Source organism: Sinohyriopsis cumingii, chromosome 1, assembly GCF_028554795.1.
Source record: "Sinohyriopsis cumingii isolate HCF-2022 chromosome 1, ASM2855479v2, whole genome shotgun sequence".
Lineage (NCBI taxonomy): Eukaryota > Metazoa > Mollusca > Bivalvia > Unionida > Unionidae > Sinohyriopsis > Sinohyriopsis cumingii.
The window spans coordinates 124020518-124092606 of NC_142961.1; the positions used below are offsets into that span (position 1 = coordinate 124020518).

General features: G+C 37.2%; 1 protein-coding gene and 1 long non-coding RNA gene across 2 annotated transcripts; both read right to left on the reverse strand.

Annotated features, from left to right (window-relative positions):
* Nucleotides 1–27091: 27091 nt before the first annotated feature.
* On the reverse strand, nt 27092–29250 carry LOC149807802 (zinc transporter ZIP3-like). The gene has a single exon (XM_089946261.1). It carries the CDS (start codon nt 28851–28853, stop codon nt 27618–27620), a length of 1236 nt encoding a protein of 411 aa, XP_089802387.1. The 5' UTR covers nt 28854–29250; the 3' UTR covers nt 27092–27617.
* A 17758-nt stretch (nt 29251–47008) lies between these two features.
* LOC149807803 (uncharacterized) lies at nt 47009–52443 on the reverse strand. Its single transcript, XR_016417364.1, has 2 exons — nt 52198–52443; nt 47009–48297 (listed from the first exon to the last, which is right to left on the reverse strand). It is a non-coding gene; the product is annotated as an uncharacterized LOC149807803 (long non-coding RNA).
* Between the last annotated feature and the right edge of the window lie 19646 nt (nt 52444–72089).

Consider the following 72089-nt stretch of genomic DNA (forward strand, 5'->3'; position numbering starts at 1 on the left):
CTGGTACCGATTCGCATTTAGTTATAATTTTATACATAAGTCATTTAGTGTTAATCCCATGTTAATATAAATATATATTAAGGAAGAGTAGCAATAAAATAATGGTGGTTTTAAAAGATGTCCACAGGCATGTGCCACGGGCACCATTTTTTATCTTAAAAGACTTGGATGTCATATGAAGTCTTTTAATGAATACCTGATGTAAATAAAACACCCACGCATACCTAAAAGAAGAAAAAACGCACGAGACAGAGGGGAATTATGTGATCGTTACCAATTCATATACTTACCATCCCACACGCACTCTTATAAATAAACCGATAATGTTGGGGTGTTGTTAAGGGTCACACATACCTATTTATGGACAAACGTGCAAAATCGCATACTACCTTCATCGGTTTTCTTTGCAATGGTGAGTGTTGGATGAGAACAATATATATTTATTTGTGATGACAAATATTATTGATCATACGCAACGCATAGTTCATTAACCCCCAACTCATTTTTCAGCGCCACCCACCTTTCTTGAAATAGAAATAATCTTAGTATTAAGAAACACAATATTTTTCTAGTTTATTGTTTTTAATAAATTAAAATATTTTAAATGTTCTTGCTTAACATTGTGAAACTTCTTCGTTTTAGATAATAATGTATTACAATAAGATGTTTCAGCGCATATCCAACGTAACATTTGATATGGTTAAACCAGTCAGAAAGGATGAATCCTTGCGCGATTATCAATTTTATTCTTATGATGCAAAAACACCTAACGCGCAGGGGAGAATTGAGTTTCAAATTCATGATACAAGTAGATATTTTCTGCCTTGTAAGGCTTTTATTGAAGTCACAGGTAGAATCTTAAAAGCGGATGGTACTGGATTCGGAATAGGCGATCGTGTTGGTTTTGTTAATAATGGTGTGATGGCGTTATTTAGCAAAGCCACATACTCGATTGATGGAAAAGATATTGAGTCGTGTTTGGATAATGTTGATGTTGCCACGACAATACTTGGTCTTGCAAGATATTCTGATGATTACACAAGATCAGCTGGTCCAACAATGATGTTTGCAAAGGACACATCTGATCATCCCGAAAATAGAAATGTAAATATGAACGCGGGGGGTGGGGATGCAGTTGCATCCATGAACGAAAATTTCAACTTGGGTTTTGCCGCGCGTCGAGCAATGCTGAACGACGACGAAGAGTTTTCCTGTGCTATTCCACTATCTCATATTTTTGGATTTTGCAGAAGTGTCCAAAAGGTTATATTTGGTGCCAAACACACAGTAACGCTTGTCAGAAAAAACTCTATAATGATGCAATATGGCGAGCTGCTGGAGTTGATCCTGGTCAAGTAGTGTTAAGAAAACTATCTCTGTGGATGCCAACAATGACTCCATCAATCGCTGAAGAACAAAAATTACTTTCTTTTATGGATCAAGGTGGAAAATCGTTGTTATCATGGTTAGCAATGACAACAGATAGCACTTCTATCAACGCTTCTGGACCGTTTACGTGGCAATTGGGATCACAACAGGGAGTATCAGCAGCGCGACATATATTTATCGCGTTTCAGGTAAATTCTAGAATAAATAACCAGGAAGCAAGTCCAATGATATTTGACACACTTGGAATTACTGAAGTTTCGTTAAGAATAAACGGACATCAAGAACCCGCTGAGGATATCGAAATAAATTTTGAACAAAATGATGTTGCACGGGCATATTATCAATTGATGTCTTATGATGGGCGTGATCAAAACGATGACACTGGGCTGCAGATATCCCAGCGTGATTTTACAACGTTGTATCCGATCTATTACTTTTCGTTGGAACATTTGGATTTATTCAGAAAATCTGTCGTTGATATAGTTATTCGGGCTCGCCTGGATCGAGTACCAGCTGCGGTAGTTGGTCCACCAGCAGTTCCTGGAGGTGTTAGAGCAATCGCGGTCATACTTTCTGATAAAGCAATGTTGCTTGAAGGTGCTGGCGGTCGAATGAGAGTCATTGATGCACCAGTGGAAAACTAGTAACATTGTTTTAACAATGCAATTAGATCAACGTCGTATTAAATAAAATGTCATACAGTCATGTTAATGTCACACTGACTCCTGGTCAGGTGAAGAAATTACAATCGAAGAACGCGAGCACATGTGGGACATCAATAACACTAAAACACGATCAGCTAGCGGGCGGTCCAAACAAACTGTCATTGACTAAAACCCAACTAAAACATTTCAATAAAGCGAAACAAGCAACAACTGGAGTTCGACTTGATCTCTCTCCGGCCGCGGTCAAAGATATGGTTAAAAAAGGAGGTATATTTCCTCTTCTCGCCGCGATACCAGCACTGATAGCTGCTGCTGCTCCCGCAGTCGCAAAAGCAGCCGCGTTAGGAGCAGTTGGAACCGCTGCTGGAATAGCATTAAAGAAAGCCACTGGGCGAGGATACAAAAAAAAGGGATCCGGTCTAAGACTTCCAGGAACTCCGGCGTCATGGTACCCAAAAAGGTTTTAAGTGTTTTGAAAAACGCTAGCGTTTTCACACCGATGTTGAAGCTTTCAGCTTCCAATTTTGATTTACTTGATGCTGTTAAACAATTACGTATAAAGAATTTCAGAGGTGTATTTATGCGAGATCAATTACCAGCACGACCGAATAATCTAGAAACAGGAATTATTAATCTCGACAACAAGGAAGGTCCTGGAACTCACTGGGTTGCTTACGCGATCGATCCACGTGGAATTATCTATTTTGACTCGTACGGGCTAGCACCGCCAGTTGAGTTTTTCAGGTACGTCCAAAGATTTTCCAACATTCCAGTTTGGCAGTCAACGTTACCAACACAAACACTGATTGATCCTCCGATATGCGGTCGTGAAGTATTAAATGTTCTTGATGCGATCTCGAAATCAGCGAGTCCTCCTCACAAAGTCGTGCATGAATACACCACAGATGTGATTTCCAAATTTAAACAACCCCATAACTAATAATGGTTGATATTTACGGAAGATCAAGCAGAACAAAGGAAGAAAAAAAAGATATTGATTTATCAGCGTATGCGACCAAAGATGAAATTGATGATCTTTTAAATCTGACCGGGATAGATCCAGATGAGGTTGTTATTTTTCAGGACAGGCACGGCAAACTAAAAACCAGTAACATTAAGTGGAATGACATAATTCGCAGGGTTATTGGAGCTGTCACGGACAACATCGTTGTATTCACTGGCAGCGGCAGAATCAGAGATTCGTCGATATCAATTGCAGCTCTCCGAGATGATATGCAAAAACTTGCACTAGCCCGTTTAGCGAAGACCGGTGATACAATGACAGGTGAACTCAGCATGAACGGTAACAAAATAACCGTTTTAAGAGATCCGGAATGTCCCGAAGATGCCACCAACAAAAAATATGTAGACACCATTGACGGTAAACTAGCCACATTGCGGGCAGAGTATGATGTTCACGTGAACGCGTTTACAAGACTTCGAAGAAACTTCGCAAAGGCTGATGAGTCCATTGATAAGTTCTTTGGGGTTCCTCCAGTCATCGACGTAAAACTTTCTGAAATCAAGACCGACATTGACACGATCAAACAAACACAGCAGGATATCGTATCGGGAATTCCTGAGATCGTTAACAAAACCAGTTTGATTAAAGTCCCCACTGGAGTTACCCCCGGGCATATCACCAACATCGTATTCACGGTATCATCGGGATTCGCAACATGGTCCCGACAAAATAATACTATCAAATATACAGCAACAGCCACTGGCGTGTACAGGTTGTCTGTGTTTTCCGCCGCTAAATTTGAAATCTTCACAACATATCCCTGGAGACATTCCACCGACAGGTTTTCCGGGGTTGTAACTGTAATACTAAACAGCGGAACCGAAGAAATATTTATACTTGAAGCCGCAGACAAGAAATTAACCGCAACATCTTACTGGTGGTGTTTGGAATTCGTCGCAGAAACACCTCAATTGGTTACCGCGTAATTGAAAATCACTGGTGATTTTGAATAATAAAAATGAAATCAGCATCAACGACAACATTAGACGCTCAGCAATACCGGTATGATCAGGTACGCGAATGGCAGTCAACGCTGAAAAACACTATTGACAAATGCGTAACAAAAATAAAAAAATACAAACGGCGTGTGACCGCGCTAGACACAGTAGCGTATTCGGTATCCGCGGTAGTTGCATCCACAGGTGTTATTATCAGCGCTGACGCCAGTGACAACTGCAATCGCGATCACAATCACAATTTCAGCATCAACGACGATCGCAGGAGTAGCTAATATAATTGCAAAAAAAATATCCTCGTGCGCGATAACAAAATTACACGAGTATGAGCGGCTAAACAGCGCGGCCAACAGCGCCTACTCGAAATTGTCCTCGTTGATATCATCCAGCCTTGACGATACAACAATATCAGATTCCGAATTCACGTTGATGTCTGGCATATACAACGATTACGAGCGTGCAAAGAATTTTAATTTGAAAACGATGAAGATAAATAATGACGGAGATACTTCAAGAGATAGCCGCAAATACAACTCCGGTAAGGACCACAATGATATCAATATCCTCGACGCAACCAGAATTTAATGTTAATTTTCCAACTGCAATTCCAGTTATCGAAATAGCGCTGGCACAATTACGAGTATATCACAGCTGGCCCAATATCAGGTCGACATCATTTCACGGACAGTTGCCAGATAATTCATTTGTATTTTCATATCAGAATAAACCTGAGGGCACACCAGATTGGAATACTATTACACTTCCCACTGGGAGTTATCAGATAGAAGAAATCAACAAAGAAATACAGCGTCAAATAAAACGTATCACCGGAAAAGAAGCAAAAATATCAATCACCGCACACGAGCCAACGCTGTCCACGATCATCGAAATCTCAACACCGGGTTACGCCGTTGATATCTATAACAGTTCAATCAGAACCGTGTTGGGATGGCCTGAAAATCCACCATCAATATCACCGATACTACCAGAACCTAAAAAGTCTGATTATATCACCGATAAACAATCATATCACGGAATTACACCGCAATACAAAATACGTCTTGATGATCTAAAAGAAGCAACGTCGTCTGGCTTGATCCCCAACCCCCCTGGAGATGACAGAGATCTTATGTGGTATGTTTTCCCCCCAGACCTTAACGGTGAGACGCGGTTGGGATTTAGTGTTCGTATAAGCGAAATTACTGAATATTTTAAAATTGTTAATGTGTTTCACCGAGCGCAACTGGCGCATCTACGACAACGCTTCCAAGAACATCTTTCCGATGTAACAGGTTCACGTGAATAAATTATTAAACGAATTGAGATATTAAATCAGATTGCCCACGATATGGAATATTATAACCAGCTAATGATTCAGGCAGTAATTGACAGTAAACCCAGCGATAAACGAATATTTCTAAATAGGTTCTCGCTGACCGAAGCTGAACTACCGAATTTTAAATTACCAGGATACGTTTCCCCGGCCACGCTACGAAAACACGTCACTGATATCGTCGATGATTACTTCGATGACATACTTGCACAATGGAAAAAAACACTACCAGAACCCGTTATCTTAGCACACAATAATTCCACAGCGAGCGATGGCCGACATATTTCTCCAGGCATAGTAAATATCACTGATGTCGTCGCGGTCAATCTTGTATGTGACGTAATCGATGGCAGCTACAACATAGACACAACAATATCAAATCAAGCCCAGCAAGGGTTTATATTATACTCATTTACTCCTAAAGAACCACCTGGATTTTTGATTGTGCAAGAACCAATCAATCTTGTATTTCTGCGGTGTCATAACCCTACGCTGACAAGGATAAATTTTAAAGTCACTGACCAGCAGGGTAGACTTTTGGACCTACGTGGCGAGACTGTTAGTATTAATTTGCTGGTAAAATCCTAAAGGATTTTCAATGGAAATTCAGGGAATTTCAGAAACGATTTTAAGACTTTCAATTAATAATATAATATCATAATAATGTACAAAAAATCTTCGAATTACCAGAAGTATGATGATGATGATGATGATGAAAATCTCTCTGACAGTTCTGACGCTAGCGTAGAAACACAAGGTGTTTCCGACGACAGTGATTTTGTTGTCAGTGATGACGAAGATGAAAATGTCTCCGACATTTCCACTGACAGTGATTTTATTGACAGTGACAACGACGACGATGATAGTACTGTGGGAAGCGCTAGAGACATCACCATCAGCGACAGCACTGTCGTAATAAATTATATTAAATGAACGCGAAAATAATAGTATGTATCAGCACGTGAAATGTTCCATCGTTGACAAAAGCGCGCTTGAAGAATTCATCCGAAAAATATTTACCGGAAATCATTTCCCGGGCGTTGTTAAAATAATCATCGATAAGTACGGCAATGATGATTTTTTACTGACAGAATTTCAGCTGAAGCAATTCCGCGAAAACAATATCACGATGATTACTTGTGACGCAGACCAAATCCTCAACGTTGTTCACTCTTGCATTTCACGGGATCATCTCGATAAGATACTGCAGTGAAAATCCTTAAAAATATTTTACTTTATATATATTTTTTTACCACTGACAATTTCGCTGATTTTCATGGGGTATTTGCTAGTAAAAACCAGAGAAACAGTCCAAAGTCACAGATTCATAACGGTATTTGCTAGTAAAAATCAAAGAAATTGTCCATTTTCCTCGATTTGATAGAGGTTTTGCTACGAAAACCAACGAAATCGGACAGTTGCATAATTTACACAGTAAAAAAAAATATTACTTTTTTTTTACTTTCGATTTCACTTCCAAGTACTTGACTTCGTCAAGGAAATCAAGGTGAGGTAGTTACTATCCCCGATTGAGCTCCTAAACTGCCAAATAACAGTCTAGAAAGCCCAGAGGGTGTGTTTGCGAAACGACGAGACATTCCCCATTTGTGAACCTCCTAGCTTACCATTTGATATGCTAGCAAGGCTCATATGGGGACAACACATAACATATAACTTATCCTAGGGACGGCACAAACACATAATATTTACAGTAGAAGCTATTTACAGCACAATGCGGGGTTATAATTCTACATCCAACAAGTTGCATACCCACCCCGGAAATCAACCCTGTTTTGGGGTAAAAGGTTACCCCGGAACGGGGCGATAATGGAGAAAGTTGTGCAACTTCGTTGGGTTTCGAAACCCCAATATGATATCAGGACGATATTGTATATAAACCGAATGATACCCGAAAGTTCAGAAATAGCTCAGCGTGATTTGTTTAAAACGTATTTTCTTAAATATGATCGTGTGGAAACTACAGATGAACCATAAACCCGAACAAGTGTAATAAAATAACGATATTGTCTGTGAAAAAAGATAAATACACGTTTGCTTGATAAAATCAAAGGGATAAAATCATTCTTGCGCTGTCACCTTGATAGCGTCAAGGGAAGTTATTTACTTCCTTGTGCAGAAAATCGTCTGCTCGTACCTGTCACCTTGACCTGTCAAGGGGAAAATAATTGTATCATTGACTTTCACGCAGTCGCTGCAGAGTTATCTCCGTTGGAAAATTCTCGTGATAACGAAATATAATTTTCTGATTATTATACTATTTGGCCAACGCGGATTTATATATTTTTTCTGCAACTTTTTGTACTGAAGCCGCACAAATACCGAAATACTTGCCAGCTGCACATACCGAATGAAATATTATTTCTTCATTTAAATTCATGGAAACAACCTTCTTGGCTCTTTTATTGTTACGGCCAGTATTACCAGCCTTGCAATTTTCGCTCTGCGTCACAGCTCTTAAATTAGATAAATTATTATTAAGTTTATCTCCATCAATGTGATCAATTACAAGACCCTTTTTGATCTCTCCGCGGAAACACTCGAACAAGAACCTATGATTATAATAATGTTTCCTTCCAGCAACCCTAAATTGGAGATAACCAGCATTATTAACAGTACCAACTGGTTTTTTCAACCTACAGTGTCTGACTATTCCCTGTCGTGATGCTTCATAATTTTTAATGGTTGTATGTGGGACAAATTCTTGGCTCATTTATATAATAATGTATTTGTCTAATTTATAATTTGTCTGAAAATCTAGTTATATAATCACTTTCGGATTTTAGCGCGTCTCCGTTATTTTTTTTATTGTAATATCGCTTGAGTTCACGGTATCGTTTCCCCCCACACCCCGCACATAATTGTGTTTTACCCCTGACACCAATGCCACATCGCAGGCAGCGAATAGGTCCTGTGCTTCCTCGTTTGATGCTTTGCATGTGTTCACCGCAGAATTCTTTCCTGCAGGGCTTACCACAGACTGTTACGGATCCAACTTTTAACCACTTACAGTTGTTCATTGTATATATAATATTTTCTTATTTAAATATTCGTCTTAAATATAATAATGGAGGAGTTTTCGAAATTATTCGCAGTTGGCGCAGGGAGATTCGATCTTGACAGGCTAAACCCGGATCCACGACGACGGCATCTAACTGATCTGTTTAATATTATCAACGAGGGTAAAAGAGAATTTCGCGACGACGGAGCCTCTCATGTATGGTAGTCATTTAAAATTATCCGCGACGTTGACGATGTCAGTGATGAGAACATCATCGATGCTACAATAACTGATGCCCGAGCAAAACAATTATTGATTATATTGATTTTCATCAACGTAAAAAGAAATACTTTTTCAGAATAAAATTTATCGTCAACGTTGAAGACGATACGTGGATTATCCGTGACAAACTCGACCCTGTTCTTGCTAACGGAAAGACAATTCTGTTAAGCAGCAATTCCAAACCAGGAATGCTGACCGGGATTGATATACCATATTACGCTCGATCGTATCCTGTAACCGCAGTCATTTATGGAATATATCCTGTAAAAAAACCAAAAATTGATAAACTCGCTCCGATGCGATTTCAACGCTGAATTGTGTAGCCGAGCGAGTAATGGAACATTTTAAAAACGCAAAACGAGGAAATGGTTTAACCGACCTGCGACGTAAAAAAATAACAGCCTGGGGTGAATCGGTTAAGAATACCGGGGCAACAATAAATGATGTTGCTGCGCTATCAAGTAAATTAAAATGCTCATTAACAGTAAAAACACTAACCGGAGATATATTATATAATTCGAAGCATTATAAAAAGTCAGGAACACCGATTGAAATTATTGATCATAATTCGCACGCGTGGACTGATGCGGTTACAATATTTCCACGAGACCGTGTTGTCAAGTTTTATCGCGGAAACATATACGAGGTTATTTACGCGCTGAGTAAAACCGACCCTGTGTCTGTGTGGTCATTTAGGAGCTCTGAAGATGGCGACTATGATCAATTTGTGAGACCCAACGAAGAATTATACAGAACAGAATCGTTGCACCAGGAAATGAAAAAACTCGCAAAAACGTATATGAGAAGTGCTAGCGATGAGCAGTTATTGGTTAATTGTTTTACAGTTCCAAGTATTGCCGCTCACGCCGCCAGAGAAAGAAATTCGTGGAGACCAACCCGAAGTCAGTTTCTTTCAGATATACAATTAAGTTGTGTCGAGTATGGTCATGGCGGGTTGTGGAATACCCGATATGACTATCGGGATATGATTTCCGTGGATATGATTGCCTGCTACCCAGGAAGCTTTCTCGGGAAGGCGAGTGCCGCGAATACTTTGCGCGATTCGGACATCCCACGAACTCGATGACACGAGTCGCCGTAAACGGCGTTTTACCCGACGCTGACCTGACAGGATTTGCTCGTGTGACTTCGTTTGAATTTGCTACGGGGCTTCATCCGATTTGTTATGTTTGGTTTGGCAGACACTTCGTTGAAAAGCGCTGGGTACCAATAGTGTTATTGCGATATATGCTTGACAGCGGCATACTGGTATCGTTGACTGTCAGTGAAGCAATCATATGTTATCGACCGCAGACCTCAGTTTGGTTACCAACCCCGGAGCGTGTTACCCTCGAAGAAGTTATCGGCGAGTATGCACGAGAGTGTCCAAATACCCCGATGGATGTCATTGTCAGTGAGGCTCCTAAAATTCTCAAGATTAAACTCAAAAACAGTGAAAGCACAGCGAAAGATCTTGGACGAAGAATAATCGGTAAATTTACTCAGGGTGCAGCATTTGAGCATAAAATGCATCACTCGCGGTTGATTATCGATGAAGCTGAATTGGATTTTATAATCGCCGACGCGGTTGCCAGAGACATATTTTGTAACAAGGAGGATGTGTTCTTGTCCGACGGGAAAAAGCTGGGCACAATTTTAAGTTATATCGACGGAGAATCGCCTCAATACACACATTTGAAATCTTCAATGCTGGCTTATGTTTCTATAAATTTGTTATCGATGGTAAATCGATTTCCTGACCCATACCATACTGGTATGGCAGTTAGAGTTGCCACGGATTCATTTTACATCGACAAGAAATATTCAGAATCACTGACCGATATAATGAAATTCTGCGGCGGAGATGAATGGGGTTCGTGGAGAATAAAAGCGGAGATGTTACACGAGTATTGTGAATCCGCTGATGTTGCAATTAAGGATGATTATTATAAATCAACAATGCCAGAAATATCTTCCGCACCGTCTGTGGATGATCCAATCACCAGACATAAAACTGTTTATTTGAACGGGCCGGGCGGGTCTGGTAAAACAACTCGAGCGATTGAATTATTTCGAAAATCAGATATGATTGTGCTAACACCCACACACAGACTTGCCAGAGAGATGAAACAACGAGGAGTCAGTTCTTGCACTTATCACAGCTTTTTCAAATACAGCGGCGGTGTATGGACGTCAGATCGAATGGGCACAAAATATATCAATGATATAATAATTTGGGATGAGATATGTACGGTGCCGCTGGAAACGTTAAAAACATTTCTTGATTGGCTGTTAACGAAAAATACTGCAGTGATTATGTGCGGCGATCACGGTCAACCACCTCCGTTTGTCGGCGCATCTCCGCATGATTGGCTGAGGAATTTTGTTGATTATCACGAAGAAGTGTCTGATGATTACCGAGTACTTGATGCAACATTGAAAGAATTTAAAACACTAATCAGGCTACAACCGAATAAAATTAAATGTGAAATTATGCGCGAGATGATTCCTGAAACTTCGATGAGCGACTTTTTACGCGTGTGGAAACCAGACGATTTGATAGTGGCAAGTAGAAAGATAGTCAGAGACACACTTCAACAACAGCTATTTCAGTTACAAAAAAAAAGTTTCCAATGCTGCCAACGCCGTTATGTTATAGACCAACTGATACACGGTTACAAAATATAGATGTTGATATTCCAGGAAAGACAGAGAAACAGAATTTAGTATTGAATGATATTGTGTTAGTTGACATCGATGCTGTCGAGGATGCACTAGCGATGAATAAATCTCCGTGGACGCTAGGATACGCAATGACCATTCATTGTTCTCAAGGACTGACTATTTCAGATACAACTGTCTGGATCACTGATGATCGAATCGAATGGTCAAACTTAGTTTACTTAGCGGTGTCCAGAGTCAGAAGAATATCTCAACTGCGAAGAATTGTCTTGAATGAATCCTTCGATTTTGAGTCAATAGCTGATAAAAACAACACCGATGGTGATGTAATAAGAAAAAAACTCGCCGGTTACAAACAGAGTGACAAAAAAAATAATCGCGATTTTGATCTTGACGATGACTTCGTTGTTGCGCTGAAATAACAACAGAATAATCACTGTACGAGCTGTAATTGTATAATGCTATGGCAGTATTCGAATAAAAATTCAAGACAATTTACCGTAGATAGAAAAGATAACAGTCGCGGTCATACACGTGATAATGTCATGTTGACCTGTCTTGAGTGCAATCGACGTCGGGGTGCCAGCGCTAGTTAAGTCACTTCAGTGATTTTGGCGGCAATTGTGTGTCCTCGGGAATTACCTGAAGTTGCTCACGGGTGAATCCACGTTGAGGAGCAGTTGAATCTAATCTATAGATTGCTGGTCTGCCAGTGAATCTTGTCACGGTGGATATCTCATGTGTGGTAACACTCCAAATGGGATCAGTCGCTCTTCGTTTACCACCTTCAAGTTCACCTGGTTCATATAAATATCTTACAGTAACATTACCCAGTATTTGCTGTTTTTCTTTCTTTCGTTGTAGTGGTATATTTTTTTTTCGTGATCGCGATGGAAGGTTTCATGTTGGTTGTTCGAGTTATTTCATTATTTAGCGCAGTTATCACACTTGGTAATCTTGCAACCCATTCGCGCGATCTCGTATCCTGAATGAATTCCTTCGCGTATTGATATCCAAATAACCGCTCAGCAAGTGTTCTATTGAATCGTTCAACAATTGCCTGATCACGGTGAATTTCAGTGTGTCCTCGTCGTATGGTGACGTTATGTTCTTTCATCAAAGATGATACTGCACCTTGAAATTCTTTGCCAGGATTAACTTGTAATAAATTTGGCCAACGTAGACCACCTCGTTGATAAATTCTTTCAAACGCAGAAGCAACCTCAGATGCTTTTTTAGTTGTTAACGGTTCCGCATCTTTGTATCTACTGGCAACATCAACTATGGTTAACGCGTACTTGTATGTGCGTCTTCGGATAGTATCATGTGGCAGAAATAATATATCAGCCTGATGAACCTCATTTGGTATACTAACATCGAAATGCGCAAAGTGAATTTGTTTAGGGCACGATAGATAAATTTGCCATATTGCCTGTCCGGATAACCAATTTTTGGCAACCGCGCGTGTTACTGTTGCCGCGCTGGCAAGTTTATCAATTGCTGCGTTACCTCTCCAGTATCCGCTTGGGGAATAATAAATCGACTCCATTATATACCAGTACCTAACGCTAATTTACCTTTCATTGCGGATTTTATCAACCAGGATGTTAACTTTTCTTTGAAAGATTTATCAGGGATGGCATTTAACGCGTGAATTAATTTCACATCCGCGAGATGGCGCTGTTGCAAATCCTTGCTTCGGTAAGCTACATCATGAGCATGGCACGCGCTATCAATAGCGTTTATCGGATACTCACCTGGTTTTGGTTGATCCTGAGCATCAGGTCTGATATCAAGTCGGGTTCCTGGACCACAGTAATTATAGCCTGGAAGATGTTTTTCTCCTGGGTATTTAGCCCACGGAGCTCCTGGTAATTTTCCTAACTTGGCTGCGATATCACCTCCTTTTTTTTAATAAATCTAAACTTTTTTATACCGCATCGTTCACACTTGCCTGTAAGCGCTTGTCGATTATTTTTTGTTGTAATTGTTGTTGTATCCGTAGTTGGAGTATGTGCTCGGCATTTCACACAATATAAATCCATATTTATTTTATGATATATTAAATGGAAATCACTGACTTTTCCGCGACAAAGCGAAGAGAGCCAATCAAGCATAACTCAATGCTACCAAATTCTATCCGAATGATTATCATAGGCCCATCTGGGTCGGGTAAGACACAGTTGTTACTTAATTTAATAATGAAGTGGATGAAGTGGGATAAATTATATTTGATAGCCCCGTCTGTGGACGATCAGCGGTGTTATCAAGTGCTAAAAGATTTTAACGAAAGTGCAAAATCGATAAACGACGAAGATGTTATTAATTTTATAACTGATATCGATGAAGCACCGAGTATCGATGATATCAATGGGAGTATTAATAATTTAGTCGTGTACGATGATATCATGCTGGACAAACAATCAAATCCTGCCAGGATATTTTCCCGTGGCAGGCACAAAAACGTTGATGTGATTTATGTAACTCAACGATACACACAAATACCAAAAGTGATCAGAGATAATTGCAATATTCTTGCAGTGTTTAACGGAGTTGACACACACACGTTACAAAATATTCATCGAACTTGGTGCGGCGGTGACATGGACATCAATAAATTCAGAAATTTCTTTAGTCATGCTCAACGAAACCCACACGGGTTTGTGACGATAAATTTACATGATCCTCGGACACGATACCGAGTTGGGTTAGATACATTTTTTAACTAAAAATCCTAAAATATTTTACATGATAGCAGCAGAGAGACTGGGCCGCCAACGTCGTCGTCGACGTCACCCCGGTCAAGAAATATTTTTCATAGTGAGTTATCTTTGTCGAAATAACCCTTCTATCCAGAAAAGAGGATTTAGTCATCATAGTTTCTGGATAGAAGGGTTATTTTTGTGAAATAAGACCTTCTATCAGAAATGTTTTCGATAGATGGTCCTGTTGGACGAAATAGTTGGTGGGCCCATTCTCTCTGCTGCTTGGTATTACTTTATCCAGATTTATTTCATTACTCGCTAAATCAGGTGGCAGTTTCGAAATTTTAGTGCTGCTTTTAGTCTTGGTCATTTTAGTATATCAATATACCTGCTGTTTTGGAGTATCCTGTAATTGTATTATTAGTTTTAGTCACATCCATATAAGTGTCATTATGAGCTGATTCCCTATATTGTAGTAGTAGTAGTTGTTGCTGTTGTTGTTGTTGTAGGGTTTAGCGCCATTTTGCAGCACAAGATACATGGCGGCCAGTAAAAGTAGGGAAGGAAGAACCGGGTAAAACACCGGAAAGAACCACAGACCCACGAGAAGCTACTAGGAAGCTTTCTCACATACCCATTTTCGAAGCCGAGACTCGAACCCACGCAGAGGTGAGATGGCAATAGTCCATAACGTTGATCGCTTAAGACCACTTGGCCATTCAGGACACTCCCTTAGATTATAGTTATTTATAACATCAGAACAAAATATGCAAATTTGCCGATACCACCAACTTAAAGTCTGGTTTCGGTAATGTTTTGTGTACAAATCACATATATATATATATATATATATATATATATATATATATATATATATATATATATATATATATATATATATATATATATATATATATATATATATATATATATATATATATATATGACAGGATGTTCTTCCTATGAGTTCCCACCCTCTGTTTGGTTTATAAAAGAGTGAGTTTTGGATGGTGGTAGTGAGTGATTGTCTGTCCATACTTAGTTGATAATCCTGATTTCTTTACCCCTAACTTTACTTTATATCCTTGCATAACTAGTATTAGGTGTGGGTAATGGTCAAAATATATGCATACTGGACATTAACACAGCGTATTGCTTATCGTGTTTGTTTATTGATTTTAGTGGTTGTGGATGCTGGTCAGGAAGATTGTGTATTCGTCAGCATGTTGTTGATTTGTTAATGTGTGTGTTCTGAGGTGATTGGTAATTGTGGATAATAGTCAGTAATTGCATTTGCTGGTCAGAAGATGTCTGTGTTTGCTGGTCAGTATCTCTGGGTATTGGTTGTTAGGCGGGATTGAGGGTTATTGGCTGATGATACTATCAGTATAACTTTGTTTTGGTCGTTAGAAATAGCTGCCAGGGAGACAAATCACCTGTTAGTCAGTACGTACGGTGATGATCAGTACGTACGTGTATGTGGGTCATTAGATGTTCGTGATGGATAGAAACTATGTGCATTGATCATATGACATATGTTGGCTAAGATATGTAGGTGTTGATCAGGAAGACTGTGTATTGGTCAGTACACATGGGTGCTGATTAATAAGTGTGAATGCTGCCAGTGAGTGCTGGTATCAAACGGGTTGGTATGTGTCCGTGTTGATCGGTATGTGTGGGAATTGATAAGGAGATGGACGTAATGGTTAGTACTTTCTGTGTGTTGGTGAGTGGGATAACTTTTAACATTATTTTTCCCGTAGATATCAGATTTCCCTAATTATGTCATTACAAAAACGGTGCCATGGCCTCATAATATTAATTTACCTTTGACGACAGAGAATCGATTTAAAATCAAAGTATTATTGTTTCAAAATGGCGGCTGTAACTTAAGCTATGCAAGTGTAAATGACAGTAGCAGGCAGGCAATGAATTGCCATAAGTTGGATACAGAGTTGTCTGGTAATAGTCACCGACAAAACATTTGTTCTTAATAAGTTGATTTGAAATCCAAACGTATTCTTCCTATGCTTTATATTGGCATTGTGAGACATTTACTTTTAAAAAACACCAATTAACTTGTAAAGAGCGGACACGCTGTTAAGCATAATAAATGCATAAAGCATAACAATTGCTAAAAGGTAAATCAAGATGTCAATTTACTGAAGAAAAGACAAATTTATACACGTTTAAAGCAATTATAATCATCATATTCATATTTCGTTTAAATCCACACTTCTGATTAACATTATCAACTTGTTTCTTCCCCAACATTTAGAAATGTACGCAAAATTTATCGTTGGCTAAATCCATTATCATCTTCTTTGTAAGATAACTACATGCAAAATAACAGCTAGGGATTAAACCAGTATTCTTGTAGTTTGAAATGATACATAGACAACGAAATTTATGACAGTTAGTGACACTTATAATGATAATGTGACTAGTTAACCTGTAACTAGTAGTTCCGGGTCGTCATATCAAGAAGCTATGCAAACTGCTAGGACGAGAAAATAGTTCCTCATCAACTCCTTGCTACCGATCCAATAATAATAATAATAATAACACTACTACTACTACTACTACAACTACCTGTATTCATTGCTACATGTATCAACAGATATAAGTATAGATTTGTATATCATTATCATGGACTGACCTCATTCAACAATTTTTCGTCATTGTCATAGGGACGAATAATCCAGATCTGCGTTTTGTTTAATGACAGAAACTACATTGAGTTTTAATAAGCTGAGGAGCGAAATATGGAAAAACACATACATACATACATACATACATACATACATACATACATACACACACGCACACACACACACACACGCACACACACACAGACACACACACACACACACACACACACACACACACACACACAGTCCGCTTCGGTTACGGGCAGTCGCTGATTCGAACCCCGGCCGAGTCATACCAAACATTTATTAAAACTGGTCAGGGCCGATAAGGGGGGGTAGGGCAACCGGCTATATATCCCTGGGGCCCGGGCCCGTAATAGGGCCAGGGCTGAACAACACTGTTTAATTTTGTAAAAGAAACCTTTGTTTGAATAAGAACTAGGAGAGACCCGGGTATTTCTTACCCAGGGACCGTGACCGCTCTTTACGGCCCAGAATCTGGTACAAACAACTGCCTCGCTTGGTGCCTATCATTACGAGATTAGTGTTATGACCGGTCGGCCTAGTGTAAGGATAATGTGACTAGGTGGGACATATGCTACATGTCTGCGTCATGGAGCACCAGTGCTAGACTTCATTATGAACAACAACTCTGCACACATAGTAGCGATGTGACTGAAAAACCATTCAAGCTACATTAACAATTCAAATCATGCATGCATGCATACATACATACATTAATATGTGTCTCAGTCCCGTCATATATTTTTCTCTTTACATGAATAGGTTCTAGTTTAGCAAAACTATATGGCATAAAGAAATCATGTTTGTGCACGCGTTGATGATAATATTTGTGTGATACCGACACACATTCAGGTCAGTTTAATGTATGCGGTGAACCTTGTACTAACGACAACTGTTAAGTCAAGGACAGATTGATTCACATTTTTCGTGTGAATAATGTGACCAACAACACGGGAAACAGTTTACACAGAATGCTTCACGTGGATTTAGATGGCTTTATATATTCATTTTTTTATATATATTTTATTTGATGGCATCTCTATCTTCATGTAAAAAAGGCTGACGCATGGCAGGCTAGGAATACGTTATGACTTTCATATTTCAATACAGTCATTATTTGATCAGTTTGAAGAGTTACACAGAGTAACGCAAAGGCGTTTTATTCTTGATGCATTGGTTTTAAAGAAACACACAACTAGGAACGTATTATCGAAAAAATTTACTTACATCGGCATTATTTTACTCTGCTACATTCAATATGGTGTAGCGTGAATGAATAGACCAAACTGCCCCAAACAATCGGTAACGTGGAGTATGTGGGGGGGGGGAACGTTTTGATATTAAGGTCAAGTACTTCACACAACAGTCCTATCTCTCGGCTTGTGTTAATCCTGTCAGATAATCCTGACCACGTCCGTGTGATTCAAATATTACGATTTGAAGAAGAAAATCATTAGTAGATATTATTGATATTAACAACTGTATGGAATGGATAATACAATGTCCAAGACGTTTTGCTCTGTAATATGATTTACCCGTAAAATGTTATGTGTGATAAAAGTTATGCAAACAGCATTGCATGAAATCATGAACAACACTATATTCCATTTTATGCCAACCATTTGGGGAACGCTTTAGAAATTTTGCGTATAAAAAAAGACAAATTGTATCGACCGAATACGAAAACATGCATACAGGTAGATAGAGAATTTGTTTCTGTCAATTTTGCGAAAACCATGAGCAATAGGCTGCATGGAAAATAATGATTTAACACACGTATCACAACTTACTAAAATATTTAATGCATTTGCTAGTTTTAGATGGTTCTGTGAAGGTGAAAAATTATGTTCTAAATAATTTCGAGTATGCAACAAAACTATTGCCGACGGTATTACAAAATAAAGAGAAAAACTCTTAATAAAAATAAATTATAGTGAGGTACGTTTTACTTAAGCTAGGAAAATAACGGCGTGGTAACTCTTTCCAAAGGAATTAAAACAAAAGAGACACAACTCTGACTAATAATACAGGGATAAACCTCTTATTGAAAATATAGATGCACAGGGGCTTTCTTACAACGCGTAAAAAGACATGAAACTGGCAATAAAATAATTGGGTGATAACTGTACCAACAAATGTATAAAAAAAACCAGAGAAATAGCAACTCAAGTAAACAAAGATAGAAATTAAACTTTCAATAAAAATTTCAAAATTAAAGGAGGTACATTATGATAACGATGAGATAAATCGTTCAATAACGTCAAAAAAGAACGGAGATAATTAAAATTGTAGAATCAATGGATATAATTCTTACCAACTTTATTAAGAAAACATGAGTAGACCTTACTATCCTTAGGCTAGATAACTCGCACGCACAAAATTAACTATATGGCAATAAGTCTTACTAGAAATAATTGAAATAACTCTTACTAAATATAAATATATAGGGGAGATAACTCGTACTAAAGAGCTGAAATAATGTATAACGAGGAAACAGTTATTACTACATTATTAAATATATATGAAATTGGTACAAGATCGTGTGATACCTTATAGCAAACTTATACATATTTATTTTTTTTTTAAAAAAAAACAATATATTTGAAAGCTAAAATATGCGATAAAAAGAATAAAGATGTAATGAATTATACATAAAAGTAGCACATTGATAAAGGTTGATAAAATAAGAATACATTGTAATTCAATCATAAAAAGCTTGCGTAAAGGTACAAATGTAAAAAAGATTATATTTAAAATATAAATTACATTAAAACAATACATGAACATTAAATTAAACATAAAAGGTAAAAATTGGTAAATACACCCATTCTTACAGTCAAATACCCACATATTCAACCAAACGGATTGAGAGAATAGAGAACGAGTGGCGGGATATTCACTATCACATATAATGACAACTTAACACTCTCTTGCATTAGCCAACAAACACCTTACAAGCAATCATGGCGTAGAAAAGGAACGTTATGTGATGGCCATCAACACTCAGAATTATAATCAGATCATCACCCTTTTCAAGCAAAACGGACAATGTAATATTGGGTAGATATAATGGTAGCTAGCACACCAATTTACCATTCAATCACCTATACAAAATATGGGCGAGGGAAAGGGGTGTTTTGTCATGGTCACTAATGCACACGCTAACAATTTCAGCAACAACTGTTACAAAGGAAACAGAGGAGGAAATTTGGATAGATGAGTGCTGCTTGCAACTACTTTTGGACAAATAATCACACATTCTTATTAATTCACAATGCTTAAAGTTTCTACGAGTACTTCCACCCGGAATACAATGTGTTATGGCCCGTATCTATACTCTTACGAATATTTTCATAACCTTTAATTTATTATGACACCTGGTTACATATATATGTATATAAAATGATTCAAGATACTTACATTGATAATTGGGTCACCTGTAAAGGATGAGCCAGTGGTGGAAGTTGAGGTCCCTAAAGACAAGGTAAATTGTAATATCACTGTATATGTCATGTGAATCCTTTCAAACGTTACCCGAGCATAAGGTACATTTCAAAATGATAATACAGTTCTAGGGCAGATTATTATGTTGTTTAACCTAGCTTTACATTTATGCAATCTACACGTACCCGATTTCAAGGACACACATGGAGCCATCATGTATTAATTTGCTGTATAAATCCTCTTTTTCTGATTTGAATGACTTTGTGTACCTCTCTCTCTCTCTCTCTCTCTCTCTCTCTCTCTCTGTGTCTGTGTGTGTGTCTGTGTCTGTGTGTGTTTCAAACATCGGCTCAAATTAAGCGTTTCTAATTCAAGCTTTAAAAAATCAAAAGAAGAAAGCCTTGAATTATATATATATATATATATATATATATATATAGAGAGAGAGAGAGAGAGAGAGAGAGAGAGAGAGAGAGAGAGAGAGAGAGAGAATTAAAAAATATACACCATACAGAACGGAAAGTGCTGTCCCTGCATTCTAAAAAGAATGCTTGATAATAGAAGGCAGAATTAATATTTAATACAAATATTACTATCATACAGGTTAGAGAATTTTAAATTCGTACTCTACGGAGATTCGAACTCAGGTCCGCGGGTAAACGGCACCCATTGCCTTACCTGCACACACGAGCCCATATTCCCTCATGACTAAGCACACATCACCCAAAAAGATGCTACTTAATTGGTGTTATATGCATAGGAATCTGGAATGACTGTAGATGGATGAGAATTAATTACTAGGTCGTCATGCGAATGTGTCTGCTAAACACGAGTGCATATAACATCTATATATATATATATATATATATATATATATATATATATATATATATATATATATATATATATATATATATATATATATATTGTTCTTGTGGAGTTTAACCCCATTTTTCAGCACACGATAGGCTATGCATGGCGGCCAGTATTAATGGTGGAGGAAGAACCCTGAAAAACCCCGGGAAGAACCACCTGCCCACGAGAAGCTACTGGTAAGCTTTCTTACATACCCACATTGGCCGAATCTTAGACTCGAACCCACGCAGACAGAGATGAGATGGCAGTGATCCGTAACGGAGAGCGCTTTTGACCATTCGGCCACTCGGGGCCCCTGGAGCAGATAAATATCGAATCGTATGATAAGATTACAGTACTCCTTAAATATGAGAGCCTAGCTACTGTCTGGAAATAAATTAGTAGGTGTTAGTGCAGTTTCACATGGCTTTTGTTTTTGACCCCAGCACATGTGGAACGGATGAAAATCGAAATATGTGATAAGATTGCCTTTGGGGCATTAGAGGGCATTCACGTTTTGTAGTCTAGCCCGGGAAACTATGTACACGTCCATCTGCCACCGCACCGTTGCACCGTATTAGCTCGTTTCTTGTTTCTGAAAGACATTTTTGGTTTTAGTACACACACACACACACACACACACACACACACACAATAGATTAATACCTTAATATGTATGAATTAATTAATATCTTAATAATTAACAATTAATTGATAACGTTGTCTCTAAGGTCTAAAACTATAAAAGGAATAAAGAGAGTATAAAAACCGGGCAGTGATGGTTAAACATTGGAGTCGGCTGCCTTGGTGTGTCTTTCTCGGAAAGGCAATTAGCTGCTATCTATTAGCCTTGATGTTGACATTCATTGATAAAAGTGCTATTAAGACCAACAAAAAGATGAAAAGGATAACACACGTCTAAGGTTTTTCCTGTGCGGCGATTGCTTGACAAGCCATATAGTGCTCTTTAATTTAGGTTTTATATATATATATATATATATATATATATATATATATATATATATATATATATATATATATATATATATATATATATATATATTCAAATTGGGTGCAAAATTCACTTATAAGATTCTGAGTGCACTGATGGAAAAATGTCTTCATGTATCTGAATTCTTAAAATACTGAAAAAGTAACTTTTAGATGCATTTTAATCTTAACATTGATGTGTCAGGAATTTGAATGAGTGTACTTCCTTAGTGTAACACCGTTTCTTCAAATAAATGATTAAAATTACGCAAAAAATGAAACACACAGTATTGGGAAAAGACGGACGACAACACGGACAGAACTGAATTTAAGTATGTTTATTATTTGCATGCAACAAGATTCAGAACTGTAAAATGCCACAAATTTGGACAAAATGATTCTATATAATTAGTACATAGTCACTGCGACAAATATACATGGAATAAATGGTAATCGGAATAGAGTCATTAAATCGATATGGTGTTAAACAAGTCATAGAACGTAAAGGTTAAAATATGCCGACTTAAGGACGATATTTATATTCCCACGTTCTTGACGCACGTGTTTATGAATGTCTATTATTACTATCAAATCATATCAGTCAAAATATTAGAATTATATTACTGAGATGTTTGTTGCATGCAGATAATTTCCATATCACAGTTCGAATTTCTCCATGTTGTTGTTCATCGTTTCATCACTGTGCATATCTTTTTATGTGTCATCTTCGTTGCATGCAAATAATTCTCATATTTGAGTTCACTTGTTTCTGCAGACTTGTGTCCTAAATTAATCCTTTCTGGGAGCTAATGTCATCATGCGTGTTTTTTGTTGGGAACCCGACCTGGTACTTTTTTGTGGTCAGTAGGACCCAGATAAGGTTCATGTTACATGAGAATGGATTGTTACGAGGCCAGTAGGATTCAAAGCAGGCGAGCCATCGTAGAATGGGTCCTACTGACACCATAAAATACCATGTCGAGTCTGCAACAAAATTAATAATCAAATTACCTCGTAGAAATTATTTAATTTAAGACATTAGTTCACAGAACCGTTGAGTTATCCAAATGGACTGATAATGTGTTGTTGCACCATTTTCAGATATTTTTAAACTATAATCGTTGCTTCATCATTTTACGCTGTTTTAATGACAGATACAAATTAAAAATAAAAATAATAATAATTTCTTTAATTTATCATAAAGATGCTTATGTTGTTCTACAGTTGTAATTATTATCGACACATAATGTCATTTTTTACACATGTTAGAGAAACAAGATAGTATTGAAGCAATTAAGCATCATTAATATGACACAGCTCCGGTGGCTTAGTGGTTAGAGCATCTGCCTTTGAAGCGGGAGGTCGTTGGTTCGATCCCTGGCCGAGTCATACCAAAGACTTACACAAACAGCACTAACAGATAACTCGCTCGGCGCTCAGCATTAAGAGGTTAGTGTGGAACTGGTCCGCCTGGTGTCAGGATAATGTGACTGGGTGGGAAATCATGCTACATGTCTGCGGCATGATGCCACAGTGCTAGACATCACTATAAACTGCCACACTGCATACATCGTAGCGATATGACTGAAAATTGTTTAAAGCTACGTTAAAATTCCTAAACATCTTTAATATGTAACCACATACATTTGTAGCATGTGTATCGTGGCTGCCAAATTCGAAGTCGCGGGTTCGAAACTCGCGAAGGCATCTAATAATTTTTCTACATTTTTATTTTTTAGTTCAAACTTTCTTTTTAATTCGTTTAATTCGTTTTTTCTTTTTTGTATTATTAATTTTATCTTTTTAAAATTTTCATCTTGAAACGTTCAATTTTATTTTATCATTCCCCTCCTAGTACGGACAATATTAATTTCTGTGGGATGAGCATATGGAGAAATGATTATCTACTTCGAAATGTTCTCCCGATATTAATAACATCAAGATCATTAGAGCTATAAAGATTACCTGGATAACTGTTGAGTATTAGCTGTAAATGGTTAGAAAATTTAGTCACTGCTAACCTCTTCACCTCCCTTCCCTAGTTCACATCCCATCCGTGTTCCCCCACCCCCAGTCCTACTTCCCTCGTAATAGCAAGCGTATTTATTAAGCTTTGCAAATGTATGTGGTAAGTTAAAATGTTAATAAAACGTCTCAGTCCGAGTAGTTTCTTCTAAAATAAAAAGAGCTTTAAACATGAATTTAAACATTGTAATGCATCTGCCATGGACGCAGCCATGTGCGGTACAGTTAACGTGACCAGCTTATTCTAAGACATGATACAGAATAATACGAATGCCATTTTCACATATACTTTATTCAAACACATACATACATTCTTTTAACCGCTCCAGAGCATTAGGGGTACTGCTCTGAGTCATTTCAACGCTTGATATTTTACGTTGAGTGATTATAACAGTTTGATTGCTACTTATTTCTGCATGAACTGGCAGGAACGTAACAAAATAATTAAAGAGGGAAATTATACATACAGCTTCTATGCAAAAGCTAGAAGGACATATATTTCTGTCAGCAAGTGTAACATGTAAGCTTGACTAGATTTTTAAAACTTGTAGCTTTACTATTACTACTACATTTTTTCTGAAAATAATACAATTTAGTTCTGAATAAATCAAACAGTCTTAATGTTTCGACTGAGAATAACAGGTTACTACAGTTTGGTTGATGAATTTCATGAAACGAAATAAGGAATGTACTAATGGTTTCAGCCCTAATGATCATAATTAAACAAATAGCTAAGCTTTTTGTTTGCAGTACAACCTTCAATTTTATACATGTAAACATATTTATAGTCCATCAACAAGAATTCCACATATATGCCAATGTAGCGGGCTATCTGATTGGTCAATCAGCAAACGGCAGAAATATCCACAATTCTTAATACTCTTTGTTGCGTAATGCTGTACAAAAATGCAATGCTTCTTTTTGCTTCAGATCTCTCACAGAATGTTTTAATGTGTTAGATTGAAAAGGAGATTAGTTTTGTATTTAAGAATTATAAATCGTGTGGTACATTGTCATAAAGTTAAAAAGAAGAAGTCATTTCTCCTCTAAACAATTACTGGTAAAAAGATATATATTTTCTACTGTAAAGCAATAATTCTCAAATTCGTAAATATTTCTTTTCTATAATTCCTATATTCATTTTTACGAATGTTTAAAATGTTAAATATTTATTTCTAATTAGCACAAATTTTGAGAGATCAGAGGAGGGTGCCCAATTTGTCCTTGGTATTAGTTCGCACAAGGTTTTTATCGGAAAAATAGACCAAGGAGAACAAAACAAGTTAGAGGTGGGATAAATGTCAGTTAGAAAATAGGTAAGAAAATAATAACGTATTATTCTGTATGCATGTACTTCAGTCGAGAGTTTGTGTAACTGACGCGCATTGATTCTCGTGATCATAGAATTTGATTTAACATGAGAATGTCTCAATATTTATGCCAGTTTTTGTTGTACGTCAGTTTCATTAATAGTTGTTTCTGCAATGTTTTTTACTTCAGTCGGTAGAATAAGTTGTGCTTAATATTTTAAATCAAATAAATGTTAAAAATTAGTGAGCCATTTTTAATTTTTAAATATCAATAAAGATATAAACATTTTAAACAAACAGGTCCACCAGTTAGAAAATAACCGATATGAAGCACATTTTCAACTAAACCAATGTGTGTCTTGCCGAATTGGACAAAATCATTACAACAAAATGTTCCTGACGAAATTTTATTTTATAACGAGATATATAGCTATCGACAAGCAGTTTCCTGGTAACAAACGGACAATACTTCCAAACATAGTTTGCTCTTACAAGCAGCAACATGTATTTATTACACTGACTCATTTTTTTCACCTATATTTGCTATTCTGAAGAAGATGTAGCAAGAACGATAAATTATTCGCTGGCTTATTCTTTAATACGACAAAATTGCTAGAAATGATATTGGTCGTTTTAACAAATGTTTGTGTTCCATTCTGTTGAAATAAATCTAAAATGATTGTTATCGATAGTTTTGTACACTAGTTAAAAAGGGGTTATGGTAACGAGAAAGGGTTATCTGCCTCAATCTGTATCTTGAACGGCCCTTATAAATATAATAGTAGAGTCATTGAAAAGGTCCAAATATTTTTTTGTACAGATGCAATAATTTCATATATTTAGATGTATTCAGATGAAGATGTGTTTGAACATTAGGAAAGAACATAACGATAGATACATGAAGTCTTAAACGTTGATTGCCGATTTAATTGAAAAGGTACCTTTCAGTTAAAAGAACATTTTCCGGGTAAAAGTTGCAGAAAATGGAGATGTCTTTGGGTTAGAACTATGAAATAAGTATGCCACATTTGGTTCCAATTTTTATAACGAGGATAAGTTACAGTTTGCAAGTGTAACAATTGTAATGACAAACCTATAACAATACAACTAGACATAGGAATCCTCGTCAATTAACCAACCAAGACTACGCATATACAGGGCTGATTGTCAATACGAAATCTGAATTGAACACTTTTAATTACATTTCTAACGCTGAAAACTAATGTTTGTGGATTGTGAAAATAGTTGACATTATGCGAAAGAACCATGAAAAAGAATTGAAGAAAACAAACTGTTATAGTGGGAGAGACAAAAACGCTTTGCAAATTTATCGCACAAGACAAGAAGGTTACTGAGTACCAATCCAGTGTCTTGCTCACATGTACACCTCAGTAACTATAACAGGCTGATCTGGTGGAAGGATTCGAACACTCATCATTCTGGTAGCATTGCATTTGGTCGAAGTAAGTGTAGCTACAGAATGCTAAATGTCGCGAGGCAGTTCTATATCGGAAAACAATGAAATAATGCGCTTGAGAATAAATGTAGATACAGATCTTTGTCTGGATATTGTTTTAGAAAAGTATTTCAATAGAAAAGTTAGTTGGCACGTTTTTTGCTTTAATGTGTGTGGTTTTTTTGTGTGTTGTTCTAAATCAAAATCAGTGTGTGTGTGTGTGTGTGTGTGTGTGTGTGTGTGTGTGTGTGTGTGTGTGTGTGTGTTTGAGAGAGAGAGAGAGAGAGAAAAATTTGGATTTTTAACGTAACTTTAACAAATTTTCAGTCATACCGCTGCGATGTATGCAGTGTTGCATTTTCATAGTGATTAGTAGCACTGAGGCATCATAACGCAGAACTTGAGCATCATGCTCCACCCAGTCACATTATCCTGACACAAGACCGACCAGTCCTAACAATAATGGGCACCAAGCGAGGCAGCTACTAGCACCGTGTTTATGTATTTGGTATGACTCGGTCGGGGTTCGAACCCATCACCTCCTCCATCCGAGACGGACGCTCTAACCAATTAGGCCATCGGAGCTGTCCAATGTCATTTTGAATATCTCTTACTGATAAACCTTTAGTAATAACATCTCCAGCTTTGCGAGGTTTTTAAACTTTACATATGACAAATAGCCTTGGACCTTGAGGTTATTGTAAATGTGCTTAACACTTAGGAAAGAAATTTGATTTTGTAGACAAAATGATTCCAACGCGTGTATCCTGCTTATATATCATTTTTTTAAAACAAATAATTCATGCTTTACTGATAGTCAATGAATTTCACCGCAGCAATAATCAAAAAACCAACAATTAACGCCAAAGCTTTTCGTAGATCTCGAGATTCGTGAACTTCCCGAAAGATAATCTCAAAGAATGTTACATACATAAACGTTCCCGTTGCAATACCCTGTAATATGGCAGATGCAAGGTCTCTCGAAAGGTTGTCTATTCCGTCCGCAGAGGTAATTAAGATTCCTAAAATCATTCCTAATGGAGAAACAACGGAAAAGAGTGTCAAACCCCCCAGCATCACAATAATGGAAGGACTGGTTTCAACTAGTTTTAATCCTGCGCTGAAAGACACTATACTTTTGTGAACGGCAAGAGCTCCTAGAAGCTGCCAGACCTTGGAGTCCTCTTTCTGTAGGCCCAATGCCAGACCATCAAACACCATGTGGAGGGAGAGAGCGATAAGAAGAATTAATGTCCTCAATTTGGTGAAATTCGTGACAGAATCATCGATTGCCAAGATTTCTTCATTATTTGAAAATTCTTTCTTAGTATCGTTAGAGTCTTTTCTTGTTGTTCCGTACTCTCCGACATGGTTTCCATGATCACAAACCTGGCTAGCTGATGTTGCAGCAGCTTCCGGAATAGTGTAGCAAGCAGATGGTTCGTCTGAAAAGTCATGTGGTTGGCAGGGTTCCTTTGGGATTTCATGTGCCTTGGTAAATTCCGCCTCCGTTTCGCTCTTTGAGACCACTTTAATTTGCCTTTCGCTGCTTTCCTTCCCACTTAAATTGTGTATCTCACCGTTTGAACTTTGACTTTCCTTCTCTATTTCTATTGTCATTTGCACTCCATGAGACTCTTTCTGACAAGGCGCCTCTTTCACTTTTTCTCTTTGGAAAGTCTTGACACAGCATGCGGCCCCAATATTTTCAATCAGGAGGATAAGGAAGAAGCCAACTCCTAGTAGGGATTCCGTAATAGGGTACTCCTTAAACTGGGTGTTAAACCCTCTTTTCTCCACCTCAAGGAGGACTTCCTCCATTATTTCTAATGCCTCTGGAAGCAGGTTCATGATGGTAGTGGCAAAGAACACCCCTCCGGAAAAGCAATTTAAAATGCTCAAAAAGGTTTTATAGTTTTCCGAATTTTTGATTCGTTTCCCTACAAATTTAAAGATCAAATATGGCAAAAGTCCAAATAAAAAGGAGATTGAAAACAATACAAATGTTCCCGAAATTTTGGCTACAGAAACCATTTCTTGCATGAGAAGTACTCTAAAGTATTGTCTTACTTTTGCGATAGCTTTTCCACCATTTGCTCATCTAATCAGGAATCTACTAGAATCCTATACAGTGTTTGAAAGTACAACATTACAAGTTTACTTTAAAAACTTTCCATCACTTTTACAGAAACAAATATAATGTAGAGTTTCTCCTTGTCTCCAGCGAATTTCAGTCGGAAGTCAATACCAGTTAATGTAACTCATTTAGTTAACACATACTATTATCAGCAATGTAGACGTTGTAGCACATGACCAGAGTTTAGAATCACAATTTGCACAACCACAAGCGTGACTTGATAAGATCCAGGGTTTCACATAATCTGTATCGCTGGGTCAAACAGGACACAAATGAAGGGTATATCTACCATAGCCGTACCGACAGGAGTGCTCCTAAAACACGGCTAAGGCCGGTGTGTATTTCTTGATATCCTTCCTTAATAAATACATGAATAATTTAACTAACGCTACCGGAGTGAGGTTTTCGTACTCTCTTTATTCCTTTTGTAGTTTTAGATCTTAGGGACAACGGTATCAATTAATTGCTAATTATTAAAATATTAATTAATTCATAAGTAAACAGCACTTCATAATGGTACTGCTTTTCCCCTTAAATTTTCTTGCATCATTAGATATATTATATATATATATATATATATATATATATATATATATATATATATATATATATATATATACTAAAACCAATAAAATCTTTCAAAATTCTTCAAATTTATTCTTTTCTTTTGGTAGATCTAAAATGATTTAGGCTTATAAGTATCTTTTCTTTCAAACAATAAGTTTCATGTTCTTTACTCAAAGTTAAAGAAATGAGTTAATACGGTGCAACTTTACGGTGGCAGATGGATGTGTACATAGTTTCCCGGACTAGACTACAAAATGTGAATTCTGTTCAATACCCCAATGGCAATCTTATCACACGCTTCTATTTTTATCCGCTCCACATGTGCTGTGGTCAACAACTAAAGCCACTCTTGCTACGTGAGACTGCAGGAACACATACTAATTTATTTCCAGACACTAGCTAGACTTTATATCAAACATAATTGGACTAGATTTTCGCACTAGATATACCATCAATAGAATTAAAGATCTCTCGATCGATCTCTCTCTCTCTCTCTCTCTCTCTCTCTCAAATGATGAACACTTTTCTGTGAAATCATCTAAGACGTTGTTGAACTCTTATCACTACTGACTGGCGACTAAATTTAGTTTGTAGGCAACATGTAAAGGATCGTAGTAGGTTCCCCTATCATCCTGGTATGAAATCACATCGGACCAAAGGGTCTGACCTCTCCCTCTCGTCTTGGAGTGATCATTATATTTATTTGGCTCATAACCATATCCCAACTCTTATAGATACAATTGCAAAAGGTTTAGCAGGTGCGAAGCATTACACACGCGTAATGTATCCATGTAGCCTCCACAATCCTTAACGTAAACGTAAGAAACTGCTAGAAAACTCGTTTACGTCCTTTTTCGATAATATTCTGGGATGTTTGTTTCTTTAGTAGAAACAATGTATCAAACTGTCATGCGATACTCTATGAAACAAGTGATCAAAAAATCAATTTTGAATGAACTATGAACTCTTGCCAATCACGTTTTGTTCTTGTTGGGAGTTTTTTGTTGTTCTTATTGTTCTTTTTTTGTTTGCACCAGAGTTTCTTCAGTTAAAATAAAAGCGACATCTAACTCAGTACTCGGTCACCTAAGTTCAGCTGAAACATGCATTGTTTGTCACACTGTTCCTACGTGAAATGTGAATCAAGATGGCCTAGACAAGTAATGATTGTGGTGGTACAAGGTTAACCGTCTACTTCAAATTGACCCTAATGTGTGCACGTATCACGTATATCTTTCTACACATGTATTCTTATGATAACCTTATTACCTACTCATGCAACATAGTCTTCTCGACAGAACTGAAACATGGATGTATGTTATGTATGTAGTCTTTTTTATTTCTCCTTGTTCGTTTAATTTATGGGTTAATAATATTAATTTATGTCCCCATTTGCATTTCAAAATTGTGCATCAACCATTTTATAGAAGACGAAATGCATGTATGTTTGCAAAATTTCACTTACGTGATTGCTATCTCAATTGATGGGAAATGCCCTTGTTTATTTGACTATGAAAATAAAGAAAAAATAATGATAGTTCAGCGCTTTTAGATGCTCTTTATTCTTAAAATATCATGTCTAATATTATCAGGTGCCATTTAAAATCGATACTAAACTTCTTTTAGGTAAAGGATTTTATTTAGATTAATATTAAGATGATGCAAAGAAAGATACACACAGTTCTGAAATACGATGGACAGCAGTATGGAGAGACCTGAACTCCATCCATTTGTCTCTCTTTTCCAATAATCTATCTTCATATATATCTTCAGGCAACTCTCGTAACAAAGACATTCATGAAAACGAAATATTCGAATTCCGAAACAAACATGATGGAAGCAAACCTGTTCAATGGAAGATTTGGTTTTTTGACAGGGATATTGGCTTGTGACAAATAAATTAAAACAAGCTTGCATATTTCCTTTTCATATTGGGAATTTTCGAACGATATTGTCATTCATAGGCAGTTTTGTTTTACCTAAAATATATAAGAGAATACAATGTAAACATTTCAATTTGAGTAAAAACTACCCTTAAATGTAACAAATTTAGTAAGATATTTAAGCAATAAGTTGCATAATGATATTCTTTAAGTGTGAATATATTACGCATTACAGCTAGTGTGCTTTTTGTTACTTTTTGTTTATTTGCCTCCTCATCCTGCATCAGAATACGTGGCTAACCAAGATTCGTCGACTTTCATATGGTATTATTCTGAGCCAGTCTTAGGTCGATTGGACCGATTTGACCCAATCGGGCCGCGTACACTCACATCAGCCCCACGCGTTAGTAAATTATATATATAGAGAGAGAGAGAGAGAGAGAGAGAGAGAGAGAGAGAGAGAGAGTAATTCTAAAAGCGATGGAAGAAAATGTTAAGTTCAATATCATATTAAACTTGTTTAAAAATTGATTTCCAAAAGCCTCGCTCCGTTGGGGCCTCACTTGAAAATCCAGCGGGCCCCGCTAAATTGATTCTAATCGGGCCCCGCGTTTGCTAAGGCAGTTACTGGTATTATAGATAAGGCAGGTCGCCTCACATCAGTGATCTGCGAAAATTTTGTCACTCGATATAATTTTAAAACCAGGCTTTTGATTTTATCAGCTTTACTTGTATGTCCGGCAGTTATTTAAAACTTTCTTGTTATATCTTCCATCTTCGATCTTTCAAAAGCAAACTAGTGACCTTTCTTTGTGGGATACCCAACTCCTTACGTTACGAATAAACAATGTCCTTCAATAAAAAGCTGGTCAAACATGTCGAAGGGAAAGTGCAATAACTCCCCAAAGCATGCCCTATCAAGTATTGTAGTGCACGAAGGACTGCACGATTAGTAAGTTTGAAATTCTAATCTGTCTAGGATTTCAAAATTGGGTTGGGGGTGACTTGCTGTTGTAATTATTATGGCAGAAAGACTACATGCAACGCTTCGAACTAAAGCTCGTTGGAAACTGCTTGGAAACCGAAAACAGTTTCCAAATTTACCGATGTATAAAACATTTCACATCGGTATCACGTGACGGTCGATAGCCAATTAAACTGCAAAACACGTCACAGTCAATATCCAATTGTACTGCTAAAAACTCGGACAATTCATTACAATTAGAGTTATAGTGAAAAAATTAGCTATTTATGGTTTCGTAAGCTTGTTGCAATGGGACTTTGATAACGATGAATCTGTATATTGAACGGTCCTGATGAAGAAAATTGAATAGCCGCTTAAATGGCCGATAATCTTAGAAAAAAATGTTGACCGATACAACGATTTTCGGATAATGTAATGTCTTTAGATATTATATTAACATAATGAAATAATATGGTTGATAATCTAGATCTTAAACATTGATTAATAATTAATCAAATGTAAATTTTAAGTACTGAAAATATTTCCTCAGTTAAATAATGATCATGTTTGCTCAAAAATGGACTTACCGAGTTAAAACAAAAAAAAAACTATATCTCAAATTTGGTTCGAATTTGTCATAGTAGGGGAAAGCCACAGTGTGCAAATACAACATTTTTATCACGAACGACCTACGAAAGACCTGTAACTTAATAAAACTTGACATAAACATCATAATTGAGTCAGCCAAGACTCCACAGTTACAGACTGCATTTCAATTTTAGTGTCATAAAAAAGCATACAAGACAAGAGCGGAAGTTATACATCAACCAAAACCTTGGAAATACACAACCTTTCACTGTGAATTTATTATCAGATTTAAGATATTAATCATTGATAACTATCTAATCCTATTAGAAATCGAAAATTAAATTGTAATAAATAAACGCTTCTTCCTTTCTGCTTCTTTCCAACAATACGCTATACTTTGTCATATAACCTCTAGGACTCGTATTTCAGATCAGTACGAGATGTGAATAAATGGCTGTTCATTACATTTCCAACGCGGGTGCTGTGAAAAAGAATGCCTGTACATTACAAAAGTATCTTTATATACTATGTAAAAGCACCCTCAAAAACCAAATGAAGGAAGAAACCCTATTGTTGCCTTGGGGGAAGAGAACACTAACCACCGAGCAGCAACTGTTCCACAATCAAAGAAGGTATAGTGACGGGCGAAAATACCTTTCCTATTAAGGAAATGGAAAAAACGTGATGTAAACATTCCATTTATTTACGTTGGGTTTATTTTCCCGTAATCAACAATATTCATGTTTATTAGTCGCAATTATTTTTTTTTAAAGTAATAATAAGTATGAATAGGTCCAAAACGGGGAAATTCAGATGTCAGGAAGCCGTTTGGAATTGGAAAAATATGAAATGTTCCAACTTATGTCACGTGTTTAGGCTTGAATAAAGAGTAACACAAGAAAGAGTGAAAACAACAAGCTTTGAAAAATACAATAATTTATTACGCTGGAAAAATTCTGTAAATTTGAAAAAAATACGAACTTACAGTTTTATAGAATCGAATCCAAAAATAAATCAAGAATAATCCACGAATAAAATTTTTGAAGTCCTAATAACACAATATTCTGATGATTTCTAGTTCGAATCCCGACAAAGAATCCAAGATGGAAAACGATGACGTATGGTGAAATTTGTAGTATTGAATTCTACAGTTTTTGTAGAAACAAGAATTATCACTCAGGTTTCTGATAGCTGAATAAATTTGTATTAAAAAACTGTACTTGTTCAACAATTGTACATGAGCATGCGTAATTTTCAGAAAAATAACAGAATTAATCCTTTTGAATCCAAGTAATTTGAACTACTTCCAATCCAGGTAATTTGAAATAACTCCAAAAAGCACAACACACAACTTCCAGTGTAACAACCCAGCTTCAACTGAGAATAATTCTCCAAATCATAGGTTATATCGTCTTCATGTAAACAAGGGGTCACGTCTTCGTGTTATAGAAGCTTATACAAATTAAGTACTTGTTAAAGATCACGTCTACCAAGTGTGGTCCTGACGAAAACCAATAATTTTACTCTAAGAAATAAAACTAAAATAAAATTGTTGACATCTTAAACACGAGGTCCCATCATGACTTAGACAACAACCAATCATTTTTTTCACAAAATATTGTTTACGTGGTTGCTACAAATTTTGAATCAAGGTAAGGATTTAGATGAACACCTGGTGTTTATAAAACGAACAGTCAAGGTCAAACTGTTTTCTGAAAAAGTATCATCTCTAGTGAATAAATTTACATTACAGCATTATGTAATGAAAAACAACAAAATAAAACTGACAAACAATTAAAATGAAATAAATATATATTAAATCAGATATAATTAAATCAAATATACATAACAATTCCCCCATAAAGAAAAACAAAGATTTATACATAAAGCTTTCTTTTTACCACATACTATTATACATGAGGTTAAAAGGAACTCATATAAATTGCGCAGTGTACATAAAATAATACATTGCTATACACGGGAATGTACGTCTTCTATTACATTATCTTTTCCCTTGACGTGCCTGATGTCAAGATCATATTCCTGTAGCAACAAACTCCACTTAGCAGTCTTTGAATTTTATTTTTCATCTTCCCGATGAAAGTAATAGGGTTGTGGTCACTAAATACAATAATCGAAGAAGGAGCTGAGCTTATGTAAACTTCAAAATGTTGTAATGCTAATATCAAAATCAAATATTCCTTCTCGATTGCTGAATTAATTTCTTAGAAAAATAGCACACTGGATGATCATTACCATTTTCATCTTTTTAAATCAAAACTCTTCCAAACCCAACATCACTCGCATCAACAAAAATTTAAATGATTGGCTGAAATTTGGAGCTGTAAGAACTGGCACGCTTTGAAGTATGGCTTTCAACTTGTCAAAAGCCTTCTGACATTTTTCAGTCCAAAGGAACTTGCTTTTCTTACTCAACAAATTTGTCAGGGGTTCAGCAATTATAGCAAAATTGGAACAAAATATTCGATAGTGTCTGGCCATACCTAAAAATTGCATCAGTTGCTTTTTATTAACAGGCACGTGAAATTCAGAGATAGCCTTTACCTTAGCATCTATAGGTTTAACTTGTCCATGTCCCAAGATGTGTCCTAGAAACGTTAAAATAGCCCTACAAAACTCACTTTTAGATAAATTAATTGTCAAACATGCATCAGTGAGTCTGTCAAAGAATTTCCGAATTATTGCTAAATGTTATTTCCAGGTGTCATTGTAGATATCATCGATTTAAGCATCACAATTGTCTAGACCTGAGGTAATCATATTCATGAGACGGTGAATTGTACTTGACGACCCTTTCATCCCAAACGGCATTACTTTATATTGGTAAAGTCCATCTGGAGTCACATATGTCGACATTTTCTTTGATCTTTCCGTTAGTGGAATCTGCCAAAATCCTTTCAAAAGGTCAAATTTGGTGACATACTTGGCTTTCCCGAAATTTTCATTCATCGATTCCTGGTAATGTGAATGAATCTGTTTCATTTCCACACTATTCACCTTCCTATAACCAGTACACAGACGGAAAGTCTTATCAGGTTTTGGAACAAGTATGCATGGTGAACTTCAGTCACTTTTACTGAGCTCTATAAAATCATTCTCCAGCAAATATTGAATTTCTTTTTTCAAGTATTCCTATTTCAGAGGATTCATCATGTACGGGTGTTGTTTCACAGGTTTGGAATTTACAATTTCATCGTCATGAAAGATTTTGTTTGTGCTTGTAGAAACATGTGGAAATAAGTGCTCATATTCATACAATAACTGTTTAAGTTCATTTTTTTCTTGCTCTTGCAAATGTGAAAGTTTCTGGTCCAGATCTTTCATAATTTCACTCCAATATCAGTAGAATCCGATAATATTCCTTCACTTAATTTTTCACTGAGTGGGACAGGTAAAACTAAATTAATTGCATTTTCGACCTGGTTATCTCTTTTAATACACCCTTTTAGCATATTAATGTGACAGAATTATTTTTGTTTACGCCTGCCAGGAGTATTTACGATGTAATTTAAATCATTTATTTTCCTGTCAACTGTGTAAAGAATATAACACTTGGCCTGAAGAGGATTTTTGTGGTAATGGCAAGAGACCCAGGACTCTATCACCAGGCTAAAAGCTCCTTTCCTTGGATTTTTTATCATATCTTAACTTCCATTGGATTGAGTAGAGTGCAGCTTTGCTCTTGTGACCTCAAAAGCCTTTGACAACTTATGTTTAAAATTAGAAACTTAGATTAATTTCGGAATCTTCATTAGAAAGATGTTTCTCTTTCAATAATGTAAATGGTCCACGCACAGTGTCTCCAAAAGTCAGTTTAAAGGGACTGAAACCTAAAGATTCTTGAACTGATTCCCTAACATCGAAACAATAATAAATGAATGCCTTCATCCCAATCTTTACCCGTATCAAAACAATACAATCGAATCATATTTTTTCAGAGTCTGATGGAATCTTTCTAATCCGCTTGAATCTCAGTGTGATAGGCAGAAGATTTGACTTGTTAAATGCTTAATTTGTACATAACTTGCTGGAAAATTCCAGACATGAAATTTGAGCCTTGATCAGACTGCACGGGCATGGGAAGGCCAAATTGAGCTTTTAAAAAAATATAACAAAGCTTTTAATATTGTTTTAGATATTATATTCATCAAGGGAATTGACTCTGGAAACCTTGTTGACACATACATAATGGTCAACAGGTATTGGTTACCTGACTTGGTCTCAGGTAAGGGACCAGCACAATCTACCATAATTCTACAAAATGATTCGTCAAAGGCAGGAATAGAGCGTAGATAAGCCTTTTGAATTTTCTGATCTAATCACAAAACCAACCATTAGCGCCAAAGCTTTTCGAAAATCTCGAGTACCTAGAAATTCCCGAAAGAGAACCTCAAATAATGTTACATACATAAACGTTCCTGTGGCTATGCCTTGTAATATGGCAGAGGCAAGGTCACGAGAAAGGTTGTCTGTCTCGTTTGCAGAGGTAATTACCATTCCTACAATTAATGCTAAAGGGAAACAAATGAAAAGAGTGTCAATAATCCCAACACGATCGCCATGGATGGAATCATTTCCACCAATTTTGATTCGACGCTGAAAGACACGACGCTTCTTTGAATGACAAGAGCTCCTAGAAGATGCCAGGCTTTGGAGTCCTCATTCTGAAGTCCCAAGGCCAGGCCATCAAACACCAAGTGTAAGGAGAGAGCGATACGTTGTTGTTGTAGGGTTTAACGCCATTTTTCAGCACAAGATAGGCTATACAAGGCGGCCAGCATTAATGGTTGAGGAAGAATCCGGGAAACCCCAGCACGAACCACCAACCCACGAGAAGCTACTGGCAAGCTTTCTCACATACCCACATTAGCCGAATCCAAGACTCGAACCCACGCAGACAGAGGTGAGATGGCAGTGATCCGTAACGGAGGGCGCTTTAGACCACTCGGCCACTCGAGAGCGATAAGAAGAATTACCGTCCGCAGTTTTGTACGATGAGTCGGAGCTGAGACAGATTTAAATTCCCCTTCGCTGCTTTCCTTCCCAATTGAGGCTTTGATCTCCTTACCTATTTATATTGCCATTTTGGCTCCATCAGATTCTTGCTGACAAGGTGCGTGCGTGTGTGTGTGAGAGAGAGAGAGAGAGAGAGAGATTTGTATTCTTAACGTAGCTTTGACAATTCTTCAGTCATACTGCTACGATGTATTCAGTGTGACAGTTTATAGTAATCTCTAGCATTATGGCAACATGGCGCAGACATGTAGCGATGATGTTCCACCCAGTCAAATTATCCTGACACTACGCCGACCAGTCCTAACACTAACCCTTTAATGCAGAGCGCCAAGCAAGGCATCTGTTAGTATCATTTGTGTAAGTCTTTGGTATTACTCGGCCGGGGATTAAACCCACGACCTCCTGTCGAGGCGGATGCTACAACCACTATGCCACCGGAGCGGTCCCAAAGAAAAATGATTTTAGGTCACTTGATATGCATAAAAATGCTAATCACATTTAAATTGCAAAATAAAATTCACTAACCACAACATGATTGATACTGAAAGATAATTCTAAACATGCGAACCCTGTTTCTTTTGTAATGACTGACACGAAGCCAAACGATTCTAGAATACTAATGAAGCAATATATTCGTGAATCAATGATGATCCTTTCCTCATTAAGACGAAATAATATAAATTACCATTATAACGTTATATTTAAGGTTCCAATGAACAAATAAACCCTCACCCAATATGCGATCTTCTGACGAGCAGAAATGTCATAATCAGCGGACGTTTTCTACTACAATTGGCTCAACATATTGGAATTTAAAGATTTTATTTTCATGGTTTCTTTGAATATATATATATATATATATATATATATATATATATATATATATATATATATATATATATATATATATATATATATATATATATATACATATATATATATATATATATATATATATATATATATATATATATATATATATATATATATATATATATATATATATATAAAGTCTTTCAAACTATCCTTCTTTTAAACTTATTCTTATATTGGTAAGAAAAAAAACTTTCCGTAACCTATAATTAGCCGATAGAGGCTGGTAAGCTTATATTTTCCTCAGTTCGAATAATCCATTTAATGGATGTTCTGGGTAAATTAAGATGGCTGAAATGGCACAGCTTCGAGGAAGCAGATGTACGGATATATACTGTCCTAGTCTGGGATATAAAACGTGAATACTGTTCCACTCCACAAGTTTTCGGGTCAAAATACCTTGCAGCTTATTACCACGAACTGGCTATACTTTATGAATCGTGATTGCTGAGTATTCCATGCATTAGATAGACCCTGAAAATAATTGAGACTCTCTCTTTCTCTCTCCAGACGAAACTCAATTTTATTTGATATTCATAGATAAATAAAGTATGTCTGAAACATTTACTCTCTTCTTTACTTTCTAAATGGGAGAAAGTAAGGCTAAAAGCATTATTAAATCCTATATACATGTATATCGAGTGGTGTAACTTAGACACCCCCTCCCCAGGATCATAACCAAAACTGAGATTTTTAGTTACTTCTTGAAAGACCCCCTCAACCTTATTTCAAGGTCAACCGGGGCAGCGATTACGCCCTTGTGCATACCCATCCCTGCGTATGACCCTGTGTATACCCAACCCTGCATATGTACAATTTTTTGATGCTACTAAAATACAAAATGTAGTGAATTCAGTTGTCTTCCAGCACGCCCTTGTGACATCTGCCATCGTAGACCCGTCCTTGTCTGTTGTTCCTATGCGTTACAAGATGATGAGACATCATACTGTCTTGTCTAGGAATTTTGAAACTTTTCAAAACCCCATGCACATATCAAGACGAACAACCGATATATATATATATATATATATATATATATATATATATATATATATATATATATATATATATATATATATATATATATATATATAATTCAAGTTTCAAAATATATTTAATATAGTTTAGAGAATTTTTAATTCGTACTATGGGTAGATTCGAACCCATGTCCGCGGGTAAACGGCACCCATCGCCTTGCCTGCACACAAGAGCCCAAATTCCCTTACGAATAAGCACACATCAGCAAAAAATGATGCTACTTAATCGGTATTTAATGCACTCGTGTGTAGCAGAGACACTCGCATGACCGAGTTATCTAGCTTAAGGTTAGTAAGGTCTACTTCTGTTTTCCTAATAATGTTGGTAAGAATTATATCCATTGATTCTACAATTTTAGTAAGAAATATATCCGTTCCTTTTCGATGTTAGTTAAAAGATGTATCTCATCGTTATCCGAATTTATCTCCCTTAAATTTGACATTTTTATTGAAAGTTTAATTTCCTTCATTTGTTTGCTTGGGTTGCATCTTCTCTATTTTTTTACACTTGTTGTTACAGTTATCTCCCATTTATTTTATTTCCAGTTTCATGTGTTATCACTTGTTGTAATAAATCCCCTTTTCATTTTAGATTTTCAGTAAGAGGTTTATCCCTGTATTATTAGGCAGAGTTGTATCTCTTTTGTTTCAATTCCTTTGCAAAGAGTTATCACGCCGTTATTTTCCTAGCTTAAGTAAAATGTATCTCATTATAATTTGTTTTTATTAAGAGTTATTATCTTTATTTTGTAATACTGTCGGTAATAATTTGGTTGCATACTCAAAATTATTTAGAACATAACTTTTCACTTTAGAACATAATTTTGTCTTTTCATTCACGCTCCACCATATTGAATGTAACAGACCAAAAGAAAGCCCATGTAGGAGTCCCTTGTGGCCGAATGGTCAAAAGCGCTCTTCGTTACGGGTCAGTGCCATCTCACCTCTGTCTGCGGCGGTTCGAGTCTAAGATTCAGCCAATGTGGGTATGTGAGAAAGCTTGCCAGTAGCTTCTCGAGGGTCGGTGGTTCTTTCCGGGGTTTTCCCGGGTTCTTCCTCCACCATTAATCTTGTGCTGAAAAATGGCGTTAAACCCCACAACAACAACAACAACAAAGCCCATGTAAGTCCTTTTCCGATACTATGTTCCTGGTTGTGTGTTTCTTTACTAGAAGCAATGTATTAAGAATAAAATGCCTTGCGGTACTCTGTGTAACTCTTCAAAAGGATCAAATAATGACTGTATTGAGATATGAAGGTCATAGTGTGTTCCTGGTTTGATATGCGTCCGCCTAGTTTAATGAAAATAGACACGCTATCAAATTGGGCACGAGGCCATCTAAATCCACGTGAAGCATTCTGTGTAAACTGTTTCCCGTCTTGTTGGTCACATTATTTACACGTGAAATGTGAATCAATCTGGCCTTGACTTAACAGTTGTCGTTAGTACAAGGTTCACCGCATACATTAAACTGACCTAAATGTGTGTGGGTATCAGAAACATTTTATCAGCAACACATACGCAAACATGATCTCTTTATGTTGTTGTTGTGGGGTTTAACGCCATTTTTTAACACATGATAGGCTATGCATGGATATATCCCCGGTTGCCCCCCCCCCGCCCCCCTTGTCGGCACTGACTAGCTTTTATAAATTTTGGAATGACTCAACTGGAGTTCGAACCCGCGAGCTCCCGTAACTAAGGCGGACGCTCTAACTATTTAGGCTACCAGAGCAGCGTATGTATGTATGTATGTATGTATGTATGTATGTATGTATGTGTTTTTCCATATTTCGCTCTTCAGCTTATTAAAACTCAATATAGTTTCTGTCATTAAACAAAACGCAGATCTGGATTATTCGTCCTTATGACAATGACGACAAATTGCTGAATGAGGTCAGTCCATGATAATGATAAACAAACCTGTACTTGTACTAGTTGATACAAGTGCTAATGAATACAGGTAGTAGTAGTTGTAGTTGTAGTAGTATTGTTTATATTGTTAGTATTATTCTTCTTATTATTGCAGCGGTAACAAGGAGTTCATGCAGAACTATGTTCTCGTCCTAGCAGTTGGCATATCTTCAAAATATGACTATCCTGAACTACTAGTTACAGGTGAACTAGTCATATTATAAGTGTCACTAATTGTCATAAATTTCGTTGTCTATGTATCATTTAAAACTATAAGAATACTGGTATAATTCCTAACGGTTCGACTTTGCATGCATTTATCTTTCAACAAAGATGACAATGTATTTAACGAACCAAAAATGTTGCGTACATTTATAAATGTTGTGGAAGAAGCAAGTTGATAATGTTAATCAGAAGAGTGTGTTCTTTTCTAAACTGTATTTTTCTGCTCCCTGACCTGGATTACCAGGAGGCGAGCCAAGACTGTTAAATCTTAAGGTTAAGCTCTTGGGCCTTAACATTAATTTATGTGTGCTATCTGTCAATTTATTCGTTGGAATGCTGCTCAGTTAAAAATCTGGTCAAATTCAGTCGTGCATGTACACATTACTGTGTGCATGACCTCAAGTACAGATATAAAGATTAATAAGACTCGGTTTTCAGAACTCCGTTACAAAAGTGCAGATATGTTGGCAGTTAGACGTGCACCGTTACCGTTCAGAAGCAGCAATTATATGTTACAATAATGAAGTAGGTTGAAAAAATACGGCCATTTATATAATAATAACAAGCTACCTTCTCTAGGGCTGCGGATGTCAGGACACTCTGGCATCATTTTCATTTAGGACTAACATCATATAGACGGACTTGTTTCAGTGACAAATACATGTTAACATGACCATCACGAAAATTGGATTGTGGAACCAAATGTTTCAAGATGCCTACCATTAGAGGCAATAATAGTGGAAGTTTAGAAAAGAAAATATAATTGTTTGAATTAGAGGTAATCTGAGCAAAATCATCGGTGAAGAGGACCCGCAAGCAACAATTGTTTCGATGCAACCTTGCTACAGGCGCAAAACTGATTTATAAAAATCATAATGGGGAATATAGGTCGACAGTTCTCTTCAGAGATTTTACCTTACTCAACAATGCAAGCAAAAAGACAACTATATCAATAAACTTACTCAACAACAGAAGAAAAATGAAAACTATTTATAATACGACTAAATAGTAATCCAGACTGTTACACCACAATTCAGTCACTAGATACCCGTCACCACTCTATGGTTTTCAACTAAGTAGCAGACAGATGTGAAAACCAACACGTTTTCTTTTTTAAAATTCAACAAACAAGTTGTTTACTTAGAATACAAATTGAAAAATAAAAATGACCTACAGTTTGGTAAATGAAATCCTAAATAGTCCTAATCTCAAGCCCAAAAGTATCGAGTATTCCAAATGACTAACATTGGTGTACTGAATGAAGCCCATTCTATTTTGCTGATGTTCCAATAGTATGGGATAGCTGGATGTGCTAACAGTTCTCATGTATCACGATGATATAATCTACAATGTATTTAAATACATTTACAGTAATTCTAAAAGTGTTACTTCATCCTGAATGTATGCATAACCGATTCTCAGATAAACATTTCTTACATAAAAATCTAAGACGGTCTGAACCAGATGGAAGATGAAATTATCGTTCCTAGATACCGCTCCGGTGGCCTAGTGGTTAGAACGTCCGCCTCGGATGCGGGAGGTCGTAGGTTCGATCCCCGACCGAGTAATACTAGAGACTTACAAAAATGGTACTAACAGCTGTCTCGCTTCGCGTTCAGCATTAAGAGGTTAGTGTTAGGACTGGTCGACCTGGTGTCAGGTGTAATGTGACTGGGTGGGACATCATGCTACATGTCTGCGGCATGATGCCCCAGTGCTAGACATCACTATAAACTGGCACATTGCAGACATCGTAGCGATATGACTGAAAAATTGTTAAAGCTACGTTAAAAATCAAAATCACATCACATTACACTCGTTCCGGGATCATTCTAACTGCCAACAAGTTCAGGTCCATAGTAGTTAACAATGGGTGTAACTCATGACCTGAACTCAGATCACATTCAATAACAAGATTTGTTTTGCACCTTCCAAGGTCGAAAGGCCACAATAGCATGTCTAACCAACAGAATGACCGTATCGTAACCAACCAAAATTTAATATGTTATTTCCTAATGGCCATTACAATTTAAAATCATAAAAATTAAAACATATAATATAGATATACATAATAATACTACATAAACTGAACAAATGCACAGTATTCAAAAGGACAAACTAAGGAAAAGATAAAATAAACAACTTACGTTACATCGTTTCATGTTGTGCTGATATTGCTTTAACTCAATCAAGTCATTCATCGATTGGCGCTAAAATGTCCAAAATATTCTATGAGCTGAAACTTGAATCCTCTACGGGCAATCCCGTACTGTGACGAATATGGTGACGTAGTAATGGCTTCAAGTAATTTTCTTAAGACACGTATTCAGTACTTATAATGACATTATCAGAGCTTAAATTCATCAAACGTTTCGGACCGCTTCGGTGCCCAAGTGGTTAGAGCATCCGCCTCGGATGCGATAGATCGTAGCTTCAGTCCCAGGCCGAGTCATATCAAAGACTTACAAAAATGGTACTAACAGCTGCCTCGCTTGGCGCTAAGCATTAAGAGATTGTGTTAGAACTGGTCGGCCTGGTGTCAGGATAATGTGACTAGGTGGGACATCATGCTACATGTCTGCGGCATGATGCCCCAGTGCTAGACATCACTGTAAACTGTCACACTGCAGACATCGTAGCGATATGATTGAAAAAGTGTTAAAGTTACGTTACAAATCTAAATCACACAAACACACACACACACTCACACACACACACAAGTCAAACGTTTCAAGTAAAATATTCATACATACCATAGTTTCTCTAAAACCAAAGCTTTCACAATTCGAATCAACATTTGTCTAGTGTCAGTAAAGCAATGTACACAACTGCGTCATTTCATGTCTATTTTATATATCTTTCAAAAAATCTTAATGGTTTAAATCAGGTTTAATCAAGAGCTTTATGTCGGCATTATAATATTGGTACACATTTATTCTGTCTCCGGTGCTCGCATAAATGAAATTAGACATACAGTCTTATCCTTCGTTGCGCTTACTGTTTATAAATTTGTTTTTAAGATGGGGATATAAGTCATTAGAGTGTGAATAAGAAAAGTGTAAGCATCATACTAGTTACGAGAAGCCTACATAATTAAAATCGACTTTGATTCTCCACTGATAGCATAGTCTCCCAAAAAATCTAGACGCAATCTTACCTTTGTCTCATTGGTGAAGTAACTTTTTCAATGGTATCAACTATTTTGGTGCTAAGTAAAATGACCATTGTAGAATCCTTTCACATGCTGATGATCTTTTCAACAATACTACTATAGAACCCCAACTCACTTCATTTCCTTATTACAGTGACCCTTGAATTATATTTGCCAGCTATATCTTCTAAACAAAAGAGTATGTTCTGTTCCAATGCATCATAATAACCAAGAATCCTGGGTGATTGATGGCTATGCAGTGTACCTCCTTGATACTATTTTTCTTTCGTTTTGTCGTTTTCCCTGCTTTAAAAAGTAAATGTAGTTATCTCCATCTCCAAGTCTTCTGCAAGTTCAGTCATTAGTTTGCCATTGTCATACAATGTTTCGATTCCCCCTTTTATTTATATGAATATATCCCCCCCCCCGGTGATACCATCGTCGTTGGTTGCATTTCTGGCGACAAATCTTACTGAAACATTGCATTACTGAACGATTATTTTCTAAGAGACATATTTCATCAATCACAAACTGCTACCATTTTCCAATTACATGACGTTGTAATAAGTGTAAAGACGGATCCACGATCTACAGAACTGCCTTAAATAATTCGCTTCATCTTGCAACGGGTGAGTGGATATGGGAACATCTGTCTCGCACAAGGACCACCAAATTATTGAATAATATATCATTATAACTTGTGTATGTCTTGTTTGTCTCTGATGAAATCGTTGATCAATATATCTGTACATACATACATACATACATACATACATACATACATACATACATACATGCATGCATGCATCCATTCATCCATCCATCCATCCATCCATCCATACATACATACATACATGCATGCATACATACATACATACATACATATATGTATGCGGCATGATGCCCAAGTGAATACATACATACATATACCGTTAATGACTGTAACAGCGAAGTTTCACGGTATATGATACCGTCGGGTATCGCATAATTATTACCTTATTACACAGTATATGATACCGTCGGGCATCACATAATTATTACCTTATTACACAGTAGATGCTACTACCATCAGGTATCACATAATTATTACCTTATTACACAGTAGATGCTACCATCAGGTATCACATAATTATTACCTTATTACACAGTATATGATACCGTCGGGTATCACATAATTATTACCTTATTACACAGTAGATGCTACCATCAGGTATCACATAATTATTACCTTATTACACAGTAGATGCTACCATCAGGTATCACATAATTATTACCTTATTACACAGTATATGGTACCATCGGGTATCACATAATTATTATCTTTGAACTTAATATATGTGTCACAGCTACGTAGCCCAGTTGCAGGTCAAATACATTAAAGCATTTCGTTTTACCTTATGTCGACAGTAAAATGGGAGACGCATTAGCGAGATTTTGTCCTAGTAACACATTACATCCGCACAAGTATAAGAGGCAGGCATAACACTCGATGATAGTGGCGAGCGACGGACTTTTGAAGGCAATTCATTCACAAACGATGCAATGGAAATGTCTACTGACAAAGAACATAGAGTTTTTGGTATGTTTGCAAATGTTTAAGGTTTTGTACTACCAATAATGTTTGCTCAACTATTATATCAGCTGACGAATTCGTAAAGATAGCTTAAATATGATGTAATGAAATTTTCCCCATTATTTGATATAACAAGAAGACAAAGTGGGCCCAACATCATTTATCTAGCGTACAGCTATTTGCTTGAAAGTCATATTGTGACTACTCTAAGTCTTACAATAGGTAACTATAAAAAGTAAAACTAACAATTTGTTAGATTCAAATTTTAATTTCTAAATAATGCAAAATGAAATTTCAAAAGACACTTTCAGTATGGTGAATCAAATCCAAAACCAAATCCTAAAATGTTCTATCTCACATCCAAACCTATAGAATGAATGAATTCCAATAGAAATGAATGACATGACGTACCACAATGATGTATTCCAGAATGTCTTTGAATGAGGTCTCTATAAGCCCAGAATAATGTGGTGATCCAGTCAATGAGCAATTCAGTAATTCATATGAGTGAATTAAATTATACTTTTCAATTTATATCATAGATTCCCAAAGAATCAGGAATGAATGAATTTGTTTACAAAGCGTCTGATTATAAATGTTTCCACTTGACCTAAAACGCAATACATTGTTCTGGAATTCCCTAGATATGTGTCATTTCTAAAATGTTCTGAACCCAAAAGCTAAGTTAACATCTTATTGACAACGTACAATCATCATCAAAAGGTAGACATGTAAACATGTTGCTTACAACTGTCCATTTTCTTAAAATACAACCTACAAATCAAATTTGATTAGATTCTATTGTGTTGTTCTCTTATATAAGATGCCTTAAACATTTGCTGAACTTTTATGTAAGACAGAAACATTTAATGGAGGGTCGACATGATAAATACAACTATAACGACCTCGAAAATCCATAAAGTTTGGTTCAAATACATCATGCATTTGTTTTAATATTTATTTTAGGAGTCAGAAATAGCAACATTTGAGGTAAATTTCACTTTATAGAAGAGTCTTTAAAAAATAATATAAAATATACAATAAAAACAATATTTGCAAGACCCCTCAATGTCGTTAGAAAACCTGTCGGAGTAAGTGAAAAACTTGTCATAAGCTACTGGTTCTTGCGCGCGAGCCCGTGCAGAGGCAATTATACTTATGGTTTATATGCATACCTTTCACACTAATTTACAGTAAACATTTCACTTAGTTTGCCAAGTGCAAGCGAAGATTCCAAAACAAAGACATCTCCTATGATATTCTAATCATATTTGTTACAATAATTTACAGTACACATTCCATAGACCTTGCCAAGTGCAAAGCGAGACTCCACTCTTACCACAGGCTGAACTTGAATTCTGGTTGACTGTGTAAGAGTTATTATTCGAAACCCATCCACACATGCACGTTTGGTAACCGATGACTTGGGATTCCACCAGATCTTGGTAGTCGGCTATGGTGGTACCAACAGAATTGCACATGTCCACGGCTGCTTGAAAGTCTAGTACGTACCTAGACTTGGCAATCAAGTGAATCACTGCAATGATAGGAGAATAGTATAATTATTGATATATTACAGAAAATGTGCACTAACATATCAATCGGAACATCCTGTGCCTTTTCTGTCAAATCGAGCACTACATCTCGAATGTAATTCGCCGACTCAAAACTGTATTCGGAACTACTTATGTTCACCAAGAAACACATGGCGGCGAGATGAGACACATTAACCATCAGAACATAATAACACAGTCGACATTTTCACAACGTATGCAGTGCATTCCGCCAGAGGGGAATCTGCAAACCCATTTAATTTATGTGTGCTGATACAACTTTATCCGAGGTTATATCTCGACTTCACTGAAATGCCCGAGCGATGTTCCGGTCACTAAAATATATACTACAAACATATTAATTGAACATGTTAATTATTGAACACATATCTCTTCTAAAGGCGATTTTAATTGAAGACATTCATATTACGATATACATTTCTAAGGTTTTTCTAGGCACATTCCAAATATTATGAATATTAATGCACCGGTATTCAGTGGACTTTTTCGTATTCACATTTGGTACATTGTTCCCATACTTGAAAACGCCACTTCCAACCGCATGGAGGCTTTCAAACCATCGCCCCACATCGAAACTATCATTTACTCATGTTACGTAACACGTATATATTTGCCGATGCAAATGCAGCTGCAGATCATGTTATGAACGTTAAAATTTGTTTATTGATTTCCGTTAAATTTTTCTGATAGCATCAAGGAAACAAAACTAAATAACAAAATATTCAGCTATTTTGAATATTTTCAAATACTCCACGTAGCTTAGCGTAGCAATGAGCATAACAGGTCCATTTCGGCACAACAAATAATCAATTAGAGTGAGGTAATTTACATAATAGTTCATTACATTTATTTATTTTGAAAATTAAATGATTCACCTGGAAAGACTTCAGTGGCAAAGTAAAGAATAATACTCCCGACAAGCGTCTTAGAATCACGATCAGATTCAGTCAACTCGTGTATTAAATAATGGACGTAACTTTATTTAAAGATGCACAGTCCGTACTCTTTGATACCAGTAAAGTGATTCGTATCGTTATACCCCGATCTTTTTTGTTGTTTAATTGAATATCTTTTATATAATAATAACGCGTTACCTTCTCTAGGGCTGCGGATGTTGACTTTCGGTATCTCAATTTGAGGTCAAATTGAACTCAAGCTTCCTTGTCAGTAAAAAGCGAGAAGAGTAGAGAAAGTCACGTGGTCAAACAGACCTCATTTAATACATAACAAAGGGTGTCAACATTAGAAGGATAAAATAATCGAGGAATATATTTTTGTTTTAAATGGTTTATGAAAAAATTGCAGTTGATGCAGCTCTCGTTTAGGACATTAAATATAGATGCAGAATTTATATTTTTGAAACTGTCAAAACGTTCTTATATGGAGAGGTATTTTATTATTTAGTTGCTAATACGTATCTAAAATCATTCCGATTAACTTGAACATTTAAAACAGCCTATGTTCCAGATGTGTCTTGCGCATTGACCCTAATGTTTTATCTTTTGGAACTGCTTACTTCAATTTCTGGTAATTCACATTGTATTTATATTTAAATTTGTATTGTATACCTTATATATATATATATATATATATATATATATATATATATATATATATATATATATATATATATATATATATATATTAGGTATACAATACAAATTTAAATATAACCTTTTCCTTTAATACATAAATGTATCAAATTTATCAAATGTATCAATCAGAATGAATTTAGATATGTATTAATAACTAGATAATAAATACTTCTGCATATAATAACGTTTTGACAGTTTTAAAATATGAATTCTGCAGCCATGATAACAAATCCATAACACAAATGATAAAGATTAATGAATGATTAAGCACAGAACAAGATTAAACCACTTCTGTAAAAAGACATTGCTTTATCATTTTTCCCGTGCATGAATCGAATTAAAATTTGCTCAGCTGCCTTAAACTCTAGTCCTTCAGGCATAACCAATACAAAATTGATTATTGCATATATTTAATTTTTCCCTTTGATGGAATTTAGCACTTTTAAAAATATAATTTCATCATATGCAAACTGCACCATGAGCGAGAATATTTTGTGTATCGTTATTTTAGAAGTTCTAGTAATGTTATAGTTGTGTGAACTCTTACATCAAGCACATCAACATACGTATTTTATGGAAGCAAGCAATGGGCACTTCGTGATTCCATGATATGTGAATCCTTCTTAACACAGTGATGACTATTACTCATCCATCATATACTCCAGTACTGAAAACAATCAAATCCACGACAGTCAAACTGACAAAGATACCAGCATAGAAGAACTCGGTGCCTAACGGATAATAATGAAACATACATTCTATCAACGTGAATACAACACAGCTTATAGATCAACAATGTGACCACAGACTGATAGAACGAAAAAATAGCTTACAAGCAATTTGCAAAAGCTATCAAACAGTGTGAAACAATGAGAGTCCTGTAAGTTAAGATAGAGAAAACAAAATACATGGCAAGGAGAAACCATTGTATGATATGCTTCATTGAAGTTTGTCTGAAAGTTTCCAAACATGAAGCTAGTTGATTTTTGGTTTCTTTCTAACGGGGATGTATACTCGCATATGCAAAACATGTCATGACTGAAAGTGAAATTAAATATTATTTTTTCTTAGATTAAAAAACATTCAATATAATAACACCATGCCTGAAATACTTAATATATGCATGCCAGGACTCAATGACAGGATAAAACCACTTAGAAGGCCTTTAAAGTGTCATAACATACAGAATAAATATGACATCATAGACATACTAGAGTTTATGGACAATACGCTGATGAACAAGCCCAATATCGGTTTGATGGAATGAAATACTTGGGCTAATCTGATACCTTCACGAACAGACGAGACAAACAGCAAACATTATCAGCAATCAAAACAGCTATTTACATAATACAACACTCCATACAGGATGCCTGATATTAAAAGGAGTGAATGATTCTGGGCTGAATCCAGATACGAAACCATTAGCATTGTTTGGAGGAACCATTGAATCTCTGAAAAACAAGGTGTCAAGTATGGACCTGATACAATATTCTTTTCATACTGACAATCCAAACGATCTGCATGACAAAAGCACAACAATGCTATAAAAATCAGGGCTTATCGAACCGTGGTATCGTGTGTGTTTTCATCGCACAATAATATATACTAAAGTACATGACTTTCTCAGCAAGAATTACGTCATTTTAAGCGATACACTATTTATATTGTACTTGTGAATATTATATAATTCCGATGTATAAGTATTACTAGACATAACAAAATCTTATATTTACCAGCACTTCAGTCCACCAGAATGTATTGATATACAAATTCCTTTGTCCTAGGCTTGACTCAACACAAGTACAAATATTAGTACTTTATTACATAGTGGGTACAGTTTTTCTAGAGTATGTACAGTTTCATATTTTTTATATTATGAAATTAGTGGGCATTATTCTCTTTACTGATTAGCTGCGATCGTGGGAAAACTTTTGTAACCCCGCCAACTGGAATATTTTGTTTTCTATGAACATTTTTGGCCTAAATTTTTCGATTTAACACGCGAAAGGGAATTTGGGAAAATGGTATCATCTGCTTCAATATGGCCTGTTTACCCCCACAAGGATTTGTTATACCATGTATAGCATATCATAACATCAAAAATGGCACACCACACTCAGGACAAGACCAATAACAAGTAAAATTATGGGCATTGCTGAGTTGATAGTGGGGTTGGTGGTGGAGGGACGGTATATCTGTAACATAGAACCCACCCATTATACAAGCGTGGTTTAAATGTGAACTTCCAGAAGCAAATAAACTCACCTTTGTTCACAGAAGAATGTTTATATAAACCGGTTTTCCCAACTGACATAATTTTATCCATCCAAAGCATATTTAAGAGGTAAATATGCCATGTTCTTCCAACTCAAAAAAAAAAAAGATTTGTTTATGTATTCTATATTATCTAATGTTCCAAATCAAATACTGCAAATATCCGGTCGCAAATACATTACAGTAACTGTGTATTTCTGCATCCAGTAATATTCATTTCACAACAATATCGTGACGATGTAATGTTGAGTTGTGAAGTGGCATTGCAAGGTAAACACTGGCACTGTGTAATGTAATCCTACTCAAACTGGCACTGTGTAATGTAAGCCTACTCAAACCGGTACTGTGTAACGTATCGAACAATGTGGCACCACACACATTGGACATTTTGTGTTGACAAATGATTTCGTCCTTTGTAAAATGTTCTGTTTATTTGTATGAACATTATTCAACTGGTTTCATAAATTCAATATTAATTCATTACCCATGTGAGGTCCTCTTTGCATTTGATAGCCACTTTAACATTCAGTTAAACGGAGATTTTATGTTACTAGACAAATGCTTCCACTTGATGAACTTGATCAAATTACGTTATGCCTGACCGCTAGCAAAAATGATGTTTTGGGGCAATGACGAGGTTTCTGAAGAATAATATTTTTTAATGTTAATTGTTAATATCGTTACTGTCCAGACATAAATTGATAAAATATCATCCCGATTTAAATCCAAATAAATATACTGCCGCTTCTGGATTAAGGCCTCAGCTTTAACAAAGATAAGAAAATGGAAGTACTAAATCACCAGCCAATTAACGAATATCATCCCCCGTTATCTACTATCTCAACCCAGGATATCTAATATCAACATCCAATTCTATACCATCCAGCACTCAGTAATTCACTATCGACAGACCATTTATCTATCAACATCCAGTTGTATACTATTTAACAGCCAATTATCAACACCCAGTTACCTACTGTCCAATATCAACACTTAGGTATTTATTATGTATCAGCCTAGTGGTCAACTTTCTGACCAATGTTTATCTACCATTAATACTCAGTTATCTGGTGTACCCCGAGGCCCAAGCTAGTATATATTAACACCAGTGATCCACTACCTTCCAACCAATTATATACTATCACCATACAGTTATCTATCCGTGAACCAGTTATCTACTGCCAACACATTATTGACTACTATCCACACCCACTGATCTACAATTTGGGTACCCTATTAAACAGGGAGAGAGAGAGAGGAGATAATATACACTGCAAGATCGCCCAGGTTTTAAATTATACAGCCCTTATATGGAGTTTACTCATATATTCAACGCGGCAATTCTGTGGAAATTTTCAACAGCAGCCCTGCATGCCATACCGTGTCACATGCCTCTATTATATCTAGAAAAACAACTTCAGTTTTAAGGTTTCTCTGAAATCCATTTTCAACAAATGTAGTCAGTCAAGGATTTGATCGCAAATGCTACCGCCATGGCTGAAGCCTGCCTACTCAACAGTTATGATATCCTCCAAGTCAGGACCAATTCTTAGGAGAATCAGGCGTTCCAGCACCTTAAAACAGACTGAAAACAAGGAGATTGCCCGATAACTCACCGCATTGTTGAGACCTTTGTCAAGATTTGGGAGCGCAATTATTTTTGCCTGGCGCCACAAAGTCGGCATGCACTTTTCCCTAACAAAACGGATGTGAAAATCGGAAAAACAATCATTTTCCATCGGGCCATGATACTTCAGGAACTCAGGCAGGATGTTGTCATATCCTGCTGCTTTGCCTGATTTGATACAGTATGGCACCGTCTCCAGTTATGTTGTTGTAAATGCCTCTGGAGGATTTTGATCTAGTTCGACAACAGTATTGTCGCCACTCATCACGTACTTGACGTCGGTGCTGTTTCTCCAGAGGTGATTTTGCCACTTGTAATAAGTGGCTAGCTATAACATTATAACGAAGTCTTAGAATCAAGCTTCAACATTTCCGGTTGGAGAGGGTAAAGTTGAATGATCCAGTAGTTTCCTCCCAGCGAGTGCGCCTGGCAGTGTCCAGGGAATCGATCAGGTTATCTGCTATGTCTGGATCTCCAGACACTTCATTTTCCTTGAGAAGAGCCTGACATTCTTCTTTCAAATAGGGTGTTTCTTCGCAAAAGGAGCTTCAGAATCCACACCAGACAGAGAGAGAGAGAGAGAGAGAGAGAGAGAGAGACGCAGCTTAAGGAGGACTAATGGACTCCTACTAGAGTATGTTCTTTCGCCAAGTTAGTTCAATGTCTATATCAATGACTTACCTATGCCACAGTCGCGCAAGATCATGTAGGCAGATCACATTGCTCTCGGGACCCAGATTTGCTCATTTATTGAGCTTAATGGGGTACTGAAGAAGAAATCTGGAGGATACGACGGACTTCTTAAAAAACATTGCATCTACAGCCTAGCCCAACAAATAAAGTTTCCAGCGTCATCCACCTTAACAATTCAAATGCGAACCATAAACTTTGCATCCTCCTCAATCTGCAACAAATTAAATATGACCAGACACAAACATACCTTTGTGTGACTCTAGACAGATCTCTGGCATTCTACAGCCACCTAAAGAAAACTGCAGCAAAACTAAGCACTCGGAACAACCTACACCGCATACTGTCCGTCTCAGCCTGGGGAGCTAGGGCTCAAACACTAAAGACATCAGCACTGGCCTTCTGATATCAGACAGCCGAGTATTGCGCTCCTGTCCGGGATCGACCATCCCACACTAAGTTAATTGCTGTCCAGCTCAACACAACAATGCGCATAATCTCTGGAATATTTCGTCCTACTCTTGTACCATGGCTGTCGGTACTCAGCAATATTCCTCCTCCACATCTACTATGCCATGATACCACCACAATAGTGTTGGCTAAGGTCTATGCGAGTGAGAATCTTCCACTGGACATCACCTCACATTCAGCAGTCCGCTTGACTTAAGAGACGCCCAATCTGGTTAAGGTTCGAAGCCGATGGATATGACAGCTATTTTGGCGGTGAGTGTCCAGTGGTCTTCAACAGAAGTTATATATCATTCACTCGCAGCTGAGTCATTTGTCTGTAATCGTGGCTTCAACCTTCCACATCATCTGCGGACCACATTGAACCGCTTTCGGACAGAACAAGGTCGTTGTGCAGTCAACCCTGTCCGATGGGGCCAGAAAACTAACTCGTCCTGTTGATGTGGGGCCCTTCAGACCATGTCACACATTATGAACAACTGTCCACTGACAAAGTTCCCCGGTGTACTGTACGATCTGCACCTTGCTGATGATGACGTTGTTACATGGCTGAGCAAGCATTGAATACGATAATAATATCAATGCTACTACTACTACTACTAATAATAATAATAATAATAATAATAAGTATTATTATTATTATTATTATTATTATGGAGCTTACTGCACAGACTATACAAATTATTTTAAAAAGATAGTAGTAATGATAATAATTGTTTTTTATTAATAACTAGTAAATGTATATATTTGTTTATTTATTTATTTATAAGGAATTGATTATTTATCTATTTAAATAATTAAACGATAACATAATCGGTATTAGTATCGGGTGTAAGCAGCAATAAAAGTCGGACACCAGTTTTGTCATTTTATTTGTTCGTTGATAAGTTTCTAAAAGTCGGTGTTGTGTTTGTTGCATAATGAACGCAGTCACATTCAGGCGTGTGCTAGATCTTAAGTCTGAAATTGTGGACGGCGATATTACCTATAATCTCAGCTGCTAAATCTTGTGCTGGATTTTAAATTATTTATAAATCTGCCAGCAGTTTGATCGACTTATGCTTTATATTTGTCACAAAACGACAAGGGCACAATATTCTGCTAGTATTACATTTAACTTGTACCAGATTTCATTCGTATTTTATTCAATGTTACAAATGTGGAATACTTTATGTAAACATACAATGACCGACTTGTAAATGAAATATCAGTTTACTTGCTAAAAAACCGTTCTTTTTCGTTTTAAATTTTCAAATCAGTGCAGTACGGAATATATTAAATACTATGATCATTTAAATCAAAGCCACTCCAACAAAAGCTAAGGCATAATTGTGTTTGTATTTTTTTATGTGTTTTGTTTGTTAATCACAGAGAGAGAGAGAGAGAGAGAGAGAGAGAGAGAGAGAGAAAGAGAGAGAGAGAGAGAGAGAGAGAGAGAGAGAGAGTAAAACCCAGTTATATACTATCAATACCCAGTTATGTAATATCCACAACCAGTTAATTCCTATCCAGCACTTAGCTGTCTTCTATCTAGGGCCCATATATTATACTACCCACTAACCAACTATATATCAATACCCATTATATACTATCCACAACCAAGTAATATAATATCAATACTGTTATCTAATATCCAGCAACTAAAGATTTACTAGCCACCAGCCAAGTTTTCAGTATCAACAACCAGTCATGTACTAGCCTAAAACCAGTTATTTTTTATCTAACACATACCTGGCTACTACTCAGCATCTAACATGTATACCTCTTTGTATACTATTCAAACCCTCACATACTCGCCTATTTTAAACAAAAATACCATCCCAGTCACAAAAGGTAGGATGCATTAAAAACAATGTTATACAATACAATTTAAATCCATTATAAACCAAATAAAACTCGTTATCTCCCTTATAACCCTCGTATTATAATGTAAAAGACTCTACCTACATGTATAATGTCCCTAACCTGCCCTACGTTCCTATTTCAAACGACATTAACATTCTATGCACACAGGGTATGGTGTAAAATGATGAAAAACATGGTAGAATGTAAAATAAACAGAAAAATTAAAATGTAAACCCTTTATTAATAAATATAAATATTTTAAGCCATCTTAGAATCCCCAATTATAAATATAAAATCTCTATATCCTTCTACAATATTCCTTACTACCCTTCCTTTCTGACTTTAAACAAAACTACGATCCCATTCGCTAAAAGCTGATTTATGTGTGTGATTTGGGTATTTAACGCAGCTGTAACACTTTTCAGTCATATCGTTACGATTTCTGCAGTGTGTCATTTTATAGTGATATCTAGCACTGGGACATCATGCCGCAGACATGCATCATGATTCCTACCAATTCACGTTATGCTGAAACCAGGCCGATATTTTTAATTGAAGTTACATTTTATCTAAATAGTTTATAAGATCGTTATGGTACAAGTGATACAGTTGTGGGGGAGGAAATTATTCTAATTATGAATGAGTTATTCTGGTTATAAAATAGTTAATAATATAGTGTACTTCTTTTTCCAAATTCCACCAAATATGTACTCATCAAGACAGAAGCTCTTCTTTGAACATATATATTTATTGTTTGTTTGCCCATTTAACGTTTTTGACCTTCATCGATTGTCACATGACTGAGCCCATAAGGCAAATTGAAATTTAAGTACAAAATGGATGACCTCTGGCTTACTCAAATCATTACATATAATTTTTCTATTGCTATGATACCAATGAATTCCTTACGCATGTGTGTGTGTGTGTGTGTGTGTGTGTGTGTGTGTGTGTGTGTGTTAGGATGATGATCCCGCCTCAGTTTCGAAACTCAAATTGAATTATCAGTTACATAATATATTTCTATCTTACTCAAGCAACATGGGCAAGTCAATGTCTACTCAGTGCTCAATACCTACTTTATCAATATTCAGACATTTATTTCTATATTTGTTAAAATGTTACATGACATTAAAGTATCAATCTTTCCATAGTAGTCATGTAGGTGTCCAGCAGAATTTCATCAAAACAAATTCATAATCCCCTTTGCTAACTCCTGATCTAATGATGCTTATATAATATTGTCTATTGATGTTACTAAGGTTTCATTCATGAATCCATGCATTCGTTCGGATAGATATATTTTTTTCAGATATGTATTTTAGTGATTTGCTCATTTATCAACCTATATATATATATAAGATCCCGAATTTTTATGTTAAAACATTTCCCCTTCTTTTTCAAATATACCAAATATAAATTCCGTGCTATAAACAATGAATGTTGGCATCAGTGTTTTCTCATTGGTAAATATAATTTTATAAGTTTTTCATAGTCTAAGTTCTTGACAAACAATTTCTTCCATTAATTGCAAACACTAATTCATTCATTCAGTTTGTTCCTCTATAACCAATAGGCAGATAAATCTTGATTATTGATTTAATATAGACATAAACCTGGTGGTTTGTGTTTGGATGTTATTTTATGACCAATTATAATAATTTTAAATCTCATTAATAAATAGTGTTTGTGCAGGAGATTCTGAGTCGAAGTTAGTCAGAGAAAATTTCTGCAATTGATTGCACACATTTATAATTCTTGCTAATTGATTTGATTGATTTAATAAAGATATAAACCTGACGGCTTGTATTTGGCTGCTTTTTATAATCAACTATAATGATTTTTAATCACACTAGTAAATATAATCTTATATGTGTATCTCAGTCTTCGTTCTTAGTAAACATTGTCTGCAATTAATTGCAAACTCTAATATATTCATGCAGATTGCTCCTCTGTAAACGTTAGGCTTATAATTCTTGCTAATTGGTTTAGTATAGACATAAACCTGATGGCTTGTGTTTGGCTGTTTGTTATCATCAATTATGTATTCAGTTTATAACCAATTATCGGTTTCATGATACTTATAATGCCACAATAAAAACACTAGCAACCTTTAGTGGTGGGGGATGGATTTTAAATTTCCAATATTTATTAAGCTAGAGTTTCTATTTGACATGGTTATATATCGTAGTCGACACAGAGTTTTCTCTGTTTCTGCAATATTGTATATAATCGGAAATATATTCTCTTTCTTTTTTTTACGGTATAGCAGACCTTTTTATTCATACTGAATAATCGACATATTAATCTCCTCTTATTGGACAATATATTTATGTATGTAACCTCTGCTAGTATATTCAGGTACAAGCACAACGTCTACCAAGGCCTATCTCAGGATTAAACTTTGTATCTAGTATATCAAACACCGGTAGTCGATCTTTCCGGATTAAATTTTGCATCTCCTATTTGATCTTTGATTTCCATTTCAATTCAGTACCTTGTATTTGCAAGGCAATGTCCTATGATACTAATATATATATTTTTATATGTCATGTCCTCTCGCAGCAAGATTAGGAAAGACATCAAGCTGGGCCTTAACTGTAATTAAAACCTTTTTTAGTCTAATTATATTTCCAATACGCATTTTTCAACGTTTTCAAAACATACGCAAAATATCCGGTTTAATTTCATGATTCCTTACTTCAAAGTTGTAATCATTTAAATGCTTTTTAAGTACGTTGTGGAGTCCTCTTGTCATCATTTTATTTATGGTTTGTGTAATGATTTTGTTTGTTTTGTGTTTTCCTTTCTCGTTAAAACATAAATTAGTTCAGGCATTAATCGTTTTCATTATAGTATAATTTGTAAACTTGAAAATTACTAATAAGTGTCATTTTACCGTGTCTCCACATTGGCACGAAAGTATTCTCTGTTTGTAGTCTCCGATTTTGTAATTACCACCATTATAATGCTAGTTTCAATTAGTAATATTTACACAATTTATAGATTGTATTTCTACGTACTTCGACTTTAGTTTTAATTTCACACACTTTAACATGTCAACTCTCTTTCATTTATATTATTCATTTATTTATTGTTAAATATGACTCTGACGATATTTTTCTATATCTTTTAAAGTTAATAGATTATCGTTACATTAGTATAGTCTGCCATCTTCAGAACCATTAAAATAGCATTTTTATAAATTACTGACACTAATTTCCTCAAATATACTAATAGTGCTTTTCTCAATGTATCATAATCTACTTGCGAATTTTTCAGCAGAATTGTCCGACATTATTTGCTTAGCCAATGGAATGTTATTATTGTCTAAAAATGTATTGCAGTAGTAACAGTCATACTGACGTTGTGGTAGTGGAATGTTATTATTGTCAAAAAATGTATTGCATTAGTAGCAATCATACTGACGCTGTGGTAGTGGAATCTTATTATTGTCAAAAAATGTATTGCATTAGTAGCAATCATACTGACGCTGTGGTAGTGGAATCTTATTATTGTCAAAAAATGTATTGCAGTAGTAGCAATCATACTGACGCTGTGGTAGTGGAATCTTATTATTGTCAAAAATTTATTGCATTAGTAGCAATCATACTGACGCTGTGGTAGTGGAATGTTATTATTGTCAAAAAATGTATTGCATTAGTAGCAATCATACTGACGCTGTGGTAGTGGAATCTTATTATTGTCAAAAATTTATTGCATTAGTAGCAATCATACTGACGCTGTGGTAGTGGAATCTTATTATTGTCAAAAAATGTATTGCATTAGTAGCAATCATACTGACGCTGTGGTAGTGGAATCTTATTATTGTCAAAAAATGTATTGCATTAGTAGCAATCATACTGACGCTGTGGTAGTGGAATCTTATTATTGTCAAAAAATGTATTGCATTAGTAGCAATCATACTGACGCTGTGGTAGTGGAATGTTATTATTGTCAAAAAATGTATTGCATTAGTAGCAATCATACTGACGCTGTGGTAGTGGAATCTTATTATTGTCAAAAATTTATTGCAGTAGTAGCAATCATACTGACGCTGTGGTAGTGGAATGTTATTATTGTCTAAAAATGTATTGCAGTCATACTGTCGGAACAGTGCAATAGTTTCATCATGCAAGATTCCGCAACAGCTGTCCATCAGAATTATTTGCTTGATTGTATTATCAGGTTATTATATGAATTTTCGAAGAAAAAATTGTATATATATTCCGTTTAATCTAGCGGTTTCCAAATTCGCGTCTAACGAGTTCCATTAAATCTATTGATAAAATACGCTTTTTGTCAAGGTTAGTGGAAATGTATTATGTAATTTCTTTCGCAATCAAGCAAGTGCCTTTCGGCTGTAATTTGTTTTCCCCTAAACTCTCTGCATTTTTAATTATGGTTTCAGCTTGTTAAATATTTTAAAAGTATCGCTTATATCATCTCCATTTCTTGATTACTCATTTTCGCTCAAGAGTTTTTTGACATAAATTAAATCTCTATCAAAGCCCCTTCACGATTAACATATCCCATTCTTTATGGAAATATTTATCTTGCTTGTTTGTTCGATATGTTTGTCTGATGTTCAATTAATCAATCGTTTAATTCAAATTTTTTTTCTCTTCTTCTTGTATTAATTAACGTGTTCCTTCAACTTATTGGTATGTTTGTATTAATTAACGTGTTCCTACAACTAATTGATGTATTTGTATTAATTAACGTGTTCCTACAACTAATTGGTATGTTTGTATTAATTAACGTGTTCCTACAACTAATTGGTATGTTTGTATTAATTTACGTGTTCCTACAACTAATTGGTATGTTTGTATTAATTAACGTGTTCCTACAACTGATTGGTATATTTGTATTGATTAACGTGTTCCTACAATTAATTGGCACTTTTGTATTAATTGACGTGTTCCTACAACTGACTGATATTAGTAGTTAAGTGGGGCACCCTAGCGACAATGGGAATTAGCATTACAGAGACCCCTGGGCAAATCTAGAGACAATGGAAATTTAACATGGAGAAAAATCGTGGGCAAATCTAGCGACAAGGGGAATTTAACATGGAGAAAAATTCGTGAGCAACTCTAGCGACAAGGGGAATTGAACATGGTGGAATAAAGTGTGGGTCTATCTAGGGACAAGGGGAATTGAATATGGGATTTTTTTTTAAAACAGGGTAGGCAATTGAAAGGCTATCTCTTTTCGAGAAATATGGCTGGCCCTGAAAAGGGCCTTTGGGTTTATGTTAATGTATTCATTAACATAAAGGGCACCGCATTGGTCTTCTACTTGTCCTTAGGCTGCGTCTCACTGTTGGTCCGTAAATCAGCACTCTTTTCAGGCATCCTTGTCTTTCAACGTAGATCCTACGTATCCACAGGCTGGTGTTTGTCCTGTGGACAACGGTCCACTTGGATCGGACATACATGAGCAAGTCTGTCCGAAACATCATGGAAGACACAAGCGTGGATGACTCAACTGTGGTCCACATCTTGAAGCGACGAGAACAGGTGAATCAATGTAGTGAACTGCGCTTATTTATAGGCAGAGGTAGGATTGAAACGGATTGAGTTCATTCACCAATCCGAACACGCGTTACAAAATTCAGTCAGCTCGCATCCAATCCGAAGAGAGCAGTTTGTGACGTCACGTAGTCTATATAGATTCGATAGCGCTTGTGTGCAGTCAATCTATGCGACAGTGATTCAACATGACGGAAACTCAGAAAACGATCCATTGGGGTGCACCAGCAGGGGAGACTGCCCAAGGGAACCCGGACTTACTTTCAGAAGAGGTACATTGGGATTTTGTGGATTTTCTTACCTCGCAAGAATTTGTTCCGGAACCTTCGTTACCTTCTTCATTACCGCAAGTGGAGAATTTTAGACAGAGACAGAAAGAAGAATTGGAGAAATTTATACAACGACAAAAGGAAGGGGAACAAGCTTTTCTCCTACAGCAGCAGCAGCAAGAAGAAGAAGAGGTAAGAAAAAAACAACAGCAACAACAGCAAGAAGAAGTAGCAGCAAAGAAACAAGAGGGTGAAAATCAAACGGTCACGGTACGGTTGGACATTTTAGCGGAGTTAAGAAGTCTGAAACAAATGTATCAGACTTCTTTATCACGACCGAAGAGAATACGACCTTCCCGAGCTAAACACGTCAACCCTGTGACTAAGCCTGCCGTACCACCCTTAGTGATTTCAACCCAATCATCATCATCATCAACATTACGCAGTTCAGAAGTAGGCCTTGGCCGTGGCAAAGGCTTAAGGCAGTTAAAGTTGATTGGTTAAACTCACCCCTACACCATAAAGAAAAAAGGCCCTTTTCAGGGCCACCCACATTTCTCGAAAAGAAATACAATTTCAATTGCCAATAACTCAAAAATGAACCCCACCCATTTTACCCTTATAGTACGTGTCTGTGTATGAGTGCGTGAGTGTAGCTTCTTATTTTAAAATCAAAACTCAAAGACACTTACCTTATATCATTAATTTATTCTTTTCTCCATTTTTTTACAATCCAATTCACAATTCACAACACAACACTTTAATAAAAAGTTCATTGACTTCTTCTTTCTCCTTGTTTAGTCTCTCTGTTTTTTGAATTTCTTCACCGTTTTTTCCTCATTTTCTTCCCTTCTTCTTTTCTTCTCCTGTTTCTTTGCCTCTTGTAAATAGAATTGTCTTCTTTCTTCCTCTGAAGAATCCCTCTCTTCTTCCTCTGAAGAATCCCTCTCTTCTTCTGAAGAATCCTTCTTTTCTTCTGACTCCTCTTGTTTCTTTTTTGGGCAATCTGGAAACCAATGTCCTTTTTCTTTACAATAATAACAGGTGTTTTGACTTTTGTCTTTTTTAGCCCCTGTTTTTTTTTTCTTTTTTGACGGTCTGGACACTCTGAAGACCAATGCCCTTTCTTCTGACAGATATAGCAAGTATCCTGACTTTTATCTCGAAAGGAAGGAGAGTAGTCCGTCGGCTGGTCTGAAGAGAATTTTCTAATGATCCCTCGCAAAGCTCTGACGAAACGTTCGATTTGGTTAGTCTCTTCCATCGTTGTGCTCGGTTTGAGAGTGAAATGAATAGTGAAAGGACAAGACACACACCCTTTTATATACGCTGGTCTGCCATGACAATAAATTAGTTTATGGTGTTTACACTTGAGTCATTTGACGTTTTGCACTCAAGATGAAACGATCCCATTCATTCGAGAAGAGAGAAGAAGAAAGTAAGAGGCAGAAACGTGATCTATCGCCTCGTACCAGAGCTGAAATCTTGGCACAAATTCATGCCAGTGATTTTGAAGAGGACATGAGTGAACCAGAATTTGATACCTCTAAACCAAGTTCGTCACCCTTAGTCAACCCTGAAAAATACTGTTCCATTCGAGAGACGGAAAAGCGCTCCTCTAGAAAATTTAGAACCACGGCTTACACCTACACGGTGAAGTTTAAAGATTTCAAGGCCGACGTACCCTTAGAGAAAGCAGAAGGGTTTATCACCGAGATGTGGTATTCCTTGCTCACCGCACTCAAGCGACAATGTCAACCCAAAGAAGACGATCGCTTGACACTATCCATAGATCACGACGGTTTGAAATCCCCTGTCTGGATCGAGTTTAGCATACCCGCAGAACTAACCCCTTCCAAAATCATGGACAAGATTCAACACGTACAACAATCTAATGACCAGTTTGACATCACCGATGGTAAAGCCACACTGAAAATGGTCCACGTCTCTCTTCCTCAAGGGACAGGACGCAAAAAGATGTTATTGGTGGACGACCTTCGCAACACCAAAACAAGTCTCGTCCGAATTAACAACCCTCAAGACCAAATGTGTTTAGCCAGTGCCATCGTGGTGGGACGAACCTATGCCAACAAGAACGACACGGTAGAATGGAAAAGAACCTGGAAAACTATTCAACGATCCGATCGAGCCAAACAACGAAATGAAGCAGAACTCCTGTTACAACAAGCCGGACTGTCCAAAGACACACCCTGTGGCATTCCTGAGATGCAAAAATTGCAAGATGCCCTAGCTCCACGATATACCTTGAAAGTGCACCCTCAAGAAATGCGCGGGCCTCTGTTGTTTCGAGGCCAACATTTTAAGGACGGAAAATACATTCATGTCTATTATCACGATGAACATTTCTATACCATTACCAGTATCACCGGATTCCTGGGATACAGTTATTATTGTGAGAAATGTGATTATGGTTTTAACAATCGAGAGCAACACAAACATTGTGGATGGAAATGCTCAGGATGTTTGGCCTCTCCACCCTGTCTGAGCGAAGAATCAGTGCCTTGTTCAACTTGTCTGCGCACGTTTGTCAGCCTTACCTGTTACCAACAACATTTGAAAACACAAGGTTCACAGCAAAAATGTGCTTGTCAACTGCTGAGATTGTGCCCTACGTGTGGACAAGGCATACTTACCAATAATGCCAAGGCACACGTATGTTCAGGAAAGAAAAAATGTCACATTTGTCACCACATTGTGGACTTGGAACACCAATGCTACGTGCAAAAATACCAACCCCCACCAGAGAAAGAGGACGGTCACAAGAAGAAAGGCAATTTCATCTTTTTTTATTTCGAATGCATGCAAGAGACCGGTATTCACATTCCTAATTTCTGCGTAGCTCATCGAGCGTGCGAGAAGTGCATTCAAGAACCTATCTTCAGTCATTGCCCTCACTGCAGCAAAATTCCCGGAGGGCGTGAAAAAATCTTTCGAGGACCGAACACGTTAGCCGATTTTGCCCAATGGGTCTTAGATCCCATCGACAAGACGTGGAGCCAAGAGGACATCGAACGTTACGGAGATTGTCATCGTCATGCCACAGTGATGGCTCACAATTTCTCCGGATACGATGGACAGTTTCTTTTGAGGTACTATACGGAACATGGCACCGAACGTCCTAAAGTGACTTTGAACGGAGCCAAAATCATTTTCATGCAAGTGGGACAAGTACAGTTTAAAGATTCGATGAGCTATTTGGCCATGCCTTTGAGCCGAATGCCTAAACGTTTGGAATGACAGAAATGGCTAAAGGGTACTTTCCACACTTTTTCAATACGGAAGCCAATCAACACGCCGTTCTACCCCATTTACCTGAGGCTCACTATTACGACCCCGACAACATGCGTACCGAACAACGAGAAGCTTTCTACGCTTGGTACCAGGCTCACGCCTCGGACCCTTTCCACTTTCAGGAAGAACTGCTAAAGTATTGTCGTTCCGACGTGGACATTTTACGACGTTGCTGTGGAAAATTTCGAGAACTGTTCATGGAACACGGAGGGGTCGATCCTTTGAAAGAAGCTTGCACCATTGCCAAAGCGTGTTCCTTAGTGTATCGACAACGATTCATGCCTGAAAACACCGTGGCTGTCATCAGCCCTCAAACGACCCACTATGTCAAACGTCAATACTCGGTCAAAGCCCTACGTTGGTTACATTACTTGTGCGACAAGGAAGACAAATGGATTCAGCATGCCCGCAACGGAGGAGGCGAAAAGACCATCGGAACGTATTCGGTCGATGGCTGGGACTTAGAAAACCCCAAGATCGTGTACGAGTTTAACGGTTGCTTATTTCACGGATGTCCCGTCTGTTACCCTGACCGTGACACTAAAAATCAGTTTTTACAACGGACCATGGAAGACCTGTACCAGGACACTTGTCAGCGACGCTTGAAGTTAGAACAGCAAGGATACCAAGTGGTGGAAATGTGGGAACACGAGTACGATCACCGTATGAAAACCGATTCCGAGTTTAAACGTCTCGTGGAAAGTTACCAGTTCATGGACCCGCTGAACCCGAGGGATAGTTTGTACGGAGGAAGGACCAATGCCACCTGTTTGCTGTACCAAGCCGACGAAGAGAAAGGAGAAGAAATCAAATACTTGGACGTGTGTTCGCTGTATCCCTACGTGTGCAAATATTGTCGCTTTCCTGTAGGGCACCCACAATTGCTGACGGAACACATCGACCTGAAAAACATTTGACAATACGAAGGCTTAATCAAGTGCAAAGTTTTGCCTCCCACGAACCTATACCATCCCGTCTTACCTCACCATTGTCAAGGCAAACTGATGTTTCCCTTGTGCCGTACTTGTGCCGAAACGTGCAACCAAGATCAGCCTTGCCATCACACCCAGGAGGAACGTGCCTTGACGGGAACCTGGGTCAGCGTAGAATTGTTCAAAGCTCTGGACATGGGATACCAACTGTTAGAAGTGTACGAAATTTGTCACTTTCCCAAGACACAACAATACCACAAGGGTGACCCCACGCAGAAAGGCATTTTCGCTGACTACGTGGATGCCTTTTTGAAACTGAAGCAAGAAGCCAGCGGCTATCCTTCCTGGTGTCACACTCCCGAAGACCAAATAAAATTCAAAGAGAAATACCGGGAACAAGAAGTCATCACTTTAGACCACATCGAGAAAAACGAAGGCAGGCGATCGTTTGCCAAAGCGATGTTAAATTGCTTGTGGGGTAAAATGGCACAACGACCGTGTTTACCCAAGACGGAATATTTGACAGAGCCTTCCCGCTACTTCCAGATGATTCACGACAAAACCAAATACATGAAACACGTGGACGTCTTTCGAGAGGATTTGATCTTGGTCAATTACGAAGAAGATCTGGACTTTGTACAAGACGACCCTTTTGGAAATGTCATCATTGCGGCTTACGTGACAGCCCATGCTCGCTTAAAATTGTACGAAGCTTTAGAACTGTTAGGGGAACGCGTCCTGTACTTTGACACGGACAGTTGCATTTACATCCATCACCCGATTCAACATCACCCTGACATCGAAGGAGACCGTTTAGGAGCCTGGACAGACGAGCATCCCGACGACAAGATTCTAAGTTTCGTCAGTGGTGGCCCCAAAAATTACGGCTACGAATACCGGGACAAGCAAGGAGAAGTGCACACGACGTGCAAAGTGAAAGGACTGACTCTGAATCATCGTACCAGTCGAGTGGTCAACTTTGGGGTATTGAAAGAAGCCTTGCAATCGGGAGAGGATGGAAACTTTAAAGTGACCACCTATCAACCGAACAAAATTGTACGTTTACCCACTCAACACATCGTTAGTCGACCCCTGGAAAAAGTCTATCAAATCGTGTACCAGAAGCGAGTGCGACTTCCTAATCATTTCACCTTACCGTATGGACACGTCGGTATTGGTCTGTATATAAAAAGGAACCCTAGGCAAGATCGATAGTTCATTGGGACTACCAAGACCGAGCGAACAAGATGAATACTTTGAAAGAGACATCGTTCCAGTTTGGGGATTGTAAAAAAGTTGTATCTTCCTCTAGTGTGACTAATACTGGATGGATAAGACCCAGGTATTGCGACGGAAAATGTCCGGAAGGAAACTGCGATTGTCCATGTGGTTACCATTGTAACTGCGTAACGGAGTTTGCAGACGAGTGCGATTGTGAGCCTTGCGATGGGTACGATGCTGTACGTTGTGACCTGAGCGATGCCGTAAAGCATCATGGGAACTTTAGTGTCCCTACCCCTATTATGGAAAGGGATGCTGTGCGTGTCAAACCTGTGGGATGCGAAAGTGATGCCGCTCGTCCTCTTGGACACTTTACTGGGTTTAAAGGGGAATGTTCACCTTCACGTCTACCCCCCTGTGCGTTTGTCGGAATACTGCGACTTTGAAAATCGTCTTCAATCGTTCAAAGGAAAATGGCCTAAGTATCTGGGAGGACCGACCCCCGAAGAATTAGCCAGAGCCGGATTTTTCTACTTGGGTGAAGGAGATAAAGTCAAGTGCTTCAGTTGCGGTGTGTCACTTCACCACTGGGAACCGCAACATTCGGCCTACGTAGAACATGCTCGATGGTCACCGAATTGTCATTACTTACCCTTAGTGGGACCGAGACATTGAAGTAACTTACCATGTCGTTGACGAAGAAGAAACCAGATTGGCTAGGAGTCAAATGTTGGACATCACCGAGACCAGTATTTAAACTTCATTTCAAAAACGATATTGAATCATTACCTAAAGAACTGCAAGAGAAGATTTACAAGGAAGTTTGGCAGGGGTTTGCCAGAGTGAAATCTCAATGGGTCACTGTAGAACTTTTGTGTCGAGAAATTCATAAGAGGAAAGTGAAAAAAGTCAACCAGTGTGTTAGATTTCTTTGGGTCAAGGGTGCATTCATCCTATTATATCGCTTTAGACCGTTTACATCAAAAGAGTTCAGTGACATTCTTGGACGTTACCCTGAATGGCAGTGGTCAGAAATTACTCACTATGTGGATTACTTTTGTGAATTGTACGGACTGACCTATTCATGAATACTTTACAAGAGAACATTCGTGCTTTGCCTGTGCAGTTGAGAGAACGCATTTACCGAGAGCTGGTCAAAATACAAGTGAAACGTAAAGAACAATTGCATCCGTTACGTCACCAGATCTTTAAGCACTGGTACCTGAATGGTATAAGAGAACTGATTCGTCAGAAATTGTTTCAGTGGTCAGACCTTGTTCAATACTTCCAGGCTCCCGATGATCCACGTGTTGATCATTTTGGTTACTTCGAGATTCACCTAGTACAACACATTGAGGAAGACAAGGTAAAGGATTACAGACATATTTTACGTGGAATCTACTTAGTGGAAGAGGAAACTTCTAAACAAAGTCTGACGTTTCGGTTACAGTATGCAACATTTAGATTCCCCACTGGAGAACGAAGATGTCTGGCTAGAAAGTACGTGTATTCTTTTCGAAACAAAGAGAATATAAAAACAGGCTGCCATGCCACGACTTATGTCGTATGTAATCCAACAGATTCCGTGGAAGGTACTCAATGACCATATTCAAACCGTGGATCATTACCATCAATTATTACAAGAATTTTATCCATTCAATTTGGGACGACAAGTGGTGTGTGTCTTAGTGACTTGTTTTCTGGGATTTCGTTTACCAGCCGATTCTTTGTGGACTCTTTACGATCAGTACTTACCATACCCCCATGGCCTTAAATGGTCACGAAAAACTCCTTTTGCTCAAAGCCTTACGTTTTCATCTGGATACTTCTCGACCTCAACAGGAAAAAAAGATTCGTCAACTTTTAGCTACCCAAGACGTGTATGACGATGTGTGTGTAGCTTGTGACTTACATCCCCATTGGACAGATGTCCGTGCCTGGAAAGAATGGGGTTTTGAGGCTTGGACCCAAGAAGTGGCTCAGTATGCACGAGAGTTGTTCAAGGAAAAAAGTTACTTTTCAACCCGTGTTAGTGACGGTGCCAGAAGAACCCGTCACCCAGGACAGGACTGTCGTGGACAGGCCTGAAAGACCCTTTCGGGAGGACACTTGTGTGACCTTACCCCCTACTATAGAACTGGTTAGAACATTACCAAAAACATGTGGTTGTTGTACAGACACTTGTGTTTATTCCACGTTCATAGTTATCATGTGCCTTTTATCCTTGTACTTAAGCCTTTGGCTTTTATGTATTTTTGTCTTTCGTATTCATGTTTAAAAAAAAAAAAAAAAAAAATTCAATAAACGTGTTCTGAAAAAGTATATAAACTCTTGTCTTGTTTGTTTTTCGTGTCACAAGTGACATTTCTCACACAATGGCTACCTCTACTGTCTCTGCTCCCTCTTCCTCTACTGTCAAAGTCATCGACGAACACTTAGATCGTGCCAGTTGGGAGGCTTTGTATCTTCGCCATCCCTTTAACATGCTCATTGCCGGACCTAGCGGTTCAGGCAAAACCGAATTTGTCAAACGTTTGATCGAACATAAACATCATTTGATCGATCGGCCACCTCAACGGATCGTGTGGTGTTACAAAGAGTGGCAATCGGCGTACAGCCTCTTGCAAGAAAGTCAAGGCGATTCCATCGTGTTTGTGGAAGGCATTCCTAAAGAAGACGACGGCATCGTCTCTGACTCCCGTCAAACCCATTTGGTCATTTTCGACGACATGTTAGGAGAAGACGAAGAAGAAATTAAACTGTGGTTCACGCGCAAAGGGCATCACCGTAATGCCAGTGTCGTTTACATCACCCAAAATTTGTTTCAACAAAGTAAAGCCCATCGCACCATCAGTCTCAATGCGCATTACGTGGTCTTGTTTAAAAGCCCTCGAGATAAATCGCAAGTGCAAGTCTTAGCCAAACAGTTAGGAACGCCTTGGCTGACTCAGGCGTACGACGATGCCACTCAAACGCCACACGCCTATTTACTCGTCGATTTGAAACCTACGACCCCCGAGGATTTGCGATTTCGTACCCACTTGTTTCACCACTGGTACCAAGACGGAGGGCCTGTCCTGTACACGTCTCCGTCCTCGACTTCATTTCACGCCACATAAAAAAATCTATAAAAACCTCAGACCCTTTTTCGTCTGTCTCACACACAGTGTGAACATGACGTCCCTTCAGTCGCATCTTCCCGTCAAATTGATTCGTGCCTTGTATGGCATCAGTCGAGAAAAAAATCCACAAACACGAGCCCGTGTCTTAGAAGCTAGTCTCAAAGAAGTCTTACGATGGTTCACGGTGACGGCACGTCAAATACTCCAAGGAATCATTCAGATTCCTCATCAAACCCAACGCTTTTTCGATCGAAACAAAGTCGCTTTGGTCCAACTGGCCGATCCCCGCATCGACACTCAAACCAAAAAACAAATCATTTTGAAACCTGGAGGGAGCGGTACTCTAGGAGGGGTCATCATTCGCTCTCTCTTAAGATGGGATCCTAATGCCCCCAAAGTTATCCCCAAGACAAAAGTCCAACGAAGCCCCAAGAAGAAAAAGAAAAAGACCAGGTCCCCAAGAAGAATAACTTCTCCAGTGGCAGGACCCTCTTCTTACCAGACACCACCACCCCGGAAAAAGAAAAGAAGCCCCCTGAAAAAGAAACAGAAAAAAAGTCCCCAGAAAAAGAAAAGTCCACAGAAGAAAACTAGTCGCAAGAGAGGCACTTCGGCCAGGACGCAACCTTACACTCGCAAACCACGACCTGCCACAGCGGTGACTGCGTCTCCGGTATCCTCACGTTTATCCACTTCTCCGTTGATGACACCCAGAACTGAAGAGTACTTGGAGACGTTGATCACACCAAGAACTTCTCCGTTGATGACCCCCAAAAGAACTTCCCCAGTGGCAGGACCCTCCAATTTAGCGGCAGTGGCTGCTGCTCACAAAGTACCTTCTCCCAAAATCAAAGTCCATGAAAGAT

Excerpts from the sequence above, each read along its gene's own strand:
- LOC149807802 (XM_089946261.1), bottom strand. The coding sequence starts at position 28,853 with ATGCAAGAAATGGTTTCTGTAGCCAAAATTTCGGGAACATTTGTATTG.